Raw genomic sequence first — 71,012 nt, 5'->3', positions numbered from 1 at the left:
TGAAAACAAGTGATTATCGGTTAAAATGAAACAATCCATTGGGGTTGACAAGTGAATAAGATACAAAGCTTGAGATAAGCACAGAAAAGGCAGGGTATGTAGAATGGGTTTTTAGGCAAATTTGGATGTAATACATAGATTCCCAATATATGCCTGAAGTACAAAGCACATATCACATTTTGACAGCTGAGAATATTTACACATTGTTTGGATAGCAAAATATAAGATAAGGGAAGGGGAACGAATGGGAGGAGGAAGGTGGAGCTCCATTTTTCCTCCAAATCTCTCCAATTTTGAAAGGATGGTTTTTACTCAACTCCCTCCCTCCTCTAACCTCTTATCCAAACAAGGGAACTTGTTACCCTCCCACCCTTTCTCTGTATTTCCTCTCATTCAAACAAGTGCTCGGTCAATTTTTTGTCTTGTCAATTCAAACAGCCATGCTACTGGTGAAATAGCAGTAGTTTTGTCTTGTCAATGGTTACAAACCCACTGGAACTTTGAGCATGCAATACATATTCCTAAACGATAACACACACAAGCAAAACAATTTAAATTAGCTAATTCTCATCAAACTTGGTGGTTCTAAAGCTCTCATATACCTTGCAGGGATGGGATGAAATAGCTTATGAAGAGGACAAAGCATTAACGTGCCAACAATATTATTAACAGCCTAACAGGTGCAACAAACTTCTGATTAAATCAACAGAATCCAATAATCATACAAACATAATAGCAAAAACTTACATTGAAGGAGAGTAACAAGAAGGCAAGGGACCCATAGAAGACCGATTTATCTTGCTAATTAATCCTGCCATATCCTATAATAAAGTGGTTTAATGTCGTGTTTTAAGTACGAAACAGAAAAGGAGAGCTAATATGAAACGTCTTAGCAGAACATGTGACACATTAAGGTACAAGAAATACTCACAAAAGCTTTAAATGCCGGTCGATGAGCTGCCATCTCGTACATACAGCAGCCTAATCAAGATAACATAAATTAAACCATATTTTTATGCAGCTAGAAGTCCACATACTAACAGCCCAATAAAAACATACCTAAGGACCAAATATCAGATTTAAAGCCATAAGGTATGTCTGCCAGAAGTTCAGGACACATGTAATTCGGAGTTCCAACCACCTAAAGCACAAATAGGATGAATATCAGTGTCACATCCACTTATTGTGGCAACAGCAAAAGAGGTCCAGAAATGCATGGTAAAGAGCAAAGGCCACACTTCTTTCTGTCCTCTCCCCCTTGATGTTTCAGTAAAAAAAATGAAAGGAAAACTGTCTCCTCCCCTCCGTGACAAAATTGTAAAGGAGAAGTGGAGAACACAGCAAGGAAAGCAATAGACAGCAAAACAAGAATCATTGATCAGTGCAGAACAGACTTTTAGAATGGTGAGTGTTTAAGGTCCAGCACTACTTACAGATGAAGCTAAATCATCTGCCTTGAGAGTTTTAGCAAGCCCAAAATCACCTGCATTTACCATAAGATGATTTCGCCAACAGTTATATACTGTAAATAACAAGTACAAACCCAAGCACATTGAATTTTTTTGATTCAGTAGCAGTAATTAAGCACCTACCAAGACGAACCTCCTGGTCCTTTGTCAGAAATATATTTGAACACTGCAAAATTTGTTATACAAAGGATAAGCAGGAAAACATGGCAATGAACAGCAAGGGAACTCGAAACCAAGTTACACAAAAACAAATCCAGTAATGGAGCAGAGTCACATACTTTAAGGTCTCGATGAAGGACATAATTTGAATGAAGATATTCAACAGCCAATAGCAATTGTGTGAACCACTTGAGAAGTTTCTAAACAAAGATAACAAATTTCAATCAAATTAGTTCTTGAATTCCAAATTGAAATCTGAAATAGTGGATTAGACATTAGATATCCATTATACCTCTTCAGGAAAATAAGTACCATTAGCCTTTTTCATCAACTCAGCCCTGAAACAGATTCAATCATCAACGACACAAAAAAATCCTAACTTTATAAAATTAGTTGCAATCTATATATACTCACATGTCTCCGCCTTCGCAATAACCCGTGACAATGCAAACATAGCATCCCTGCATCAATCAAATCCATTTTAATCAACATTGCATTCATCAAATCCAAAAATTAAAAACAATGACAAATCCTACAAATCTTAACCAACCTTTTCAACCCAAGCTTCTTTGAATTCAACGATGTAAGGATGTTGAATTCGTGCAATTAGTGACATCTACAATTTACCAAATTAGAAAGATTAAAACCATTGATATTAATTAAACATAATAATAATAGTAATAATAATAGTATAGTATTAATGAAATTAACCTCTTGATGAGCGGATCGACGACATCGCTCAGTTTGGCGAGCTAGTCTAATCTTCTTCAAAACATATCTGCAGAAACCCAGAAATTAAGCAATTGAACAACCAACAAAGAAATAATCTGAACAAAAAAAAGAGAGAGAAATGCATACTTCTTCTTCTCTGATTTATGATTGACAAGAATGGCGGCTCCGAAAGCACCGCGACCAATCTGCTCCATGATCTCGTACTGATCCATTCTCGATTCCATTTCTTGTAAACCCTAAATAAGATCCTCTCACACTCATTCACCTTCTTCTTCTATCAATTCAATTCAAATCAAATCGAAACTCCATTGTTACTACTGTTATAGAATTGAATCTCCTTCTCCTGGATTTCAAAGTCCATTGCAGAATTCCAGAAAGTGGGTAGTAATTAGAAGTGGAAAAACGTATGAATTTGATTGAAACGAGTAACGGATGCTATAGCAGCAAATGAGTGATACTAGTGAGATTATTGAAGATAACTGAAGTAATTAAGGAATTCCCAGATTGAATTGGAAGTTGAACAAGTAGTAATCTTGATTCGATGTGCTTGCATTTCATTGCTCTTTTGGTCTTCTCTCTCTTTCTTCTCCCAGCACACACCCTCTTTCTTCATCAATTCAACCTCACTTATTAAAAAATCTCATACTACTACAAGTTTAATAATTCAAATAAATAAAAAAAAATAAAATCAATATCATATTCATATTTATTTCACTGACTTTAAGAGCAGTGGTATTTAATAAAGTTCAACTGTACCCATTTACACAATCCAGTATTTTATTACTCGTATTACTTGTATTAGAAAACCACTAAACAGTGTTGTTGATCATGGTTAAGACTTAAGTCCAACTACTAAGCCATAATGGTTGGGTTAGGGATTAGGGAATAGGGTCCTCAAAGGCTCAAACAAATTAGGTAGACTATATTTGGAAATTTGCATTTACTTGGGATAAAGGACAAAATTAAATTAAATCAAATCCATATTTGGTGTGAAATTTAAATGAATCTCATGACTACATTTTCACTTTATTATAACCTTACTTATTTGCTTGTTCTATTTTTGTGAATATATATAATATAATTAATAGATTGTTTTGATTGCACACTATGAGATACAACCGATTGTACATAGAAAACTGTCATATTTTTAAGACTCCCTGTTACTAATCAATAAATGGTACGCAATAGTAAAATCATAAGTCTAATACTCTAACATATTTGTGTGTGGCTATTGCTCGCAACAACATTTCACAAATACACCGTATGATATTTCATACGACATGTTAAACTTTTAATTATAAATACTTTGTAATAATTACACGAATAAGTGCTATGTTATTCATTATCATTGGAATTGCCATTATTACACACTACACCTCTACACAGGCCATGGGTTGCAAAGTCACATACTCACATGAGCAAAACAATTCTCAACATACCTTTAAAAATACCCTTTGGCTAGCTGCAATGCCTGCAAATACTTCGTATACATGTTTTGTTTGATATCTTTTGCCGGGGATTATATTGTTTACAAATTTCAAGGATCAACGATATACTCCTCACACTATCTTGGATTTTGAAACCTTAAATGTTCCTATCCACTAGGATAATTACTGTAATTTCTACAGTAATCCCTTTTTCTTTACACGTTTAGAAGAAGAAAAAAAAACGTAAATATCTATGTTTGTCAATAAAATAATTATCTTAGCGATTCTTCCAAGTTTGGCCCTATAGTAGTATGTATAGCGTATTCTGTGGTACGGAGTATTTGCTAATGAAGCACTTTACCTTGAATAGCTGTCTTTGGTACTCCGTAAATTATACTTCGTACGAAGTAAAGTACTTGGGGGGTTTCAAAAAATTAAAAAGGAAGTACTTGGGGAAAATATAATCATGTAACATAACTACTTGAGATTTTATCCTTAATTTATTTTTACAATATATCAAATTTTCATACTTCTTACTTAAGTCTGTACACTGAGAAAATTTGAAGATAGGTTACAAGGCTAGATTCTTGAGTTGGCACTTTAGGAAAGTTAACCACAACTATTAATAATGCAAATTATATAAATATACTAATGTGCGAACATTATAAAATTCAAAATATGTTAACATAATCAAAACACACACAAATAAGTGGATCGAGTAAACAATCCCATGATTCCCATCATACAAATTAAATATACAACACATTTACTAAAAAAATTGATACAAATACTTATTCAAAGATGATCCATGTACAAGACTACAAGTAGTGTATGTCATGTATGGTAGCCAATATACTACTATACTAGTATTATCATTCATAACAAAGTTTCCATGTAAATCAAGACGAGGGGAAAGAGTAGGTTTTATATTCGTAGGATAATCCGATCCGTAGTATTTAGCGTATCAAGTAGTGAATGGTATATTAGTGCGAAGCAAATCAGGACATTAGGATAGTATCAAATATGTACGGCCACTGGTGCAGTCGACAGTCGTCAGACCTCTCTTCTTTATAAAGAGTTACCATGTTGTGTAGCTGTTTGCTTGCCCATTGCCCATGTGACCTGCACATGTTTTTTAGTCGTCTTGTATTATATTTATATGCATAACATAATCTTAGCTAACTGCTTATTTATTGCCATTTTTTCTGCCTTACCCAGTCCACTCATCACATCCATCTTCATTATCACATGCGTTTTTATTATTTCACGCCTACGTTTTTACTACATGCCCCAATTACATTTTTCCAAACTTTGGTATAACCTTTTCTACTACGTAGACACGTAGTATTCTATGAGTTACGATACGTTGCTTGATAAGATAGTTTATAGTCCAAGCCTTCAAGGTATTTGTTTTCTTTCATCTCTTACACGCATTTATTTCATGTATTACCAAATTTAAGATAAGATTTCGTGAATTTGAAAAAAAGTGTTACAAGGTTAGTGTTGTAGTTAATACTTAATATTCAAATGTGAAATATATACACATTAGCTGCAATTGGGTTACTCAAGGAATACCTATTCAATTCGATCTGATTGAATTGATACTAAATTAAGTGTCTTTTAAGCGTAGATAATTTAATCATACAAATAGAAAAAAAAAATGAAAGAGAAAAATGACGTAATTAACGTAGTGAAATGTTACAATAGCACAATGAGAAGTTGAGAACAGATGAGTTTCAAAAATAAGAACCCAAGACATGGGGTGAATCAAACCACACATACATACAATCATATAGTATGAAGGAATATGTATAGAATATACTTCATGTTATTAGATATCGTCTGCCCTACATGAAGTAATTTAAATGACAATATAAAGGTCTATACACACATTTATTAATCCATAATATCATCCTTATAACAATATCAATAGTCTTGATGAGATATACACATACAAAAGAAAAAATCATTATGGTATGTTGGTTCTTGCAATCTATAATTAAGGTTCGTAATATATCATTTGTGTGTATGAAAAAGGTTAAGACACTAGCTTAGTTTAATAGTACGTACTTTATTTCATCTTTTATCATTATGTCAAAGTAAATGCTACCTTGGTGGTCCAATATAGCAATTGGATCTATAAGATTTGTATGTACTACGTACGTGCAAGACAGAAGGGAAGTAATAATTTATAGCAATTTATAGCAAGCAATACAACAACAACGTATGAGGAAATCAGGGATTACTTCATTTCATTTAGTCGATTATTAGTACCTAACATGCATCTTAAACTTAATTAAGTCGTACTTGTTCTACAATCTACACATTATTGACCTGAATTGAAGATTTATATAAATTGAAAATGATAGGCAGAGATAAGATATCAATATCGAGGATTTGGACAGGTAGGAAATATATCCCAACAATGATTGGGATTTAAGTAATAGCAATAACACGTTACTAAATAGATTAATTAACGTTACACAATATATATACAGCACTAATGAACAAAAAGGCAGTTAATATTTTTGCTTTAACAAACTGTTTCTTAACAGCGCTATGTGACCCATTACGTTGGCTCATAATTAAACATCAATTATTAGTCTCTCTCATTACATTTTTTTATAATATGATTCTATTATATATTCTCATTGCTTATTGCCGACACTACTTAAATGTTGATAAGATGATAACATTAACATACTCGTATGAATGATATGCCAAGTGTAATTATTTGTACCACTAGCTAGTGGCTAAGCTTTCTTTATTTGGGCGCCTACTTGAGTTTCTTACATAAGCTAATCGGCCCATTTTTGAGGTACGATAGTCGGTTGCTAATGGGCTGGCTTTACCCATGCACACATTTCTTCTCAATCTCGTAAGCTTTGAAAATTCAATCTATATCCTCCAAGTATAAAACAATAAATTAATATACTTGTGTACCATGAACTAATTCTCCGTTGTAGTCTAGTTGGTCAGGATACTCGGCTCTCACCCGAGAGACCCAGGTTCAAGTCCCGGCAACGGAATTTTTTGAAATATTAATAAATCAAATTCTTGGTTTTTTTTTTTAAAAATACTTCCTCCGTTTCTATTTAGTTGACGCGTTTGATTTAGGCACATATATTAAGTAGAGGAGATAGAGTGAGAGAGAAGGAAAAAGCAAGTGGGGTAGCTTGTAAATGCAAGGTAAAAAGATTACCCCAAAAGGAAACGTGTCAACTAAAAAAAATTCCTAAAATGGAATACGTGTCAACTAAAAAGAAACGGAGGTAGTACTAGTTAAATATTGGTTGAAAGCTAAAATTATCAAATCTCAAGTTAGATATTACAATATTCTGTTAGTAATATTTTTTTTTAGAAAAAAATAAATAATAATAACGTGAAAATCGTATCAACGAATAAACAATCCATAAGTGCATAGGGGAAATATCACTCGATAATGATTTTTCCAAATTTGCTCTATACTAAACAGTACTAATTTGACTAAATGATGAGCGACAAAATTGCCTTCACGTCTAACATGAGACAAACCAACAAAATCAAAACACAAACTAAAAAGGAAATCATCTTCCAAAATGTTATATAAATTTGTGCGGAGTTTTATACTTATCCCTATTTCCATTTTAGCAAAGCATTGCTTGTTAGTTTAGCAATGATATATGTGCGGAGTTTTATACTTATCCCTATTTTTTTTTTTTTTTTTTTTTTTTTGAAAAACCTGTTCGTTTTTTTTTCTTTTCAGTATGGGTTCAGCTGAACCCACTGAACCCATACTGGAATCGCCACTGGTCCCATAAAGTTCTTGTTTGTGCCTTTTTACAATATTTAAGAAATAGGAGGAAAAAAAAATGGATGAAGTACATTAATGAAAGTAAAAAATTCAATTATAAACAAAAGTTAGATAGAGAAAGTGGAAAAAAAGTATAAATATGCAAAATTCAAAAGTAATTTAGGAGTACAGTAAATAAAATAAAAAAAAGTAAGGGTATAATAATCTTTACATGTTATCCAAAAATAAAAACATTAAAAACATTATAGATCTCTAAAATAGGAAAACAGGAATTATATTATGAGACGGAGGAAATAATATACTACTCCTTATAAGAGATTTCAACCCTCTATCAATTAGAAGAGATTTCAACACTCTATAGATAGATGTTTAGGCGGTTTAGCCCTTTTTTCGTTTACGTCAAAGTGTTTAATTTCTTGAGAGTAATGAGTTCATGCATGACGCCATGCCAATGACGCCACATCAATCAGTTGCCTTTTTTTAGCTTAGTCTCTTTGTTACTCCATTAATATCAATTCCATTGCCACTATCAACACCAATGATTCAAACTCATCCCATCAGCCATATTTAATCACTACCATGCGTAATACGAAGTATTATTTTCAGCTGTAAATCCTCCGCAAGAAATAGGTTCTCACCTTATGTAACTAGTCAACCTATTCATGAGTTTGATACTCAGTGTTACTTTTTTTTTAAATGCCAAATATTGTATTTCTATAGGATAAATTACAAGGATTCCTCTTTTTGTCACAAAATTATAATGTTTACATCAAGCTTGTTTTGAATTTGAACCTAATGATTTTTGTAACACTTTTATTTCTCTTAGCTACCCTTACATATTTACTTTTGCACACAATTATCTTTCAAATGAGTACATTTTTAATACACAAAACCTCCAACACCACCTTTTTTTTTTTCCATCATATGTAAGCTTCACTTAGACCGGTAACTAATTTATATATAAATTAAAACAAGTGCTATATTAGTAATTCAAATTTGAAGTTATCATTAACCAGCGGCTTATCACTACATATAATCGCCGCATGTCTTACCTTAAATTGTACGCAGTATGCTAATTTGGCTACATTATTGAATTTGATGCTTATACTCCCATTATATCATTAAAAAAATTTCCACAAATCTATGTACTTAAAGCTTTATTCGGTGTGTATTTTTCTTACTCAATAATCCAAGTGCTTGCAAATAAGCAAACTATGACTAAAATAATGCCAAGGCCCAAGAGTAGTAAAAGTTGGCCATAATCCTTAAATTGAAATGGAATTCATATGAAATGACAAATTAAGAAAGAAAAAGGTAAACAAGGCGTCGAACGTCATAAAAGAAAAAGGAAAAAAAAAAACAGTGAATTGTGAGTATAATGGTGAATAGTAAAATGGGCACCAAAAGGAGAAAGATCCAGGAAAAGTCTTAATGTAGAAGCTGAGCTAGCAGAGGATCTGAGTTACCCTGGCCTGAACAAACAGAGAGTCAATCACCAAATTAAAACAGCCCAACTCCAACTGTTTTATCAAATCTTTTCAACTTCTTTCTGCCATAAAATCCCTGCACCCCAAAAACCTCATCATTTGCTGATGTCATCTCCTCTCACAACTCTACTTTTTATTTACTTCAATAGTTGCCCACCATTATGTGGTTTGTGATGCGGAGTATGTATCAACACGCCCTTCAACTCACGTGACCACCTTCTTATTTTAAGCCCATTCATATAATGAATAAGGACATTAACTAATAAATTGTGGTTAGGAACATTTTGTAAGATGTTTATATAGATATACATACAACATATCTATATCAAGGCTACAAATTATGCCAAGATTATGCCCATATCAAGGCTATATATTTGGCCATGATATTTGTTTAATACTGCCTGATGAATTTTACAAGATTTATGTGGCTAAATAAGGCCTGAAAACAAGATATACAAAGTATTTTACACTATTATCCTAATACAACATATGATCAAAATATATAAATATATGATTTAAATAATATTTACTCCGTAGCAAAATAAAATAACCCTACATAGTATTGAGATTTTGATTTCATCATTCATTTTACTTTATCCATATGCAGTTAATTTGTAGTATTTATTTAATATTAAAGAGAAGACATAAGAGAAATATTTTACTCCATATTCTGGTATTCATTAACTTATCATATATATATTCAACTCATTAACTTATAATTTAGTAATCCGTATAATATTGGGGTTTGGATAGCTTTGTTTCACGTATATTGACAATTATAACATGACAACAGCAAGATCGTGATAGAGTTATGAGAACGAGAATGTTGGAAAGCTTGATAAAGAGTTATGACAATAGCTAATATCATGATATTAGTTATTGTTTAGAATATGTAAATCCGTTGATTTACTCCTTAATTTTGATAGTCAAAGTATATCCCTTATAATTAGCTAACGTACCTAGTCACATATTGTATCTGGTCATAGACTCATAGTTCAATATATTCAATGTTCTAATCTTGTACTATATATACTCGTGTACATTCATTAATATAATCAAGTTTTCTAACATTCTCTATCTCATAACTCTATCAGATCAGACTAAGGGCCTGTTCTCATTGACTGAACTGAACTGAATATTTTATAAGAGAAGAAAATTAGGAGGTGAACTGAACTGAACTGAGCTAAATTAAACTGAACTCAGCTGAACTGAACTAAACTGAATTTCAACGTAAGAGAACAGTCCCTAAAGACACTCGAATACATTTGCATCCCATTTTATTTTACATGCATGTGAACTTCAAACTAATAGATTATATTAATAAGGGATGTTAAGTTTAAGGGCGTATAGAATATTCTTAAAATTTAGAAATCACAGCCAAGTAGAGAGTCGTATGTATGTAATCTAGCTAGATTGTCGATCTCCAGCTGTTCAACACAGATTTTATTAAACGAGGATCGAGGAGAGAGATAGATTTTTAAACAGGTATGACGGCTATGCTCAGTGATAGTACGGTGACGTATAAATGTCAATCCAGATATAGAGTTAATTGCATGCAGATGCAGATATCACATATCCCTTCTTTTTGTAAAATTACTTCACTCATTTTATCAATTTCATTTTTCATTTTTCTGTAAAGTAAAAATTCCTACAAGTATATTAGAATTCAGATATGGCTGCACTATGCAATCATTGTATCATACACGTATGTACTACTCACGAAGTACGTTTATATTGTACTCTATGTTTATCAATCACGGAGTAACTAGTATAGTGCCACTACGATGCACGATTTATAAATCAAATTATTAATTCCGTAGAAAAAAAGAGATAATTAAATTAGTACTCCGTAATAAGTTGTGAAAAAAAAACTTGTACAAATATTTTTGAAATTGAATAAACAATAATGACACATTCACATATATATCAACTATGAAAAATACTTATCATATTTCTAATATAATCGATTATTTGGAATCAAAAATCAAAGTCAATAAAATATATTTTAAAATCAATGTAATTTATGCGAAGTTATAATATAGATATAAGTAATAGTATATACAATAAAAGATATGAAAAATATGTGAATTATGTAGGAGATTATAGGTACTAAATGCGGAATTTACATGAATCATATTCACATAGCACCAAACCAAGGATCTCATGCATAACACATAAAGAAGTAAGAATTATACCTTTGAAGCGTGATTCCACTAGTGATCGAGCAAGAACAAGGGAGACAAAGAACCCCACGTGTGATTCCTCTACTTAGTCCACGAGCACGGATTAAACCTCCACTAATGCTAGTTAGTTGTGACCGAACGCTTCAATCAACCTTCTACGGAGATTAGAGTCACGAGCACACCACAACACCACCCACGCACCACCACACGCACCACCAATGGAGGGGAAACGCACGGAATAAGGGGAGGAGAAGGGGAGGGCCGAAAGCGAGAGAGAGAGAATTAGAGTTTGGGATTTCTTGGTTGCTTGTCTGACAATTCACAGTGTGTAAATTGTTATGTCATGCAACCCTAGGCATGGTTTATATTTATAGATCGTATCCAGAAATAAAACCATGTCCAAATCCTAATTGAACTCTACTTACAATCCAAGCCCAAACATAAGATGTGTCATATACTCATGAGGCCCAATAATGGGCCTCCAACTTGTTTAACCCAATACTCTAGTGTGTGACCTTGTAGGATCCATCCTATAAGGCTTTGGACCATTTGACAAGCCCAAAGTCCAATTGTCATATCTAGCAACAGACATTGGCAACCTTATAGTATGAACTTATTATCTCCATAACTGTGATCCTATGATATATCTAGTAATTGCACTTATCGAAGACATAACTCCTTCAAATTATATATAAATAAATATTATTTTGTAGGAAAGTAAATCACAAGTATATGATTTGAATTTGATGAATAGATAAAAAGATAGAATAACTTAATACAAGTAGTTGAAGTAAAAAAAAAATGAGGGAAAAAATAGCACTAGGAAGAGATACATGTCATTCCTGATGACTATTTTTCTTTCTTTTGAATTATGTTAATGATAATTGATTTTTAGGAACTTACAACTTAATTCCTATAAAAAATTACTTTTCACATTGCAAATCAAACAACTTTTTAAAAAATCCCATAAATATAAAGTAATCAATAGAAGTACTTGTATCTGTTATTTTTGCATGTGAATTTCTACTTTCTATATTAACCATTTAACCGAACAGTAATAACTAGCCCTAATATAATCCCACCCACAGCACGCACCCTCCCTCCCTATATATATATTGAATGTCGGAGGCAAAGCTAAGCTTACCATCCACCCTCACTAACTAGTTAAGCTGCTTTTTCTCTGTTTTCGTTTTCTTAAGTTTTTTTGAAAACTAAGATGGCTACTACTACCACTACTATTGCTCTCAGTTTGCTTCTACTTTCTGGCCTTTTCCTCATCGACTTGCCTTCTGCTTCTGCTCTTGGTATCTCTTTCTCTCTCTTGTTAAACATGTTTCTTCAATTTGTTTTGCAATTATACATAAAACATATACATACATTAATATAAATGATATGCTACTAAAATATATATATAATTTGTGTATTGTTTTCAATGATATATAATGCAGATTGTACACCCGGATATGAATGCAACTTTGCTCAAATGGCTGTTAATGCTGACCTTGATCTTCATCTTCCTAACAGAAAGGTCACTGCCTAAGCTACTACTTGTATCACACGTACTATTTATCACATTACCATAATATTCTTCTCCCAAAACTAAATAATTTATGTGTAAATTGTTTTTGAGTGCAGTTTCTGATGGACGTATCAAAAGCCCAACAAAGGCCCAACTATGGTGATGAATTGAGGACAGTCCCTGGTGGACCAGACCCAATACACCACCAAGGCAGTCCTCAAAGAAGGCCCAGGAACAGTCCATGATCATCTTCTTGTTTTATAAGGAAGATCATCTTCTACATTTTGGTTCTAATATTGCACTTGAAAATAGTATTATATACTCCTCTAGTAACTAAGGATCGGACCAGGATGTTCTGTTTGTGCCATGTCTACTTTTTGTCTACTAATTTTCATCCTTTTCTTGGTTAATGCTTTAATTTGTCTTTTTCAATATATAACAATAGAAATTTTCTGATAATTTTCTATTAGCACGTAATTACGTATCCTTATAATTTTTATTGTATGCAAATATGAAATGCAATTATGTTATACGGAGTAGTATATAGCAACATATTATATTTAACTTCATTCTATATAAATATATAATTTCCCTTTTTTTGATAATATGAGGACCATGCTTGAGTTTAAATCTCTTCCCCAAAAAACAAAAAAAAAAAAAAAAAAAAAAAAAAAAAAAAAAAAAAAAAAAAAAAAAACTTGAGTTTTGGCTATGATGCATGGTTTAATTTTAAATTAAATGGAAAAAACGTAAAAGAAACAGTGTTGCATAGAATAGGAAAGGTGATATGAAATGAATAATAAAAAAGGAGTTTTGAGTGAAGTAGTGAAGTGGACTGCAAGAATCAAATGGAGGTAGAAATTTTGAAAGGTTTAATTTGTTGGAGAAATCTCTAATAATTAAAACTCTGATCCAGGCCAGTGTGAGTGTCACAAATCAAGTCAAGTAATGCTGTATTAACATCTCTGAATTATTACGTCATATTTGTACAGCTAGCTAACATAACCTTTCAAGTGACATTGAAGTTTGACATATCCATATTGGATTGAACCACATGATATTTCTACATTTAACATTTGTAACTTGAATTGTAAGCTGCACTACACCTAACAAGTTAAACAACTACTTGTATTACTTTAATCTATGTGAGTGTATGATCATATTATCTCCATTCTAAGGGCCTGAACTGAATTGAATATTTTATAAAAGAAGGAAATTAGGAGTTGAACTGAATTAGATTTCAACGTAAGAGAACAGACCCTTAATTCCTATATATGGCCTTCAATTCATATTGCAGTTTTTCCTCACAAAATTGCTTACTTACGAGTCTCTTGCCAAATTCATCTAATGTAATTTCTTGAAAGTTGATCAATTATATCTTGCACATGGCACACTATATAACTTTGCTGAGCATATGATCTTTAAATGTTATTAGTCCGAGCCCCTTTTCTACTCAATATTGATTAGGTTTTTTTTTTTTTTTTTTTTTTTTTTTTTTTTTTTTTTTTTTTTTTTAACCACAAATTGTACCCATATCCTTATGACTTTACTAGTATTAGTTTTAAGATTAAAGTAATTTTTATAATTTTTCACACAACAAGATAGAAATATTGATTTACCTCAAAGAAAAGAAAAAAAATAGAAATATTGATGATTTTTTTATTAATTTTTTTTTATGGGAGAATTGGATGACTTAAGAGACATATTTCTTACTATGTATAAGGTGATTTATTAATTTCCTCAAAAAAAAAAAAAAAAAAAAAAAGTGATTTATTAATTAACATGAAAGTGCAAACTGCAAAGAAACAAAAATTAGTCTCAGGGGTACGGAGTACCTAACATAACATTCTTGTAATTCGGTAATTTGGCGGGAAATATACAAAGAAAGATTAGCAATAGCAATTGAGAAAGGCAATACCCGCAGCAAAGGAAGCAATGGGTCTTCCTCGAGACATTCCTTCCTACGCCTCGCTTCTGGAACAATGTTGCAACGCCAAGAACCTCCATAAACTCGGCATACTCCATTCCCAAACTATCAAACTCGGCTTTTCTCACAATGACTTCATTCGAGCAAAGCTCGTCTCTTCTTACTCCGCTTGTTCTCAAATGTCCGATGCTCAGCTTATCTTCTCTTTTACAAATTGTAAATCCACCTTTCTTTACAACACCATTATCAGGGGTTACTCTTCCACCAATCAATTCCATCTTTCTCTCGCTTCTTTCCATCAAATGCTTCTATTACGCAAATCAATTGACCTCAATACCCTTCCTGCTGTTCTTAAATCCGTCGCTGCCCTTTCCTTTCTAAGACTTGGCCGCAGACTCCACGGTTTTGTTTTGGTACATGGGTTCAGTTTCGATCTTGCTCATTGTAATGCCTTGATCACAATGTATGGTAAATGTGGTGACTTACAGTCTGCGCGTAAGGTGTTTGACAAAATGCCTGAGAGAAACTTGATTACTTGGTGTGCCATGATGGGTGCTTACGGAATGCATGGGGACTCTGATGAGGTCTTTTGGTTGTTTGATAGGATGTTGGATTCCGGTGTTCGGCCTGATGGGGCTACGTTTACTACATTGCTTACGGCATGTAGTCATGGAGGAAGAGTAGAGAAGGGGGAGGAATATTTTGAGATGATGGTTAAGAGGTTTGAGTTGAGGCCAAGCAAGGAACATTGTACTTGTATGGTTGATATGTTGGGTAGAGCTGGGAGAATTGAACAAGCCAAAGGGGTTGTTGAGAGTATGGAGATGGAGCCTGATGCTGGTTTATGGAGAGCTTTTCTTGCAGCCTGCAAAATCCATGGAAAATATGAGATTACTGTCAGAGGTAAACATTGGACGCTACAAGATTAGTGTGAGTATTGACTACATCTTTGCTGTTTTGCTGTTAATGTTTCTCAGGAGGGGGTAGTTGATAGGACACATAATTTCCATTGCTGTGTACTGTAACTATTTTTGTTGTGAAAAATTGCTAAACATGGTCAAATGCTAAAGAGTATGTTGGAAAATAAGTATAAGCTTGTACAAAATTAAAAATAAATTATCAATATAATCTGGATTTTGTAGAATGATATGTCAAACTAGTGCAAGAACTTTGAAATTATCCTGGTATTGGAGTTGAGATCACCTTAAAATTCTGGTATTGAAGCTTCTCGAACATATCCATAATTCTCGAGTTCATATGACAGAAGCTTTAGAATTTCATAGATAGAATCTGTCTCAGAATGAGACTTATTACTGGCCATAAATTCATGAATGCTACCTTCTATTTCAATTGAGCTTACTCCGGGTCTCTTTTGTATCCCACGAGTTTTCATTTTTCTTCGAACCTTGTTTGCACCCTCCCAACTTCCAACAGCAGCATACATATTTGCAAGCATCACATAGTTTGAATCAGAGCTTGGATCCAACTCAACTATATATTTCATGACCACCTCTGCTAAGCCAATGTCCCCACAATCTCTGCATGCTGCCAATAGTGATCCTAAGACCACTTCATTAGGCTTCATTGGCATGTTTTTTATGACATTCAACGCATCCTCTAACCTCCCTGCGCGGCTGTAGAGATCAACTAAGCAACCATAATGCTCAATTCGAGGAGAAAGATTGTAAACTCTTTGCATGTCATCAAAGTACTTGAGCCCTTGATCTACAAAACCAGCATGACTGCAAGCAGTAAGAGCACCAGTGAAGCTTACTCCATCAGGATTGAATCCTTCTCTCTGCATCTTATCAAAAAGCTTTAACGCCTCTTCAACATGGCCATTAGCAGCAAATCCGCCTAGCATTGTATTCCATGACACCAAAGTACGAGTTGGCATATTGTCGAAAACTTCACGAGCAAAATCTACACGGCCACATCGTGAATACATCTCTATCAAAGTGTTACAAAGACGAATGTTATCCTTAAACTCCTTCCCCATGACAAACCTATGAATCCACAACCCTAAAGTAAGCGCGCCTAAATTAGCACACGCAGAAAGCACAGCAATAATAGTTACATAATCTGGGTCAACCCCTGCAAGTAGCATCTGATAGAAGCAGTCCAAAGCCTTGTCATCAAGACCCTTCTTCACAAAGCCACCAATTAACACGGTCCAAGAAACAGCGTCTTTAACAGGCATTTCATCGAACAGTTGGAGTGCATCATCAATCTTTCCATTCTTCATATAGCCATCAATCATAGTATTCCAAGACAGTGAATTTTTATCAAAAATCTCATCAAAACAGAGTCTTGCGAAATGAACAAAGCCACACTTAGAGTACATATCAACAAGGGCAGTACCCACCTTGACGTTAAGGGTGTTAAGGCCCAATTTTCGAACATAAGCATGAATTGGGGCAGCAAATCGTTTAGCTTGAGAAGGGTAATGCGCAATTGCAGAGAGAAGAGTGATGAATGTAATATGATTAGGGTGAATGCCAGAAAATCGCATTCGATTGAATTCATTGAATGCTGCAGAAAGGTTGCCATTTTTGGAATGGCGAGCAATGGAACTAGTCCATGGAATAATGGGGACAACCTGTTTGTGGGATTGTCTAAGAGAGATGTTGTTGTTGTTATGCTTTGGAATTGAATTTGAAGGTGGAATTGGCGGGTGTTGGTGTTGTTGGAGTTGTAATTGGAGTTGGAATTGAGTTGGAGTGGCGCTGCTAAACGCCATTTCGTAGACTCCTGGAATTTGTAAAAAAAAATGACAGTATATGAGCTAAACTAAAGTTTGAATTATATCAAAATAACCCATACTTTAGATAATTATGAATTTATGCACTTTACATGATTGTGGATTATATACAAGAATTTTTTATTTTATTTTATTTTTTATATAAAAAATACTAATACTTCGTATGTTTTGAGTATTTTAATATAGATTAGATTGTTTCTATCAAGTATCAACCCATTATTGAATATAAACAGTAAAACATCATTCAATTCAGTGATTCACTCTTGGTAATTCTGATGAAAACAGACTCCATAGTAAAATAAACCAAAGGTAGTAAAATACCATGAAATTATAGTACTATTATTATCATTATATTAATTTGTACAAACAATGAATCACAGGACTGTGATATTTTAATACCAAATCCGAGGGGGGTTTCTTGTAGATGTACACACTAAGAAAAACAATTTCTTTTTTAATCAGCCATTCAGCCAGATAAAAGCACAAAATTTCTGAACACTTAAATGTGTCAGATTGTGATACTACTCCAAAGAGAGGAGAAACTTCCATTTAATTTAATGGAGAAAACTTATTCGCCTAATGTATAAAGGATTTACTCTATATTTTAAACTTATCGGGCATCCGCTGAAGTGAAAGAGTCTGCAAATCCAGTAGGCCTAGCAGGTATACTTCCCCTGCTATCATCCATACTTGCACTGCTATTCCCCTTGCTTTTATCTGCTTCATTTTGCCATCCCTTTAACATCTCTCTCAGTGGCAGATTGTAATCAATCCCTGAATAATCCTCTACATCTTCATCAAACGGCTTCCATTTGTCGACTAGTGGTGCAAGCACACTCACAGCATGCCCCATATCTGGCCGATGGTTAGGGTCTCTTGCAGTGCAGTGCCCTGCAAGATCAGCTATTATGCTTATGCTTTCGAAAGCATCTTCTTTGATGTCCAGAGCTGGATCAATTGCGGGCATTAATGTCTCTTGGCTTGATTTTATTCTCCAAAACCACTCGGCTAAATACCGGCTCTCTTCAGAACGTTCCTCATCAAGTGCCACTAATCCAGTTAATAGTTCCATTAGTACTACCCCAAAGCTGAAGACATCAATTTTAGTTGAAACCTTCCCTGTCACTGGGTTGGAAATGACAAGAAGCAAAAAGGTTGGTAAAATTTCCAGAGGCTAAATAATAGTATGATTCGAAAAGTCAACCAGCAACATTCATAATTAAATTCACAAAACACCAGAGAATATAACTAGTAACTTTAATGTCAGCTACATTTATACACCCCACAGTAGCAATGTATCTTCAAAGAATGTGCACTTTATATTTTTTCCACAGAATTGCATAACCAACTGAACTGCGAACATATACAACAAGTGCTAAGTCCAAACAGTACAAACAGAACCAATTTTATTCGAAAAGTCTAATGAAGACTTGAGTATATGTGCAACCATTTTTACTGAAGAATGATGACATAATTTATGCAACATACTTTTGCACCTTTAAGACTCTACAATTCTACATATGTCATTACTGTGTTGCATATAATGTTGATAAAAACAAAATTAAAATATGGTTGTGTATTAAAATGATAAATTAAGACAGGCATAATAATTCATACAATGAATGCAACATACCAGCATATTCAGGAGCAAGGTACCCAAAAGTTCCTGCAAGTCTGGTTGCAACAGATTTCTCTCTATCAGGAGCAAGTTTCACCAACCCAAAGTCAGAAACTTTCGCCCTAAACTCGTCATCCAAGAGAATATTGGAAGATTTGAGGTCACGGTGTATGAAGCTTTGATGTGCTAAGGTGTGAAGATATTCCATCCCTCTTGCAACATCCAAAGCAATAACAAGCCTCCTTTTCCAAGACAAAGGTTCCAAATTAAGATTTTTCCAATGGAACAGGTGCCTGCTTAGAGCCCCATGAGGCATGTACTCATAAACCAAAAGCCTCTCATTGCCTTCCGTGGAGTAACCAAAAAGAGACACTAAATGGCGATGCCTAACCTTAGACAAGACTGCAATTTCAGACTGATATTCATCCAATTGCTTGCTGTTAATCACCCCAGCCTCCATTCTCTTAACTGCTATTATAGTCCCATCTTCAAGTTCTCCCTTGTAAACTACTCCAAACCCACCACGACCAAGTTGATTTTCCGGGGCAAAATCATTGGTCACTTTACGAAGAACCTGAACTGAAATAACCAAATTTCCGGATTCTATTACATGAGAATTAGAATTTCCCATTGGGCTGCTGTTTCTACTCCCAGAACTACTACCAGTTTTGGTAAATAAGCTTCCAGTGTTGTTACTCGAGACTGCAACCTTAACCATATTGTCTGGATCATATGGGTCCTTTGGATGAACAACCACAGAACAAGGTGCCTCAGCAGTAGCATTGTTCTTCTTACAACAGAATACATAAATCAGGATCGAAAGAAGAATTACCACAACAGCAGCAGCAATAGCAGCAACTACAATAATGAAGGCAGTTCTTTTTGATTTTTGAGGTTTGGTGTTTTCTTTCAAGGAATCACTTGAACTCTGCTTCGAGGCAACACCAGGGGAATGTTTTTTTTCAGGTGCAGGTGCTCTCACACTTCCTCGAGACGAGCCAGGGGATGGAGTTGGTAAAGGGGAATCAACCACTGGTGGACTACTAAGGGGTGGTGGATGATCAACAGGAGAAGGTGATTTCCCACTATGATTAGAAACAAGAGAAGGATTTCCATCAATATCTATCTGAACACCAGCATGGAATTTCGGCAATGGAGGTTTGAAATTGTTTTGGGAAACATCTAACAATGTCAAAGACTTTAACCGAGTTATGTTAGCAGGAATTTGACCAGTGAAATGGTTTCTTGCCAACCTAATTTGACGCAACGAATCCAAGGTAGCAACAGAAGGACTAAGAGTGCCACTAAGATTTCGATTAGGCAAGTTAAGAGCAACAACCTCAGAATCAGAATTGCAAGTGACACCTAACCAAGCCCCTTTACAAGGATCATTACCAGACCATTGAGAAGCAAGAGGAACAGGATAATTGATATCAGAAAGAAAATCTAAAAGAGCATTCACATTTGGTGCACATTGTAGTCCAGGAGTTGATTGACAAAACGAATTCGAGTCATAAGAAACATTACCAGACTTGAACTTGGGGATAGGACCCATTAACATATTGTTATTCAAATCCAACCTCTCCAGCTCCAATGAAGCCAAACTTTGAGGGATTCGACCGACTAGCTGATTCCCATTGAGATCAACATCTTTTAGTGAGATTAAACTACCAATACCCTCTGGTATAGTACCAGTGAAGTGATTCCCATGAAGCCAAAGTTGAGTAAGATAAGTCATTGAAGCAATGACATCAATTGGCCCACTCATTCCTCCACCTTCCTGATCATTCAACCATAGAATCTGCAACATGGAATTGTTGAAACTCATTGGAATAACTCCAGAGAGCTTATTATAAGAAAGCCTCAAAGCACTAAGAGAAGGCAATGAACCAAGAAATTGAGGCAATGGACCAACCAAATTACAACTAGTCAGTGAAAAATTAACCAAGTTGGTTAATTGAGCCACATTAGGAGGCAATGACCAGCCTTTTGTTGCATTAAGAGGGTTATTATCTAATTCTAAAACCCTAACACTAGTAAGACCCTCAAAGAAATCAGAAGGAATTTCATCAAAATTGTTGAAATCCAAGTATGCAAATTCCAAGTCTGACAACCCATTAAAAGTTGGCAATTTCCCATGAAATTGGTTCCTTTGAAGACCCAAATTGGACATTTTAGAAAGCTGGTTGAATTCAGCAGGAAGAGTACCCTTAAGACCCAAATTCTGAACTTGAATTTGAGTGACCCGATTACCCGAACAAAACACATGTTTCCATTTGGAGCCACATGGATCATCATCACCCTTTGGCCATTGAAGAAGTTCTGGATTTTGCAGACCTTTTCTGAAATCATTCAGAATTCTCAGATCATTTGGATCAGTCACACACCAAACCACAGAATTTAAACAAAAACCCAACAATGCTAACCACAGAGATAATAAATTCTGTTGCTTTTGCATCATCATCATCATCATAAATTGATTTGAACATATGAATTACATCAAAGGCGAAAAATGAAACACATTTTGGAAAATTCAATGTATGTTTGAGAATTTAAGAGAAGAGTGTAATGGGGGATGAACTTAGTGTTACGTAAGGAATTGTCAAAAGAAAGATTAAATTCAAACAGAAAAAGGAAGAAGAACCCTAAAATGATTTAGTTTCTTAAATTGGAGAATATAGAATTGAATTGGGTGGTAAGACTGTCAACTGGAAACTGTAGAAGAAGAGTGAATTTAGGTTGGGAAAATGCCGTACTAATGGATTAATGTGCAGTTTCAGAGTTTGAAAGTGTGTGTTGTGTAATAGAGTGAGAGTGTTAATTACTGTGATTAATGTAATAATTAATCACGGAAAAAAGCCATATTTTGGTGGGGATAACTGTCGCTATAATTATAAATAAAGGAGCCTGAGTTCCTGAGAAAATGCCGCTTGTTGAGGGTAAATCAGGAATAAATACAAGAAACAAACAATGTTGTACCTTTGTTTTGTTGTGTTTCTGAAGCTTCTCACCGACACACGTCATCTTTCTTCATTTTCATCTTTTTTGTTGTTGTTCTTCAACTTACCAACCCTTGAACCCTTGACCTATTGTACAATATCTCATTTCAACTCTAAGATATGCCATCTAGGTATAAGGAGAGTTAGTTTCTTCATTTTCATCTTACATTCTATTCCAAGTGTTCATGTGTATGCTCCACTTCTAGCATACAATTTGGACTATAATTTTTTTTTTTTTTTTTTTTTTTTTTTTTTTTTTTTTTTTTTTTTTTTGAAAATTTGGACTTTTTTTTTTAATTTTTTAATTTTTTATTTTTATTTTTTTTAACCATTATCGAAGGATTAAAAAGAAAATCAACCTAATTTATCCTTCAATTTTAGAAATCAACGAGAAAAGTTGTAATCTTTAAGTCTCACAAATATGTCTTTATTTTACTTTTTCCATCCTATATATTGCAACAAATCATTTTTGGACTCAAAATTTTTTTTTTTAAGAAAATTTTAAATATATTATGAATACTTCATATAAAAGAAACAAGGAGTGTGGGTTCCATCGTAGGAGAAAAGAATACAATTACTTTTGCATGCCCCCGGTTTACAATAATTTTATTGTACATCGAACAATTTGCGGAAAGTGACCCTTTTTCTTACAAAAGTGACCCTTTTTTCTTTATAAAGTGACCCCTTTTTTTACAAAAGTGACCCTTTTTTTTAAGAAAAGTGTTTTTTTTTTTCACAAAAATGAACCTTTTTTTTTATATAAAAGTGACCCTTTTTTTCACAAAAGTGACCATTTTTTTCACAAAAGTGACCCATATTTTACAAAAACACAGTACTGTCCGCCGACCTTCAAAAAAAAAATGGGTCACAAAATTCAGAAAATATACCTTCAACTTTTTCGTTTGAACTAGTAGTAGGAGGAGCAATTGTCTCCTTCTTTGAAGGCTTAACATTCGCCATTATATTCGAAAACTAAAATCAAAATCGAATTTTACATGAACATACCTTAAAATAACAAAAAATACAAAAAATAGATGAACATACATACCTCAAAATTGGATGTAAAAGAAAAATTAACAAAAGAAATTACAAAATTAAGTTGAAAACCAAGATTAGATAGAAAAACGAGAGTGAAATTGAAGAACCAAGGAGATAGAAACTAGAAAGAGGGGTAAAGAAGAGGAGAGAGAAAAAGAAGAGCAGAGGAAAAAAAAAACAGAAGAAAAAAAAAAGCAGGAGAGAGAAAATATGAGAGTGAAATTTCACACGTGTAATTGGGCCATAAGTCCATAACCACTGCCATTCAATAACTTATTGTAAACCCGCTTTTTTAAAACTTTTGTAAAAAGAATAAGGACAACAAAATTTTCAAAAATGCTATTTTACCAATTGATTTCAACAAATTAGAAAGAAAACTATGTAGTATGGGACTTTTATGGGTGTGGCTTATCAAATCAAATTCAACAAAAACAAAAATTAGATTGTGACACTAATAGATTTCACAATAAGGATAGTTTATTGGCATCGACTTATTAGATCTAATTGTTTTGATTTGAATGCAAACTGATCTCTAATTAAATAGCAATTTAATGTGATTTATACACTATTTGCAGTGATTATTAATTGGATGCTTCAACCAATGGACTTACGGTGTTAGATGATACATTATTGAGACCTTAGTTACAACACTAACACGTTATTTATTTATTTATTTATTTATTGGTACGGGTATAGGGTGAGTATAGCAATTATAGAGTGTACATGTACCCAATGATTTCTTTAGGATAGGATTATACTCAATAATTAGGAATTGAAGCTCCTCATTCTTGATTTCCCCATCCTAACCACTATGTCATCTATATGTATGAGCATATAGAGATACTAATAAAAAAATGAAGCAAGTTGATATGGGGGAATCAGGTATGGGATTTGTTGTACAATAATGGAATATAAGATCCTATCTTTGTCATTGATTCCTGATGCTCAGCTTCTTTTTGCTGAGGCAATATAATCAGACTATTGCTTTCTTTGTATACAGAAAGTTGGTCATGAAATCTACTATTTGCCTAGTTGGTTTTGTGATATGATGATAACTCACTTTTGTTGTTTGTCTGGATTGTGGTCTCTTTCATCTTCAGTCACGCCCAATATATCCTTTTTTTTCATCAAAGGATTAGGATTTACTCTGTAAAAGTTGAACTCAGAGAAAAAAAAAGTCTAAGTTGGAGTTTAACATTCAAATTCTTGCATTTTCGTTAGTCTTGCACGAACCTTTCTCATTCACACCATTTTGTGCTAGACAAATACTCCATATGGAAAAATGCTTAAATAGGCTAATAAAACACTATACGACCTATATGGATCCCGGTCAAATCAATCAAGTTTGAAATTTCCCAAAACACGCAGTATAGACTAATAAAACATGTCGATTGCTGAAAATAAATTCAGAAGCAATACCAATTGAAACCATTGATCATGCAAACATCTAAAACTGAAGAAGCACAGCAGACAGTACATGTTCAAACCACAAGTTTTGCAAAGCATAGTCATACTGAAATTTAGAGGGACAAGAATTTGAGATGTGTGGGTGTGGGTTAATCTTTGTTGGCAGTGCTACGTACAAACAAGAACCAATCCCATCTCCCATATCCTTGATTCCCTCTAATCAAATTTGAACACATAATAAGATAGACAAAACGTGCTAATCAACAAATTCAAATACTTCACAATTATTTTTAAAATTCAACATTATTATTCTATTGTCCAGTCAAGACTTGTTTTTTTAGTGAACAAAAAGCCATTGATTATAGACCCCATTTTGCCTCCCTACCTTTCAAAATTTCAATTATGGTTTTTATTTTCCCCCTGAAAAGTCTCAGGCCCATGTTTGTCTGCTAATCAATTTATTGAATCATCATTTTTAGATTTCAAAGAATAATGCTAATTGATCGATAACCAGATATTTTTAATGTAAAGATAGAAAAAGATACGCATACTTGCTGCAAGAAATCAGGCTTTTATTTCACCATGAATTCGGAGGCCTTTACCAATCTCACCATCAATCTGCATTACAAGTTATGATTTACATATAACGCCACTGTAATAGCATATTTACAAACAATTACAACACCCATAAGGCTACACACATCATAATATCACAATTAACCCCAGAATTTATGTAACACTTATGAGCTGTCTGACGTTAGGAAAACACAATTTTGGGTGTATAACACAAATACCGCACCCGTAATCCTCAAAATTAAAGTTTACACTTACATATAGTATTCACATTTCACACGGTCAGTAGAAGTAGAGGTAAAATATCAAAGAAGGAACCAGCTTCAGGTTTGCTCCTTGGTTTGACTGATTTCCCTTAGAAATGGAACATTTATTGTGTAATATTTCTTCATCCTATCGATGACCTTCTTAGTGAAATCAGCATCCTCAGGGTAGTAAGCAATAGGATCAGATAATAGAGGGATTTGAAGATTCAGCACACCTTCAAGTGTTGCATGAAGACAATAGGCTGCATATGTAATATGGTAGCCACCTTCCTGAACAATAAGAAGTTGGCCGTTACAATGTGCATTGGCCAGGCCACGAACTATTCTTCCTATTGCTCTGTATCCATCCATTGTCAAGCACTGCCTTCCATTTGGGTCAAACTGTATATACAGAAGAAAGAGGTGATGATTTAGTTCAAATTTATTATGAGAATTATTAGGGTGAAAGCTGAAATAACAGATTACAACAGAACTAAGGAATATAAAGATGATGGTCTGATGGATCCTACACTAAACAAACATCTTGTGTGGTGAATGGCGACCGTGAGAAACATCTAAGAACTGTAAACCACTTTGCTTAATATTATGACTAAGAATTATAAAGCTGTTTCTGATAAACACAATTGTAGGAAGAACAATAATTAAACGTAGCGAGTGTTATAAGCATAAGACTTATCCCATCCCCCACCCCCCACCCCCCCCCCCCCAATCCCAACCAGTATCTCATATGACTACCATGGTCCTTTCATTAAGCTAAAAAGTTTTTCATACATCTAACTTTGACCCAACTGTCTTACTTGATGATTATATAGGTTTAGGTGGGAAGAGACAAAAGGTAAGCATAGAAAGGTGTTACTCATGGCACTCAGAAATGAACTTGAAGAAATATGCGAGTTCCCAGAAAATATTGCAGCTCTTGACATATTACAAGTTTAACAATGAAGACACAATAAATGAGAGATACAGGCTCTCCATCCAGTCAGGAAAACAAAATATTATCGATAACTACCAGAGTTTCTCTGCCTTCAAGGCTTTGAAAACAAATTCTAGCAACTTTTGAGACCTGAGCAACAACTATCACAGAAACATTGCTCCTAGTAAATTTAAATTTTAGATAATTAATTGAAGGGAACAAGTGTAACTCTGTAAAGTGCTAATTCTACTTGGCTTTATAGTGTTTGATAGATTAGGCCAGCACCTCTACTGCTTCGACCAAAATGTGTACTGCTATCAATATTTCATAAAAACCCTACCTGCTACCTCTCTAACTCTCTTGACTCATAAGAGCTACGACTGTTTACATTTACAATGTGACCTCCCTAAAGTGGGGCAGCTGCTTTTACATTATTACTTAATTATACTATCGCTTGTCCTGCTACAACCAATATAAGGATTTGAGAATAGAAATCATGCAGCAGTTTCACAACTTTTTATGCCTATTATTGGTGAAGCATGAAGGTGTAAATCATACTCCTAACTCTTTTGTACGCTGCTTAGGTTACTATAATGATTTTGACTCATTGACTAATCATAATCCAAATCATAACTAGGTAAATAGCAGTAAGAGTGTAGGACTACGATCAATCAGGGGGGTTCATATACACTATCCCATGAACATTAAATTCTAGACTAGAGGTGGAGCTACATGAGGATCAAAGAACAACTCTCCATTGAATATCCTTCAGTTCCCCTAAATATCATGATCAACATCATCAAGGTGCTAAATCCTTCTCGGAGTCTAGTCACTCTAGTGGACAGTGTCATAGCAAATAAAGATACAGATAATTTAAACAAATGATGTGAATTCTTAAGTCAAAATGTCAGTCAACAGCATCATCATATATATCTACAAATCCAAAATAAAAAGACTTACTGCACTGGAGTCCTGTCCAACAACCAAGACAATCATATCCGGTTCAAATTTCCGAATAGCTGGAACAACAAGCTCCTTCACAGCATACGCATAACCACGATCTCCACTCCCATTAGGCAATGGTATATTAATATTATATCCAAACCCCTCTCCTTCACCAAGCTCATCAATAGTACCATTTTGTGGATGTGAAGGACCCCATGAACCATGATTCATATGAAGCGAAGTAGTAAGAACTCGATTAGAACGATAGAACCCTTCAGCAGTCCCATTCCCATAATGAATATCAATGTCAATAACAGCCACTTTAGAACGACCAGAATCTAATGCCAATTGAACGGCGAGACCGGCATTGTTAAGGAAGCAATATCCGTCGGCTCGAGTGGGTTGAGCATGATGACCAGGTGGCCTGACTAAGGCATAGGCAATGTTACCATGTCCATCTAATATAAATCTCATAGCAGAAAGAGTAGTGCCAGCAGCAAGAAGAGCAGCTTCCCAAGAACCAGGGTTTAGAAATGTTCCACCACAAAACATCTTCCCTCCTGCTTTATCTGCTTCTTCCAATTCCTGGATATATTCTACAATGTACTCACTTTAAACCCCATATCAGTAATCTATCAAACTACTTCATTTTACAATTAGGAACCCTAGAAATTAAATCACAAGTTCACTGAATCAGTAAGTATTTCCAAATCATACTATTACAAGATTCTATCTTTTATCATAAAATAGCAAATTTGTAATGAATTTACAGTCTTACAGATATACAAAGTTAGATTAAGAATAAATCAAACATAAACACCCCAAAAAACTACTAAAATGCAATTTAATTAAGAAGAAAAAAAGAGAAGAGTAACCTGGAGAGTGGAAAGAAAGGAGTTGAGGAAGAGAAGCAGGAGTTCCATGATGCCAAGAAATGGAAGGAGAAATGGGGCCCCGTTTAAGGATGGAAACCATGTTTCGGATCCTATCACCATTTTCAGGGTGATTTTCAAGGACATCAAGAAAACCCGGGTCTTCCCCGGAATCGAACACACCCCGACCCGTATTGTGCTTCAACATTCCCTCTTCCCAGAACACATGAATTTTCTCAGTTTCTGCCATGAGAGCAAGAAGAGAAAAGAGAGATTGACAACAATTTTGGGGATAATCTCTGTTTATGCAATTGTCAAATTTTGTAATCTGGTTGACTTTTTGGAGTTGTGATGGATTGGGCTGGGCTTTGTATGGTCGTATGGGAGGTTCCGAGGATGTTTGAAATCGGGCCAAAGGTTAATGTTTGGGCCATTTCTCAAGACTGAAAAAGCAACGTAGCAATGACATCAATTTGCATCTGAAATACTACTCCCTCCGTATTTTAATAATTGTTACACTTACTAAATCCGGCTATGTTTTAATAAGTGTTACACTTTTTTTTTTTTTTTGCAAAAAGCTACATTAAAATACTACCAAACTCGACTACTTTTTTTTTTAATTATATCTTTCCTCTCACGTTAATTACTTTTCAATAAATTATTAACCTCATTATTTTTCTTTTACAATTTTTTAATACTCCAACTACCACAGTTACCTCTTATTTTTATTTAAGTCAATTAAGTTGCCTAAAATTATGTGCGGTTAAACTGTAACACTTAAAAAAACATGGAGGGGTACCAACAATCAATCAATATTGTACAATAATACAAGTATGTTTAGAGGTTGAAACTTGAAAGTGGAAAATTGAAAGGCATTAAATATGGCCTAAATATGAAGTAAATGGAATATGAATCAGTTCCATCAAAACACACAACTAACCACTTATTAGCGATTTTTGTTTCTTTTGGAAACCTTATTACAAAGTGAAATTATTGATTTGAGTTCTTGCACATTAAAGGAAGTGGTGGATAATGAAATTTGATAAGGTTCTCCACTTTTTCTCTCATTATCAATTGATTTTGAGATGAATCTTCATATTAGACTCAAAGTGAATAACATGAGTGGATCAGTGGCTAGGTTGATGTAGCCCATGTAGGTAGTGGTGATAATAATAGCGAGGCATATAAATTGGAAGGGTTTCATTGCAGGCTATATTTTAGGTTTGTTTTCAAAAAATAAGGCTTTGAGATGCACATAAATACTATTTCAATTTATTTTTTAAGATTAATAACAAAAAGCTAAAAACAAACTAAAGAGCTGGAAATCAAGTCAGGTTAACCTACTATTTCAATTTAAGTTACTTATAAGTTTCAACTCTTAAAATCTTTATTAACAATTCTACCAAATAACTTCAATTGTTCAAGGGTGAAAGGAGTACATCGCTCATACGGTTAGCCATTTAGAGCTCACTTCCCCGCTCTAGGAGATCTTAGGATCGATTTTCATCCCATATGTTTTTGTGGCTCTCTGAACACCCAAAAAAACAAACAAAACAAAAAAATGAAATAAAAATCATGATTGACTTCTACTCTTATTCAAATTCATTGATTTTATTTATATTTTGTTAAGAAAATCCTAGTTATCATCCATGAAATAATTAGTTACAACATAAAATATCCATGACCTCATTTGATTGTCGGCCATCGCTGATTTGTCAATTGTCTTAATATATCGTAGCAATATAATCTTCCTCTCGATCTTGACTTAAATTGAAAGTTGGAATTGGCTGGTTTAACAAATTATCTTCGGTTATTCTCAAATTAAATCAATTCCGTGAATACCATTATCTATTGATAATGACATGAAATCTCAAATTCAATGGTGTCATAATCACCCAGGAAGTAAAAATAATCACCCAGGAAGTATGGTTTAAAAAAATAAATAAACAATAGGCCCACGTATATATTAATTAAGTCACAAATGTTTGAAAAATTAGGTTTATTTCCCTTTTAATCAGAAAAAGACGAGTACATTGGCCTCATTAGTCCTATGTCATTCGTTGTACTTACAAGTACACAAGGCCGTTCATTATCAACTTTATAATCACATTTGCACCACTATATGAGTCTATGATTACAACAAATTAATTTTTAATAAAAAATATTATTATATTAAAAAAAATAAAAAACATCCTTCTAGAGGAAAATAGAACTATTGTATAATTATCAAACAGCTATTTTCAGTTGATTCTTTATAATAGATGAAAATGAAAATAAATGGAATATGAGAACAAGTAGATAAGTGCCCGTGACATTAGGCTCTATTCACTTCACCTTATTTTGCTGAACTGTAATTATGTTTACTGAATTGAAATCAATTTTACTAATTCTCTAATAAAAACTCTTCTTTGAAATGTTTTTTTTCTTTTTAATTAAATTGTTATCCATCGATCTTTCCTCATAAATTCATCATCATATGCATCTCTATCTACAGTATCTTTCTCCATATAACACTCACAAACAAATTTTACCTAAAGACACAGATGGTACTATTTCCAGAACTTTTTAATTGTTAACAAACTTATTTTCACATTCGCTGCAATTAAAACAATTCATATCCATCCAAAGTCCAAACACTTTTCAAAATGATCATGAGAGTATTATAAGTGCCAAGTGCGCGTACGTAGCACAAGGAATTTTTTGTGTTTTATGAGAGGAAATCGATACCAAATCAAATACGGAGTATTAGCAAATAAAGGAGGCGGACTATATAATTATGTATGGGCTTGCAGTCCCAAAAAGTCACTTGATTACTTCTCTTCATTATTATAATTAATTAATTCTTCGTATAAAAATTTAGAGCCTTTAAAAAATCAAAATAAAGCAAAGATAATAGGTAGGTATAAGTCACTTTATGGATGATAAATTGATAATTGATAAGAGGTAGTGGTATGGAACCTGGTTGAAATGTGGTCTGCTGCTAATAATTAACCTTTTTTTACATTAGTGGACTCCTGGTGATTATATTAATCAGACATCAATTTTTGTCGATTTTCACTATCTCTGGATATTCCACCCCGCATACTAAGTGTACGACAACATAAAATTATTTTTCATTTAATATTGACATAAAATTATCTTAATCATACATTGTTTACTTTCAGTCATATGTCTAATTTTATCTTGCTCATGGGAATTGAAATTTCTAGACAACCTTCGTTGTAGAGTAAGGGTCTGTTCTATTCAGCTTAAGTTCAATTCAGTTCAATTCTTAATTACCTCCTCTCATAAATATTTAGTTTAATCAAGTTCAGTTCAGCTCAATTCAGTAAATCAGAAGAGACCCGAAAACCCACAAAATTCTATGCACCATATATTAAGCTCATCTTATCTCAGCCTACATCTGGTCCATTAATATGTTTATGTTTATGTTAAATCAATGTTCCCTGAATTGAAAAACATAGCTTTGTAAAAGTAAAGTAAAAGATCTATCTAAATGGTCGAAAGAATAATTACTCCCTTCCTCCCTTAGAATTTCCCAATGGATTAATTATGAAATCGTTAATCAAATAGAACTGAACATAAAATGCCGTGCAAGCATGTGTACACTTTTCATAAAACTCCATGCCACATTCGAAATCAGAAAATAAGATCAAAGGTTTTGATTATGAAAAAAAGAATAAGATCAAAGGTTCATATTTTTTGCTTTATTAGTATACATTAATTTTGATTATAATAGAAAATAATAATGTACCGTGAATTCAAAGTGTTCAAATACGTAACCATAAATGCATAACTAAATACTACCTCATTTTCTTTTTAGTTGACACGTATTCTTTTTTAGAAAGTTTTTTTTTAGCTGACACGTTTCCTTTTGGGGTAACTTTTTTACCTTGCATTTACAAGGTACCCCACTTGTTTTTTCATTCTCTCTCACTCTCTCTCCTCTCCTTAATATATGTGCCTAAATGAAACGTGTCAACTAAATAGAAACGGAGGAAGTATATATATACTACGTATATGTGTTTTTATTGGTTATATGTGTAATTATACAAACTATGATCTATTCCAAAATTATTTGTAGCCTATATATTGGAGTAATACGTAAATATATAACTGGACAGTGTATACACTTGGCCAAAAAAGGAAAAATAAACGAACTGGTAACTGACAATTTACACAGCTACTATACGTACATCTAGATAGTACGGACGAAGAATTAAGAACATGCACACATTTTTTTTAAGTCTTGGTTTCAGATTCAGCTGATGAAGTTGTCAATTTCTTCTGATTGTCAATATCAGTGACATCCCCAACAATAACGATCTGGGAGAGCTCTTTTTCAGGGCAGACTATTTCACTGTCCATGGTCTTAAAATCCGCCATGGAAGCTAACTCATGTACCGCCTCTATTATGCTCTCTACACAATCAACGATATCGATTAGTATCGATGCTACCGTTACTGCTGGTAAAACATCTAAGAGATTGCATTTTTCCCATAAACTTGTGTCTTGTAACAACCTTTTTAGCTCTTTAGCTGCTTCTTTTGTTTCGGCTAATTGTGTTTTTGGTGTTGATGTCTTCCTCATTTTTTTAAGCCCTTTAGCTGCCTCCTTTAGCACTTTGCCTAATTCGTTGCTTAATCTTTTACATGCTTCTTTCATCTTCTCTTCAATTTCCTCCCGTGTCTCCATCTAACCAAATTTACAACATATATTGTGTTAGCACGTCTATTTTTACATATGAACACGCACAACACAATATAATTTTGGACAAGTATAGAGATGTCGTGTTTAAGAATGTTACATACTTGTAGGATATCGGAGTTAAGGTAGTTATTGAGAGCATCAATACTATAGGCACACTTTCGAATTAAGGCTCCAACTTTAAGGTATTGCTTCCATGGATGACGGAATTTGAACTTGCCATGGCTAGGCTCCCAAAATGCAAAGTTTGCCTAGAATATGATATTTGAATTAGTACATAGAATAATTTGTTAAATATTTAAGCACAAAAACACAAAAGACAAAGAATATGAGCTTACCATGGTCTCTTCGGTGCTTTTGGTACCTAGTACACTTTTGTATTGTTGACGAAAAGACTTCTCTTCTTTTGACTTTTCGTCCTTTGTTGTCATAAATTCACTTCCGAATCCTGTGGGATTTTACCATTTGAGGTTGATGAGCTAATTAAGAACCACTACATAATTTAATTTCGAAAAGGTGCGTGAAAGAAAGTGTAATATATTTTCTTAATTAATGAAATTTGAAGGAATTGGCAAGTTATAAATTGTGGTATTACTAATAAATCTAGCTATATGATAGTTACATGTACTAAAGTTAACCAGGTCGAAAAAGATGTACCTTCTAAGAAATTGCCAAGTTTATCCATGTTGGAAGCAATGAGATTGTGGAGTTCAACTCCGGTCCAAACAGGGGAAATAAGTATGCAAATAAGCATGGCAATGCAACTTCCTATGATGATCGTGACCAGCCTTTGTTGGGCTATCTTAATCACCTCATCATCTCGATATCCCGATACCGCCACCAAAGCGAAGGTTAGGATGAAGATCATCAGTCCATAATCATATTTTGCCTTCAACTTTGGAAAGAATCTCATGAATGTCAGTATAGAAGCTGCATCCAAATCATTTTTATTCTTTAGTGTCAAACTTCAATTCTACTAATTAAATGTACGAATAATTTGTATATCGTATGTTATAGTTTAACTATGCATATATTATACTTGTATGTATTAGTATGTATATACGTACCTACTATGAAGCCAAAGAGAGAAAGTAAAATAGGTTCCCCTGTTTCCCCTGAAAGATCAGCCTGTTGGAAGTTCTTGATATAATGCTAGAGTGTTAGGAAAAAATAAGAGAGAGAGAGAGAAAAACAATGGAAGAGGAAAAGTCCCACATTGATTGGGGAGGAAGGTTTTTCCTTGTTTTTATAATGTAGTGCTTTAGCACTACTTAGTTGAGTAAGTTGGAGGTGTGTGTTACTCCACACACACACGCGCGCGCGCGCGCCGAGCCGAGCCGGGTCGGGCTCGGGCCTCGGGACTTGGGGTCTTGGGGAATGCGATGCGCGGGCGTGGGTCCTTGTTATCTTTTTGGAGAAATTTTATTTCCTTTTCCTTGTTAACAGAATATTCCAAGTATCCGTTTTTGACTGTTCAGCCATTAATCCCTTGATTTTAGCTGATTAATTCACTCCCTTGTTTCTTGCCTCGTTTGTTGACTGACTAGATTAATCTGGTCATCTTCTTGGCCAGGTTCTTCCCACCTTTTATGCTTCCCGTTTTTCCTCTTCACCCTATAAATATTCGGTGGTTTTCTCAGCCAAAACATAACACACAATCAGTCTTCTCTCTTCTCTAAAATTATTTAAACACATGTTCTTCCTGTTCTGTTTTCTGGGCAAGTATTCTGAGTTCCAGTCGGGTTTGTGAGTGCACATAAACTCCGGCGCCGTGCTTATCCTGGAGGGCGACCGCAATTGTCTACTGCACCGGGAGGTAGCGCGGAATCGTCTTTTAGGTCAGTGGTTCTCCACGACGCGGCTATTGTCAGTTTGGTTCACGCATCAAGAGATAAGTTATTTCTGTTTATTGCTTATTAGTATAACAATCTAAAAGACGATCATGGCTTCCAAATTCCTTGTTCCTGATATGTCTAAACTAGAACCTCTTGATGGAAAGAATTATAAACGTTGGGCTGTTAGGATGCGTTTTTATTTGGAGCAGATTGATGTTGCATATGTTCTTGATGATATTGTTGAACCTGTTGATAAAGATGATTTGTCTGAATATGAGATTAAGTTTTTTAAGGATGATAGAACTTGTAAGGGCATGTTGTTGCATTATATGTCGAATAGTCTGTTGGATATTTATATGGGTTTTCATCATGCTAAGGATATTTGGGATGCTTTAGAGAAAAAATATGGAACTGATGATGCTGGTACTAAACGTTATTGTGTTAGTAAGTGGTTAAGTTTTCAAGTTGTTGATGATAAGCCTATTATTGATCAGATTCATGCCTATGAGAGTGTTTGTATTAATATGGCTGCTGAAGGTCTGTCTATTTGTGATACTACCCTTGCTATTGTTCTGATTGAGAAACTCCCTCCCTCTTGGAAGGATTTTCGTAACCAACTCATGCACAAAAAGAAAGACCTAACCTTAGAGGAACTTGCTGCCCACCTCAAAATTGAGGAGGAAAACCGTATCAAAGACAAAGCCCCTTCTGTTTTCCCTTCCTCTTCTTCTGCCAAAGCCAACCTTGTTGAACCCAAATCAAACAACCAGTCCAAAGCCAAAAACAGTAACCTTAAGCCTAATGGGAAAATTCAGAAGTACAAGTTTAAGGGGATCTGTTATGAGTGTGGTATGACTGGTCACAGAGCTAGAGATTGCAGGGTCAAGAAGAAGAATGGGCAAAGTCAAGCAAACCTTATTGAAGATTCTGACGTTATTGTTGCTGTTGTTTTAGAAGCTAACTTTACAGGTAATGCTGCTGAGTGGATTGTTGACACTGGAGCTACCAGACACATCTGCGCCAACAAGGACATGTTCACTACCTATGACAAGGTTGAAGGTGAAAATGTCTTCATGGGCAACTCAGCCTCTGCATCTATCCAAGGCAAAGGGAAAATCGTTCTCACTCTCACTTCTGGAAAATTGCTTACTCTCACTAATGTTTTGCATGTTCCAGAAATGCGCAGGAATTTAATTTCTGGCAGTTTGCTCATGAAAGCTGGACTGAAGCTCTCCTTTGATTCTGATAGATTAGTTCTTACTCGCAATGGGGAATTTGTGGGGAAGGGCTTTTGTAATGGGGGGCTTTTTACTCTTGATGTTAAAATTGACACTATGAATAAGAATGCTAGTACTTCTTCTGCTTATATTGCTGAGTCTATTGATTTATGGCATGCTAGATTAGGCCACGTTAATTTTGATTCTGTTAAAAGGCTTAAACACTTAAATTTGATTCCAAGTTTTTCTAAAACTGATTTTTCGAAATGTCAAGTTTGTGTTGAAGCCAAATTTACTAAAAAGCCATTTAAATCAGTAGATAGACAGACTGAAGTACTGGAACTTGTTCATAGTGACTTAGGTGATTTTAATAATCACGAAAGCAGAGGGGGTAAAAAGTATTATATTACTTTTGTTGATGATTGTTCACGCTTTTGCATGGTTTATCTTCTCAGGTCTAAGGACGAAGCTGAGGAAATGTTCCTCAAATATAAAGCTGAGGTAGAAAACCAGTTAGACAAAAAGATCAAGAGAGTTAGGAGTGACAGGGGTGGTGAGTACAGCCCTGACACTCTTAAGGCATTTTGTGAGCAACTTGGCATTGTTCATGAGACGACGGCTCCCTATTCACCCGAACAAAACGGTATAGCTGAAAGGAAAAATAGAACTTTAAAGAATATGATGAATTCTATGCTTATTAGTTCTGGGCTTCCTAATAACATGTGGGGGGAGGCTATTCTTTCTGCTTGTCATGTTTTGAACAGGGTTCCTCACAAGAAGCTTGACAAGACTCCATACGAAATATGGAAAGGTCGAGCGCCAAACCTGAAATACTTGAAAGTGTGGGGGTGCCTAGCAAAAGTAGGCATACCTAGTTTCAAGAGGGATAAAATTGGTCCCAAAACTGTTGATGCTATTTTTATTGGCTATGCTTATCAAAGTGCAGCTTATCGTTTCTTTGTTAAAGGTGCTAACAACTCTTATGCAGGTGGTCATATCATTGAAGCAAGAGATGCTGAGTTCTTTGAGAACATTTTTCCTTTGAAAATGTCTCCTTCTAATGATAGTGAATTGCATGCTAGTAGTTCTGTTAGTTTACCTATTGCTAATGCTCCTATTACTAACGATGATTCTGTTTTGGAGCCAAGGAGAAGCAAAAGGGCAAGAAAGGAAAATAGTTTTGGTCCTGATTTTATTACTTCTTATTTATCTGAATCTTCCTTAATTGATGATGATTTTGTGCATATTTTTGTTTTGGAAGATGATCCAAGAACCTATGATGAGGCAATGAGGTCAGTTGATGCTGTTTTTTGGAAAGAAGCAATTGATAGTGAATTACAATCAATTCTCAATAATAACACTTGGGAATTGGTTGAACTTCCTAGAGGTTGTAAGCCCATTACTTGTAAATGGATCTTTCGGAAAAAATTAAAAGCCGATGGATCCATAGACAAGTATAAGGCAAGGATAGTGGTAAGGGGTTTTACTCAAAAGTTTGGCATTGATTATTTTGATACTTACTCCCCTGTTACTAAAATTGCAACCATTAGGACTTTAATTGCTCTTGCTTGCATTTTTGGTCTTGTTGTTCATCAAATGGATGTCAAAACTGCTTTTTTGAATGGTGACTTGGATGAGGAGATTTACTTGGTCCAACCTGAAGGGTTCGTTGTTCCAGGACAAGAGGAGAAGGTTTGTAAGTTAGTCAAGGCATTGTATGGGCTTAAACAAGCTCCAAAGCAATGGCATGACAAATTCGATAAGACTATGACTGGTAATGGTTTTCATGTTAATGAAGGTGACTCTTGTGTTTATTTTAAGCATGATAGTCATGGTTGTGTAATTATTTGTCTCTATGTGGATGATATGTTGATTTTTGGGACTGACTTGGATCGTGTAAATGAGACAAAACAGTTTTTGAGTTCGAACTTTGAAATGAAAGACATGGGTGAGGCAGATGTGATTTTGGGAGTAAAAATCAAAAGGACTCCAAATGGCATCTGTCTTAATCAGTCACACTATGTTGAAAAAATTCTTAAAAAGTTTGACTCATTTAATGTCGATCCAGTTAAGACTCCCTATGACCCAAGTTTCCACTTAAAGAAAAATAATGGTAATCCAGTTAATCAGTCTGAATATGCTAGAATTATTGGTAGTGTTATGTTTCTTATGAACTACACTAGACCTGACATTGCTTATTCTGTTAGTAGGTTGAGCAGGTACACTCATAATCCAAGCAGTGATCATTGGATTGCTCTAAGGAGGTTGCTTAGGTACCTTAAGGGTACTATGGATTGGGGTTTGCACTACTCCAAATTTCCTGGAGTTTTGGAGGGCTTTTGTGATGCCAACTGGGTATCCGATAATGATGAAGTTAACTCCACTAGTGGCTATGTCTTCACCCTTGGGGGTGGAGCCGTATCCTGGAAATCTTGTAAGCAATCTTGTACTGCTATGTCTACTATGGAATCTGAGTTTATTGCTCTTGAATTGGCAGGTCATGAGGCAGAATGGTTGAGGAACATGCTTGCAGATATTCCACTGTGGGGGAAGCCAGCTCCTTCAGTTGCACTTCATTGTGATTCGCAAGCTGCTATTGCTGTTGCACACAACCATGCCTATAATGGGAAGAAGAGACACATCCGTCTGAGGCATAAAGCCGTCAGAAATTTGTTGTCTGAAGGGGTGATATCACTGGACTATGTAAAGTCCGAAAAGAACATTGCGGATCCGTTAACTAAAGGCCTATGTAAAAAACTAGTTTTGGAAACATCGGAAGAGATGGGGCTAAAGCCCGTTGTATGAATTGTGAAATAATGAACTCCTACTCACTATGAGTTCAAAGGGGAACGTTATGTAATAATTCGGAAGCACATTTTTTATTTGTCCATCTCTAGATGTTTGTTTTGTGCTTAGCTACATATGAGAAAGAGGATGAGCATACGGCTCTTAATGAACCCATATCCATATTTTTGGAGGTGTGTTGTAGCTCACACTTGATGGAGTTCACCTACTTAGGTGTGGAAGTGTGGCCGCTTCCTATGAGTATTTCGTGGGCTTATACTCTAGAGCACCTATGAGCATCCAGGCTGGACGTATGGCCAGTATAATGCGTCACCTTTATTCGCGGAATTTCAGAATATTATACATGTTCAATTGTGTGGCTCAAAGTGACGGGTCCCTAACTCCCTATTGAGTTCAAGACGAAGGTCACTTGGTAGGTGAGGGATCATAGCTTGATGTCCACTATGTGTTAATTCAAGTCGCGAGACATTGACACTTATGCAATTGTTTTGTTTTGCCCAGAATTCATTTTTTTCTTTCATTCTTTTCATATCTTCGAACCTGTGGGGGATTGTTGGAAGTTCTTGATATAATGCTAGAGTGTTAGGAAAAAATAAGAGAGAGAGAGAGAAAAACAATGGAAGAGGAAAAGTCCCACATTGATTGGGGAGGAAGGTTTTTCCTTGTTTTTATAATGTAGTGCTTTAGCACTACTTAGTTGAGTAAGTTGGAGGTGTGTGTTACTCCACACACACACGCGCGCGCGCGCGCCGAGCCGAGCCGGGTCGGGTCGGGTCGGGCTCGGGCCTCGGGACTTGGGGTCTTGGGGAATGCGATGCGCGGGCGTGGGTCCTTGTTATCTTTTTGGAGAAATTTTATTTCCTTTTCCTTGTTAACAGAATATTCCAAGTATCCGTTTTTGACTGTTGGGATTTTCTGACTGTTGTGGGAATTAATCAGCCATTAATCCCTTGATTTTAGCTGATTAATTCACTCCCTTGTTTCTTGCCTCGTTTGTTGACTGACTAGATTAATCTGGTCATCTTCTTGGCCAGGTTCTTCCCACCTTTTATGCTTCCCGTTTTTCCTCTTCACCCTATAAATATTCGGTGGTTTTCTCAGCCAAAACATAACACACAATCAGTCTTCTCTCTTCTCTAAAATTATTTAAACACATGTTCTTCCTGTTCTGTTTTCTGGGCAAGTATTCTGAGTTCCAGTCGGGTTTGTGAGTGCACATAAACTCCGGCGCCGTGCTTATCCTGGAGGGCGACCGCAATTGTCTACTGCACCGGGAGGTAGCGCGGAATCGTCTTTTAGGTCAGTGGTTCTCCACGACGCGGCTATTGTCAGTTTGGTTCACGCATCAAGAGATAAGTTATTTCTGTTTATTGCTTATTAGTATAACACAGCCAAGTAATGGGCTACCACCCCTAGAAACCCTGCCACACAAGTGGAGATCATCCTATTTAGTCCTTTTCCTAAGGTTGCTCCTGCATGCACACAAATGCAAAAATTTTAAGGCAACGTAATTAAATATTTATACCTTGCCAAAAAAAAAAAAAATTATACAAAAGTGTAATAGATACTAATTAGTTGTTACGTACAAATAATAGTAAATACTCGGTATAAATTATTACCTACTGTGAACTCAAAAACAACGACAACAGTTATAACAGCCCACATAGCAGAGACGCCAAAACCATTATAGAGAGCTTGGAAGTAATAGAACAAGGAAACAACTGTTATAGCAAAACCGACTTTTAAGGCATGAAAAATCTTTCTAGGATCATCTTGCCCTAACTTTTTGGCCTCGAGGGCAAAGTTGACAACATTGTCCTTTAAACTCTTAGGCATGGACATTAGATATTGGCATGATCGGGTACATCCACCTTTTATTTCATTAACAGCGGCCATTTCATTAGAATTAAAATTTCCTTTTTTTTTTTTGGGGTAATAATAATATTTTGGAGGGGAGGTTGTAAACTTGTAATTGAGATGTGGAAGGTTGACATGCAACATCAGCACAAGTCATCAGCTGTATTTATAGGGGCATACGATCGATAGAATGCAAAATGAAATTTACATGAGCTATAACATAAAATAAAATAAAGTAATTTAAAGGAGGGTACAAATGTACAATTATTATTATATTATAATGCAAAATAATAAAGCACTAAGTGGTGTCGTTTTGAAAGTAGTACGTCCGTCAATTGAAAGCGTGTGTAAATGGTGTAAGACAAGAACAGAGGGAGGTGATCGGTAAGTGCCTAAGCTAAGTGGTGTGTACTGTTACTGTAGTGACCTGAGATAATTAGTGGCCGCTCGATGGTTTTATTTACACGGGGCGTGCTCTACAGGAATTCCAAGCCGAAGATAATAGCTTTTAATAAAGCGTTTTTAAAAATATATACATGTCACGTTGTCACGTGACAGCTTTCTCATGCGCTAGAAACATGTCACATCATTCACAATGAAACTTTTATAGTGTTTGAACTCATGACCAATCAAGATTAAGTTTTTTTTTTGAAACCTTAATCTTGATTGATCATGAGTTCAAACACTATAAAAGTTTCATTGTGAATGATACTCTAACATTTAAGTTAAATAACTCAATTTAAATATGTCTGGCTCGTAATAACTTTGATAGGGATGTTTTATTTTGTACAGCATTTTTTTTCCATTAGTTCTTTTATTATTTAATACTCATTATATATTTTATATAATTAGAATTGTAAGTAATACAAAGTATTCCATATACAATATGATGTTTAAAGTAATAACATCCTATCGCTCGGGTCACACACTATTTATCATAATTATTGTTATTATTATAAAGCAAGATTGAGTACAAGTAGGGTGGGTCAAAAAGGAAGGTGCAGCCTTATGGTGCATCACAGATTGTCAGCCGTTAATTAGTAGCCAAAGTACAACTTAAAAATAGGGTTAGTGTGTTGATCATAAAAGGCTGCAGACATTATATAGTGGCATTAAATTTTTTTTGATATTGCTAGAATATGCGATATACTTCCTATTATCATAAGAACTATTCTTCATACAGAGAGAGAAAAACTCTTCTCTTTTATCAACTCATATTGTGATTTTTGCCCGACTATGTTTGGCAACACATCTAACATAATCAAATACCTAGAATGATAAAGTGTTGACAAATTTAGTACTCCGTACTACTTATTTTATTTAAATGATTATTTGACAAGCTTTATAAACAAATTTTAAGGTAATAAAAAAAAAAAAATTAAATTGAGATGTTTCTTTAATTACTATTTTAAAATAAATTGTTACTTGTATAACTTTTTTGTTCATCTATCTGATCACATCATCTTTGTTTATACAACTATGATCCTTGTAAAGGCAACTCATCTAGCAAAAGTTGCAATGTCATGTTTTTGAAATAGAATGTATATATACTTAACATGATACCCATTCTAAGGCCTAATGAAAATCATAGATATTAGGCAAGTTTTTAAGATTGGTCATGAAAATGCCCCTTCTATGGTAAATCAAAATTGAAATTTGAAGTCAAACAAAGATACTTATACAGTTATACAATTGTACCAAGGTGCATGTATGATATTTAAAGTGAAATTGTAATGATTAAAGGTAAATCTGTGATATCATGGGCGGCTTTAGGAGTAATGGGCTCAAGTAGTGTAAGCTAAGATTAGCTCATTATATAATGGAGATGATAATATGATATAGTAATAACAATAGTGTTAATGTGTTATACATGGATCGAAACCTGCATTGGGCCTAAACACTACATGAATTTGATAATATGATATATCTAAATGTGTGTGTGCATGTTTGGTTGATTCTATTCACAAGTTTTTCAGAGTGATAAGTTGAAGACTATATTTATACTAATCTTATATATTCATGCAAATAACTTATACCCAAGAGAATTTAATTTGTAAGTAACTTGATGAATAAAGAGATGTCGTCATTCAATTTTCAATTCACAACTAATTACACACTAAACTCGCAACAGATTTTTGAAGGATGATATATATATTTTTTAGTCTCCTGCTTCAATTGTTATTGTCGTATGGGAGCAATTCACAACTTTGTTGACATCACTTGGATTCTGTTCTTGTCCCTGATCACTTGTTACGAAAACCGGTTTTCCCAATTCTTGATCAACACTTTTTGACTCAGGTTGTGTTTTTTCTAGCTTAGTCGTCCTGAAATGTGCCAAGGAAGCAAGTTCACTGGTGCACTTTGCTATTTTTTCGGTACAAATGAGAATATCTGTTAGTATTGATATGATTGTTGTAGCTGAAATGACATGAAGTAGTTGCAGCTCATAGTCTTCCCATAATGTAGTTGATTTCAACAATTCGTGCAAGCTTTTCATTTCTTCTTTGGATTTTGCAACATAAACTTTGCAACAAGAGGGCCGTGTCATAGTCTTCAATGCAATTGCTTGCTCTTTTAGTGTTTTGCTTGCTTCTAGCGTCATTCGATTACAAGTTGCACGAAATTCATGTTGAGAATTTGGTGATGTCTGCCATTATAATTACAAGTTAAGTACTATGAGATTACAAATAAAATCAAACATTGCATGCTATCAACTTGTTAGAATTGAGTTGGCATGAGCATATGAGATACACAAATAATGCAATGTACTTGTATCATATTGTTATTGATGTTTCATGAGATGTAAATGAGAAAGTATGTGAGTATGACAATAGAAGATAGATATATACCTTAATATTTGCATTAAGGCGCGCATCAAGGGCATCAATCTTGTAGGCACATTCTCGAGAAAGAGCTCCTAGCTCTAGGTATAGTTTCCATGGATGCTTGAACCTAAAATAACCATGAGTTGGCTCCCACTTCGCAAAATTAGCCTGTTGACATTTACGTAATAATAACTTTAATTAGGATATTAATTAACATATGAAGAGTAGCTAGCAGTTGTATGTATATAGTTGTGTTTGATTAAGTACCAAGGTTTCCTCATTGCCCTTTGTGTTGAAAACACTCTTGTAACTTCGAAGTTTTGATAAATTAATTTCGTTTGCAGTACAATTCTCTTTCATTTTGAAGTAAGCATTTCCATATCCTGAAATCGTATGTCATAACTAATTAGCCACACATATGTCGTACACTATTAGCTTAGACGAAAAATTACACTAAAAAGAGAGGAGTTTGACATTAATTAATTACCATCTAAAGAATTGGCAAGTTTGTCGAAGTTGTTTGCAATTAAGTTATGAAGATCTTCACCAGCCCAAACAGGGAAAACAAGTATAGAAACAAGAAGAGAACCAAAAACTCCAATTAAAATTGTAGCCCATCTATCGCGAGCCAAGTCTAAAATTTCCTCAACCCGGAATCCAGAAATGGATATGAATGAAAAGGTCAATATGAATATGAGGAACCCATAATCATATCTTGCTTTGATCTTTGGGTAAAATCGTGCATACGTCGACAAAGAAGCTGCATTAACATCAACTTACAATTGTTACCTTCATATATAATATAGTGTTGGACTATGTATACTATGATCTTTATGTTAAAAGTTAAATAGTGTTATACTTTGTTTGGATAGGAAGAAATGGAAGGAAAAGAAGAGAAGAGAAATGGAGGGGGACAAAATCTCTTGTTTGGGTAAAAGATTGGGGGAAGGAGGGGAAAGGAGAGGGAGGGATCCATTTTCCCTCTCTCGTTAATAACCATAATCTCTCCAAAATTGGAGAGATTTGGAGGGAAAATGGAGCTCACCTTCCCCTCCCTTTCTTTTCCCTTCCCTTCCTCCATTTTCCCTCCCCTTCTTTTCCTTCCTTCTTTGCTATCCAAACAAAGCGTTAATGATTAGACTTTACCTTGAAGGAAAACAAAGATGCTGATGAGAAAGGGTTCAGCAATATGACCAGATTGAGTAGCCAAGCCATGTAGCCCAACTGCTAGTGCCCCTCCTATTAATATAATGTTGCCATTGTCCTGTTCAAACCTTTGTACAATGTGGCTCCTGCATGCAATTTAGTTACACACATAATTAATCTTTGACACCTTACTAAATAAAAATTGAACAAGTAAAGATGGACTATTGTTGAGAATTTATTACCAACAGAGAACTCGAAGACGACGACAACAGTAAGGACAGCCCATAAAGCAGTGGTGCCTAAGTCTTGGTAGATTGACTGAAAGTAGTAAAAGAGAGATACTAAGGTCACTGCTAAACCTACTTTCATAGAATGAATCACTCTCTTTGGATCATCTTGCCCTATCTTTAAAACACACTTTGTAACCTCTTTTACTATGTTACCCATCATATTACAAATAGCTTAGATTATTATAAACAAACAAGAACAAGTGTAACTGATACAACTGTGTAATTGTTGAAGAAGAAGTGCAGTACTGTTGGGGCTATATAGTGGTTCAATTAATCTTAGCTAATTCAGTGCAACCGCGTGGGGGCCGGGCTGCTTGTATCTTGTTTGACTGTATCTTTTAACTAAATTAGTGTTTGATATTTAGTTAGTGTGGTCTAAAAGTTTCAAAATTAGTGTAAGTGCGGTTTAAAGTTTTAAGGATTACTGGTTTACAGAGTACTATATTAGCTTTAATGCTCTCTTTCGTAGGCTACACATTATACTACTAGTGATTACATTCATTTTAGTATTTAGCTAGGTTCATTATGAATACTTGTCATATATATTATTATATTTCCATTTTAATATGACTTTTCACGTGCTATAATCGAATTATTTTAATGACTATCGCTTTATTTTGGATGGGAAATGATTAGCTTATATCCTTACGTGTATGTTCTTCAAATTAATGTTAAGAATACATCATGATACTGGTGCATTCTCTTCATCTTATATTACACAAATAAATAAGCTTTGAGACTTTGTCAAGATTAAGGTTAATCAGATTTGATTAAACATCAATAATATGATATGAAATCAAATATGATTAATTTCAATTGGTTCGTTCAGTTAAGTGCAGATAAGATTAACAAGAAAGAAAACACTTAATTATAACGTTATCTGATTTAATAGAGAAAAACAAATTATACCAGCCTGGCAAACAATTAGTGGCAACTCCACACATGCACTGAGGCATCTCCTCCATCTGATTATGTAGTGCATTATACTTGTAAGCATTTTTTATTTTCAGGTTGCACTTTTCAATTTTTAAATTAGTTCCAATTGTGTCTTTTTTAGTTCCATCTAGAAGGTTGACCGTTGACCAGTGGAAGATCAACTGCACTTGGCAAGTGGACTTCAGAGATACTAACAATCTTGTTGGGCTAAAATTGGCCCATGACTACTAAACATTTTTGGCCCAAAACCTATATTCTCATAAATATAAGCCCAACAGGCAAAAAGGCTAACATGAACACATAAACAACATGATATGATGATATTATGATCTAATATAGTCACATCATTTATGACCATAAAAATGATAAAATCATGAAGTAATAATCAACTTATCATATTTTTCCACATTATTGATTAGTCTGCAGCATTATACATTCATATTATACATTCTATAGAAAGTTAATTAGTCTGAAAAGTGCTAAGTAACATGATCAGACCAACAATTAGTTCAAAATTTTTGTAGAAGACTATGCCTTCTTAATATAAACAAATGAGCAGAGTGTATATCCTACTCTGCATTTTGTTGAGCCACAGCTAAGGAAGGTGGATCCCTTGGTACTGAGACTCTCGGAGAAGAAGTTGGTGATGGGGTCTCAATTAGTATCACATGATTAGCAACACAACGCCTTTTAGTGGATCCTTGATTCGTTAACTTGGCCTTTTCGATTTGAGGAGAAACCTTAACTTCCTTAACATCCTTGAATTTGGCAAGTGATGCAAGCTCTTGGACCGCCTCAGCAATATCCTCGGTGCATGAGACAACATCCGCTAGCAGATTAGCAACTGTGACTGCTGGTGTTACATCTGAAAGGTTAAGGTTTTTCCATATGTTTGATTTTAACACGAGGTTGAGATTTTCAGCTGCTTGTTTGGCTTTTTGGAGGTGAGGTTTTGCCTTGGAAGGCTTATTCATTTTCTTAATAGCTATTGAAAGTTCGTTCAATGCATTGCCTGATTCAGCGCTAATCTTCATGCAAGTTTCTCGGAATTTTTCCTTCACTTCATTTGATGCTTGCACTTGAGAATATAGCAACCCGTGGAGGGCTTCGGCTCTGCAGGCACAATGTCTAGCTAACTCTCCAATTTTTTGGTATTGAGTCCATGGATGGCCACGCTTGAACCGTCCATGCCGAAACTCCCATTTTGCATAATTTAGCTGTATACATCAATACATATTCAGTCATAGTAAATGGGAAATTAAGAGAAGTCCTTAATTTAAGCAGACAAAAAAGTAGTAGAGCAGAAGAAAACATACCAAAGTATCTATGTTGTTTTTGGAGTTGAGTACATTTTTAATTGCATCAATTGATGTTTTATACTCATCATTTGAGTTTATATCCGGTGAAGTATTGAAGTATTCAATTCCAAATCCTGTGATGAACCAATGAATTTATTCATTTATACTCTAGGTAAAATTAACAAAACAAGCAAATAATTATGTCAAACGGTTAACACCAATAAGTCCTCTGATCTGAAGATAGATAGGGCATGCATACAAATAGTAAAATAGTAAAAGTAAAACACATTTACTTACTATTGTGAAAGGATAATCCTTAACTAATACTCTAGTATTAAAGTATTATAGTACTCTATACCTTAACTGAAGAAATTTATTTATAGACTTAAATTATACTAAAATGACGTGAAGTAAATGGGAGCATGAGTCAATTTTTGTGATTGTCAATTGTTAGTATTTAAAGGTACAGTGTATTATTTAATTTAAGAATCTATAGTAGGTGGATCATACTCTAAATTAGCGACAAAGCATCCAACACCTCAGATCAATGAAGATGCAAGATAAGACACAACTCTTATTTGAGTTTATAATGGCTTATCATTTCACTTGTGAAAGTGATACCCAATTACCACTCACTGCTTTTAAATGTGCATGTCCTTTTCAACTCATGGACACTTGTTACTAATAGTTCATTTTACAATAAAGTAATGTAACTCATACAATCAAGCATAAACTATCAATAGAAAATAAATATTTTTTTAATTTAGTTACAGTATTACCAATTAAGTTACCAACCAGAAGAAGTATTAAAAAAAAAGGAGAACGTAATTAATCTAAACATAATGTTATCCAAAAAAAAAAAGGCACAAACATGATTGAGTGCACAATTTTTTTTTTTTTTTTTTAGTGTTCCACCTGGTTCACCCTATGGGCTAAATCGGATTTGGGAGCAGTTTTAGGTGGTCAGGTTCCAGTCCCCACCCAAATGTTATTACGGGGGATGGAACACAGGTCCTCCCTACCAAATGTAGTCCCAATCATCACCATACCAACATCCAATTGGTACTGAGTGCACAAATTAATCATGATGGGTAAAATTAAGGGAAATGAAGAAAGGAAGAGTAAATTACCTTGAAAGAAAAGGGAAAGCGTGAGAATATTGGTGGAAACAAGGTTGTGAAGATCAGTGCCAGCCCAAGCAGGGCATATAACAACACATACAATGACAGCAGTTGAGCTTCCTATTAGAATGGTGCTTATCCTTCTATGCGCCATGTCTATTACCTCTTCGTTTCGGTACCCGGATACGCATATCAAACAGAATGTTAATATAAATACCAATAGTCCGTAATCAAATCTCGCCTTCATCTTTGGAAAAAATCTCATGAACGTCATTAATCCAGCTGCATAAATACATACCAAGTAAGTACATAAAACAGTCGATTACATGTACATACGGTAGAAGACTAAGCTAGAAGTTTAACGTACCTGTGATGAAGACGAATAGGCCAAGAAGAAAAGGCTCTACAAATTTATTTCCTGAAAGAGTTGATAATTTATGAGCACCAAATCCGGACATCCCTCCAATAATAGTTGCCACGGCTCTATTAACCCCTTTTCCGAGTGTAGCACCAACAGAAAACTCAAAGACGACGACAGCAGTTAAAACAGCCCACATTGCATTGACGCCGAACCCTTGATACAGAGGATCAAAGTAATAGAAGAGGGAGACTAAGGTGATAGCAAACCCAACTTTGATGGAGTGAATAATCCTTCTAGGATCATCTTTTGCAAGCTTCTTTGTTAATTGACTGATATGACTAATATCAGTCTTAATCTTGTCATACTTAGACATCAACATCTTATATTATTGCTCCTAATTCCTTCCTTAATTGATCTCTCTTGTAATAATAATAGTAGTAGAGAGAACTATATAGTTTATGATCTAGATTCTAGACAGATTAGTTTATTAGTAGGAGTTAATCTAAGTGAAGGACAGATGCTCATGTGCTAAGCTAGTTAACTTGGAATGATTGGCCACTACTTACTTTAAAAAAGAGATATTTTATTTGGAGTCTTCCAGTATAAAATTCAACTCTGACAAACATATATGGAGTAGTAACTTTAAAAGTTGTGGATGCTAATTAGTTTGATTCATTAGCAATCAGACTGAATTCCGGCAAAATGTTTGTCGTTTTGGTGGGTATGTTTGCACGAAGTAAACAAGAAAGTTGATAGTAGGTGGTGCGTAGGTGATGGTTCAACCCTTGGGGTCAAATATGTTGTATGGTTAGGAAAAGTCAAAAATAAATAGCCATAAATTTGTGCCAAAACGCGGAGAAGTATCCTGATTGATTATTTCTTCTGGCAGATAGCTTGGAAGGTTAGCCTCAGCGCACCGCGTGTCACTTTGATTTCATGAATTTTCTGGTTGTAGCTGTAGCTGGCTAATTTTATTTTTCTAATACAGTAGATTATTGGATTTTTAAACGAACAATTTGGTGACCTTCTTTGAATTTTATAAGGGAGGACCAACTGGTCATGGCACAACGCTTAAGTGTGGGGGCGTTAATGATAAAGGTTGCTGCGTGCCCACGAACCTTTGGGATGTTGATGTTGTTGCCCAGCCAAGGCACACACCTACACAAGGCATGTTCACAAGGACAATGCATAAAAAGATTAAAAACGCCTTATTTTTTTACTGTTAGAAACATTTATTTCTAGCAATTGAGGGTATCATTTTGGCTTCCCTTATGGCCAAAATAAACCAATGCATCATAAGGTCAAGCACTCAAGCCAAAGCATCACATTCACAAGTCTAAAATTACGAAAGGCGGTTTAAGCGGTAACCAACTAAATTGTTGGTTTAAAGACAAAATAGATGACACTTTTAAACACTCAAATGTACTTCCAAGGTGTATGTTGTAATCAACTTAATCACATGGACTCTTTTTCTTTCGAATTCAAAAAGTTGAAAATTATCCAAAAATGTTGGCTATGCACGAAATTAATCACTTTAGGAGGCTTCAAAGGTGGTATCAAAACTCTCAAGATTGTACTAGTAGTCGTTCATATTGTGAAGGGCGTATAAGTTGTAAACCAACGAAAGTGGTGGTTTGAAGGCAAAATAAACAGTTTCAACCACATAAATGTATTTCTAGGATGTCATAGCATCCATGGAAATCATCCCAATCCTTTTTTTTCAAATCCGAAAAAGTCTAAAATTATCCAAAACAGAAGACTATGCACGAAACCAATCACTTTAGAAGGTTACAACAGAGTGTGTCAAAAACTCATGGGATTGTAGGGTAGCATTCCAGGGTGTCCCAAAGTCATTAAGTTCGTTAGAAATTTCACGAAAATTCTGAACTGAGATGGTTGATTTGGTTACCTCATAAAGTCATAATCATAAATTGGAGTAATTCATCGCGAATTTGCTAATTCAATGTTTGGTACGAAGAAAGATGTCAATTGAGCTTATAAAGTCAACTGCTGACCAAATTGATAGAATGTAGTGTACTAAGTATTTATGTCCAGGGGTTACATGAAATAGTTACTTACCACCTATGTTAACTGATATAGAAATTCATAACGAAATTAGATATCAATTAATGTTATCAATAGTTGTCTAAGCTTTTTATGCGGCTCTTAGATCCGCATGTATCAATTTTCTTAATTGATCATACGCAATAAAAAGACGAAAGCATATAAAAAAATTCCTTGCAAAAAACCAAAAATACATATTCTTCAGAATTGCATTTGGACAATAGTACTCCACAAGACCATACATAAAATTTACTGGAACTTTAGATCTTAAAACTATCCAAGTACACATGGTTGAAGTCAACTTAATAGACATACTAATCTTCAAACCTTAGTTTATATAACCCCCTTTCCAACCCAACCTTTTGTGTAATTCTATACAATTATCGCACTTTACCCCTTATAATATACCTCCAAATAGTTAATCTCTCCCTTCACATCTATATCTATATCTACTTAAACCCAAATTAGAAACACCAAGAATACCAAGGAAGCCAACGTCCATAGGAAATACCCTATATAGAGATGTCATACATATTCAGAGGTCAAAGACTACTACCTACACAACCCAAATTAAAATCCTCTATATGTACTTTCTACCCCTCCCCACGCAAGGACATTGGATTTGTCGGTCATAGCAACTTAGACGTCTTGCTCTCAACATATCCATTCTCAAAAGACTACTTCATATAGATGGCTCACCGCAACATACCCCCTCTTGAAAGACTACTTCATACATGGCTCCGCAACACATTCACTTTCAAAAGACTACATAGATGGCTCACCGCAAACTATCGGAGCGGGAATGGACACAGGAAGAATTGCCATATTATCATCATTAGTGCCGTGAACTGAACTTGCGCTGCCTTTCAGAGTTTGTTCCAGTACATGGACTAGTGAGATAAATACTTCCATCCTTGTGACATCCCTGTTTGCCTACAAGCAAACATGTAACCACATAAATGAAGATGATTGTCATTTTCTCTGGTATATGACCCTTGCATTACCATGTGAAATCAAGTGCCCTAGAGAAGGTCTATGTGCTTAAGAATTACCTCAACAGCAAAGTGTGCCCATATTTTATCATTCCAAGCTTCCATTATACCCTTTAAAATGGTCAGCCCCAGTCCTCTAATAATATCGGCTATCTCCAAGAAAAAACCCCTTTCTTCACAAAGCATCTGAGAAAAAACACATATTCATTGCATGATTGCTAGATCCAGCTCCAAAGGAATAAGAATCACCACATGTCTCTTCTAAAAAACAAAATATTACCTCTATAAGCAATTGTCGGGGCAGATTTAAATCTTCAACCACTATTGGGCAAACCAGAGATTGGGAACCAAGCTCAAAGGCCCAGGTTGCACTGCTTTGAAATTCATCCTTTAAAGGCATTCCACCTTCCTTTTTAGCAATCTGCAAGATCATAAACAAAGGACTAGAACACTTTGCATCTCTAACATTCTGTGCTTTAGAATTAAATCTAAAACTAGCACTAACTACTTATTACAATGGCTATGCTGAATTCAAATGTGAATTGTGACTGATTCTAAAACCAGAAGTAATGCAAGAATGATCATCTCTACCTTGGACTCCACTGTTTGTTTTAGTTTGTCAGCATGCTTAGTGACACTATGCAGAAAAAGCATGTGCTTAATTGTACGTTCCAGCAATGCATCTATACTACACTGCACAACATAGAAATAAAATGGTGTCAATGACTTACTTCATAACTGTATAACTTTAAGAGGACAATTAACAGAAAAGGAAAAAAAAATACCTTAGCTCCATTTGGCACTATCTCACGTAGTTCCTTTACACGATCTTGGATCATCTGCCGATCCTTAGGCCTTGGTCTAGGATTCTCCCCAGGTTTAAGTCTTTTTCGATTCGATTTTCCTCCATCAGACTTCTTTGAATTTGCAGTAGAAACACTAGTACTAGGCCCTTGTTCAATCCAGGAGCTAATTTGCGATCCATATGTACAGCTTCCATCATCATTTTTACCACTTGCAGACCTTACAGAATTGCCTACTGGTTCAACTAATCTACTTACAGGCTTAGTAAGCCCAAATAGCTGGCCCTGCATCCTATCAGACATATTAAACAGCCCAGATAGATTAGGATTGTTGTGAGGGGTACTAGGGACAGAGGAACTACTGATCTTTGATACAGTAGTCTTGCAGGAAGCATCATCATCTGAGATCTGCTTGGTAACAGGGCCAGCACCAGATATCACAGCATCCAAAAGGTGATCGGAACCAGATGAAGAGAAAACAACACTTTCAGAGATTCCTTCATAATCTGAATACACCTCAGATCCCAAATTGTGCTGGTTTACAGATTTTGGCAAATCCTTTGTTTGATTTTCTGAAATTGCACAGAAGCTGTTAGAAAGATTAATAGTGTTACCATTCAACAGTTTGTTTTTAAGATCCACTCCTAGTACATCAAATAAGTCATCTCCTGCTGATGACTGAAGAAAAATATCCTCAAGCACAGAGTTATTTGATGGTTGTACATAATTTCCAATACAAATATTATCACGAGTTAAACCACCAGATTGATGCACTTGTTTTCTAGGATGAGTTTCCATGACTTCACAACGGTCACTTGGTTTCCCATGGATATATATAGCTGTAAGAGCACTATCTTTGGTGTAATTTCCGTGATTAAGAACACCTGTTAACGTACAAGGGGTACTTGAATTATCGGACTTTAACAAATTAGCCACATCCTCGATAGAAGAATCAGTGTCCTGAACAACCACATTGGCACAAGGTGATGTTTGAAACGAATGGCCACCATCAATATCAACATCCAATTTGTTTTTTGCTAACAAACGGGCATCACTCGGATTTAAAGCTGCATGATGGCGTTCACTAGGGTTAAACACAGATGTTGAAGTGTTATATTTCCCTTTTACTGAACCTTCATGTGAGACAATCAACTGCTTTGACGATGTGGGATGCCAACAATTGGCAGTTGATTGAGGACAACTGATCCCTAACCCTGAGTTATTGGAAGAAGACTGATTCATTGCTAAATCGGACTTCGAAGGCATTACCACTCCTTGAGTGCTTCTGTTTGATACTGGAAGGACATTGGAATGTACAACAGGAGTGACCATTGCTGCATCATGAACTCCTTTGGCCTTGCATGAATCTTGAATCGGGTTAGGCATCGTAAATATTGAACCACTAACTTGCAGGTTATCTTGGAACTGAGTAAGAAGACAATTGGATGATTGATTGACAAGCCCGTGAATCTCAGATGAGTTTCTCTGCAAATTGAAACCTCCAGCAGCTATATCATGAGAGGTTATCTGTGTTGGTTGTCCGTGTAGATTGATGGAGTTAGCTGTTGCATCAGCAACTGGCAGCCCCAACATGGATGCAGCATCTTTAGCAAAATAGTTATCAGAGATAAACGCACTAGGAATACATCCCAATTGAAGAAGAAAACTCCTCACATCATGCACAAATCCAACATTCTCCATTATCTGAAGCAAAGGTACATCAATGTGGAACAATACATTATTCATCAAGAAAGGGGCAACTAGTAGTCTAGTATACAAACAAAATGACGAGGACACAGTAAATTCAAGTTTTTTTCAACCACTAAATTGAAGACGATCCAGCATATATCCTATTGAACTTGGCTTTTCGAGATTACATGGCATTTAAATTAATATTGAAACTAAAACATCTCATCAAGGAACATTTAGCATAATTTCAAGAGAAGGTGTCGCATGAATTTATGTAAAAAGGTAGGTGCAAGTGTAGATTAGTGCATTGAGAGATAAGTGGGTTATATCCAGTTCAGAGTGCATTATGCTAACATAATTAGTAGGGAAACATCTGATAAGGCATCTGGGGCATAAAATCATCTGACACATCATTATATGAGGATGACAAGATTAGACTCATCCTGAATATCTGAATCTATTGGAACATCTATTCTGATTATCTGGGGTATAAAAGCAACGTGCATGCTCAGATTCTGTAAGTTGTATCAGGATCTGATTATCTGAATCTATTGGAACATCTATGAAACCCAAAAAAAAAAAAAAAAAAAAAAAAAAAAAAAAAAAAAAAAAAAAGGCTCTTGCAGATATAATTCCTGAAAGGCAAGTGATGGAAAGAACAAACTATACACTATAGATCCAACTTCCTAGATTGAAAGGTGAGCTGTGGCCTAGGTTACTTGCCTGGGCCCACAACTTGCCAAGTAAGTAAGTAACCCAGCTTTCTCCTTCATAGCTTTTAATGCCTTTCAATGTTTAAACTAATTGTTTCACAAACCTGCAGTAAAAAAACAGCAGGGGCTTTGGTTTCAGAATCAAACACGAGCATTTCAACAAAACAAGGCAAAGCTCTTGAATTACTTCAGCAAATTGGGGAAGACGACACTACATCTTACATAAGCAACTTATTGCTAACACTTAGTTTATACATAGGAAGAGTGAATGATATAAATAGTCTTTGATAGAGACTCCAGACTTAGTGAACCTCTGGCATTCAGAACGCATAACATGACTCAATACATCTCCAATCTTTCTGTGAAGATCAAGCCAATAATAAAATTATGCTGCTAAGTGCCTTTGAGTGATGTGTTTTCCATGAGAAATACACAACATAGTGAATAATATGTTGGAAATATCGACCATGATCTAAAAAGAGAGCACTTACAAAGAACAGTTACATTTTCTTCATCCAAAAAGATGATGTAAACTTACAGTTAATGATGAACCAAGCTGAACTACTCCATGTGGAATCACCGGAATGACCGCAATTGTCTGCAATATAGATATACATCTGAGTAACAACAGCATGATAAAAGGCTAAAAGCAGTAACAGCAGGGATAATAGAAATAAAACACTGTTGAAGTTTGAGCCTTACTTTCATGCCAGCAGAAAATTGGAGATGAACCTCATTAAGAACCTGAAGATAACAAGAAAAATCGAGTTAGATATTAAAAACTCAACCATATCTCATATATGCACACTATTACTAAAAAGGGAATGTTATTTAATAAAGAACATAAACACGTCATTTTTAAGCTTTTTTTAAAGCAACACACTCTATCATAAGCGCATACTCAGGAAGCAATCAACTTTCACTAGATGAGTAATATAGATATTCAACTTCTCAAGTTAAAGCTGGGAATGTCTCCTTATAAAATTACTGATGTTTCCTCAAGCGCATAAACACAAAAGTTAGTGAGCTTCTTACACAAATGTACACTACGACCTATGTGGGACACCATTAAGAGAACTAGAAACAAGAAGCCAACATTTTATTTTGTGGAGGAAAAGCCAAGCACCCAACTTTTAGATGAGTAAGATGTAAATTTAATCATGGGAAGAAGGGGGAAAATGTGATATCTCCTATGTACCTCAGCTGGGTGAGCAATTTCATTGTACATTCCAGAGACAATCCATTGATGATTCCCTGTAAACGCAGCCCGGCCAACCAATCTAGAGAATCCATGGATAAAATTAACTTTAGTCAGGAAAAATTTAAAGAAGCCAAAACAAAGATACAGTAGATATTATATCAAAAAAAAATAAAGATACAGTATATGCTTGAACAAAAGGTGGGAAATAAAACAAAGGTTTTCTTCTTTTAACTTGACAAAATGTCGTGCTCGCATTTGTCATACTGTAGTAGATAATTAGGCCAATAAAAGCAAAAAATAACAAGCAGGGCATACCCTTCTCCAACCACATTAACATGGTTAGACATCATCATCCTATCCATAAGCAAATGAACTTTGTCACCCAGTTGTGTCTCATTATTAAAGCCTTCCAGTTTCTGCAAATTTATTTCCTGGTTACTCATACTTGGGTTGGAGGGCACACTGGGAGATGATCCATAATAGCTCTCTTCCCAAATCAGTAGCCTGTCAATTCATAATTTTCATTATCGTAGCAGAATAGTTGCCAATTAAATTAACCACCCAAACACCAATATTATTATTTGCAACGTATTAGCAACATTGACAAGGCAGGAGGAACATAAATACAGATGAAGAAACCGAAAGCTACTAGAGTAGCAGTAGTCACAATAAACCTAAATTAAAATCATAGGGCTTGTTCGTGATCGTTGTATGTTGGATGCTGGAAAAAATAGTTTCCGGTCAGTTTTCAAAATTAACATGTCTAATATAACAACGGTTAATATAAAGTTCAAATCGCAAAATTAAAAACTGATAACAGACATAGAAGTATAACAGTCACTAGTATAAGATTTGAAAGACAATAAAGAAAAACCAAGAATATAAGAAAGTCCAAAAACAAAGAATCAAAATCAATCTGAAAACTCAAAGAATCAAACCAAATCCCCAAAGCTAAGGAAAAAGTACAAAGACTGACATTCAATTACTAATTTCAGCACATTGCCTTCTTTTGACCCTAATAAACCAAACATAACCATTCATACTTCATTTTCTTACAACTTTTTTTTTTTCAGCAAACAAATCAAACGAAAAACTACACTTCAATTCAATAAACAAACAACACTAACTAATTAGCATGAAAAATCAAGTGCAATGAAAATGTATATATTATTTTGGCGCCATAAAAATTGAAAAAAAAAATAAAAGTGAGAACAAACTTACTTAGGATTTTGACAACCGATTTTCCAGAAAACAGCATAGGACCACTCATTAACGCCACAAAGTGCCTTAAGTGCTTCTTTCAACAAGTAACCCATCGTTTTCAATCTCAATAAAACGATGCGTTTTAACACCAATAATAACCTTTTTTTTCCAGAAACAAAAAACAAAACGTAGTACTGTAGATTTCTTACTGAGAGAAATCAAACAAGAGAAAAAGAAATGAATACAGATCGTAGTACATTTTTGTTTCGCTTTTTTTTTTTATTATAATTAATTTTTTGACGAATTTTAGCGATGAAACGAACCCTAACTTCCGCGGCACGAACCTCTCCCCGCTTGTTTAGTCCTCAATCCCCCACACCTTTTCCTCAATGGATCCAAGTTTTCAACGATCATGCTTCTCATATCCATCCTACGATTGAGATTTTGACACGCAGGAGAGAGAAATCTACACCGGAACCACCCCTCAAACAACCACCACCACCACCACAACAACAACAGTGGTTTGAGACGTATTTTGACACGTAGAGTGAGAAAATCTAGACTATACCACTAGCTTTAAGCTCGTAATCAAACACAATGACCTCCATTACCGGGAAATTAGGGTTTAAAAGGCGGTTTAACGGCGAGAAAAGTGGTATTCCGGTGAGGTAGAATGTTAGTTAGTAATAGTATGATTGAGATGTTGAGAGTGAAAGAGAGAGTGAAGTAAGCAGAAGAGGAGTAATGAGTAATGAAAAGGAATGGCGGAAGAATAAAGAGAAAAGAAAAAGGGGCAGGAAAGAAGGGAGAAATTACAGAAATGACATTCCGTGAATTTTGTCGTATGGGGATAGGACGGGGTATTGCTGTCGAAAGAGATGACGTGAGAATAGGACAGAAATGCCCTCGTCAAATGGGGTTAATTACAATTTTACTCCGATGGTGGGAAGTGAAGTAGCAGCTTTTTGGAAGAGAGAGAATGAAAGAGGCATGTGAGAGTGTCGGGACAAAGGCCAAATCTTAAGTGTGCTTATTAGGGGACGCGTGTCCCACTATGATCTCATCATTTTGTATCCGTAATTCCTAATTTGTTCCTAATTACCTTATTTGTACGGAGTATTTTGTTAATCACAGGGTTATTGTTATGCAGTACTCACTCCGTCCCAAAAAGAACGACCTATTTGGGTTGATTACGCGGGTATTAAGGAATTTAAGTAAAAAGAAGTAAAAGTATATTGGAAAGATAAATTTATATAGGATTTGTAAAAAGATAGAGAGAGAAAGTAATAAAATAACATGGAAAATCAAATTTTTATATGGGGAAGCTAATTTTGCACAAATATTGTAGCAAATTAGTGAATGTTTTAATGCAAATGGGTCATTCTTTTTGGGACAAGGTTTTGGCCAAATGGATCGTTCTTTTTGGGACGGAGGGGGTAGTTTTCAGTATAGTCTTAGGATTTCTTTTTTCTTTTTATGGTATTATTATATAGATTATGAACATGTACATATCAAACATTTCTTAGAATAGGCAGTAATGTTGAGATAAATATGCTAAATTATTTTAAGTATTATTTGATTTATTGTCCTTAACTTACGTAGGAGAATTTGGATAAATGCTTGCTTGTATGTAACTTAAAGATGGGCAATAATGTTTATTTCATAACACTTGTATTATGATTTTTGGTAAGTTCTATAACTTCTATTGATTTATCAAAAATTATGAAGTCAAATATTTATAAATAATTAAAGATATATGCATGGGTGTATTGAGTTATTCAATAACTATGTTGTTACACCATTATTTTTCTATTTTTGAGCCAATAGATCCATTATATGGAGATTACACATAATAATGATCAAGCTGGAGATGATTCGTGTACAACTATTTGTTAGTGTCTAATAAAGCTAATTTGTACCTTCGCCATTGTTATTATCAAGCTTTATACTCGTTATCGACAGCCTTCATATCAATTGGATGACGGAGAAATTAGTGTACATCTTAAACAAGCTTTCATTGCCTTGCAAATCACATTAAATCTCTCTAGCTAACACACCTTAAAACAAATATTATCAATGGCTTCAACAATAAAATGTTAAAAGTATTTTGTTACTACTTTTTTTTCATATCAACTTCTATTTGTTTTAAGCATAAGTAATTCATTGTTATAACTAGAGTTTATACCATCATCTAAGAACTTGTAATCAATTTGCATAGAATGATGAAATGGGCCTTACTTAATCTTTTGGATGTTTATCATTGTAGGCTAGAGAAAAACATGATTAGCCCTAACCATAAACATAATAGATAAAAGATTAAGTTTGCATGCGCTATACCAAAATTCAAGGGCGGAATAAGATATGTTAAAAAGAACAAAAAATTCCAAATAAAATAAGGTGTATTCGAAGAACTCATATCCTGGGCAGTTGTTCCATTATTCTTTTTTCACTGCTCAATAAATAAAAATTAAATTTGTTGGTACGACCAAAACTTGCTGACATGACAGTCATTGTTGGTTCACTTTTATCTTCAATTATTATTATTGTTTTACAAACAGCAACATTCCCTTAGATAATCATCAAACCCTTTCTTAGGTGGCTGTGTTTTATTGAATATTCATGTCCTACTCTAATACCCTATATTCCCTAATTATCAATTACACTATCAACAACCATTAGTCCATTACACATTTACAGTTAATTATTTATTATTATTTTTGGAATAAGGGCAAAAGGGTTAGGTTGCTATGTAGGTGTATATACATGCACTTATATGTGTAATTGACTAATTGTATATGTACACGATGTCACGATGTATTTAAGTACCAAGCAATACTTGACCTTTTTTTTTAACACAACACGAAGCAAATATATATTACAGGCTTATAGCCTCAAAGAGTTGTTTACAACAAAAGCCTACCTCTGCACAGTCATTAAGGAAAACAACCCAAAATGAATGACTAGAAGCAGAGGAGAGAAACAGCAGCTGACAGCTGATACTAGAACTAAAACTAGGATCACTATCATCATAAGGATGGATAGTGATATAGAGCTTAGAATTCTGCATATAATACAGTGAAAAGACAAGATTAAGCTTAAACATAAAAACTAAAATACTTATCATACAACCTATATTACTAATAATAGTGAAAAGACAAGCAATACTTGACCGATTGCCCTATTAGTAAACGTTGTTTGATCTGAGTTGATAATTTTAATATATACGAGATTCTAGTCTAATACATAAGTAGTACATTGAGCTTTTCCCTTGCCGGATAAAGATGGCGTCGGGCATCCCATCTCTTCTCCAGTCTCCACCGTTGGTTTATATTGTTATTTTCTTGATTACACCGGAAGACGGCTTATATATATGCATCATTTAGTGATTTCATGCTTATTATATACGGGTTATTATTTAAATAGGGAATGTTTTTCTCATATAAAAAACGATTTAAAAAAAAAAAAATTAAAAATCAAATTTGGGAGAGGGAAGGGGGGACTACGGCATAAAAAGATGGAGCCATAGTTGGAGACACATGAGTTTGTGCTGCTTTTTTGTGGGTTGGTACAATATAGTATTTCCTTTAATTATATTTACCTCTTTCTTGTTTTTTATCTGCTGTAATAATAGTGTGTTTTGTGGGGAAACGGGTAAAAAAGATTCCTATTTCTCCAATTGCAATAGTATATTGAGTACATTTTCATGTTTCGTCCTTAAAGAAAATGAAAAATGGAGTAATTTATAAATATGAATTTGTTTTTGTATTGTTTGCGTGAATCTTGAACTCGCCTCAGATCAAGTACTGCCCGAGGTGACAATTCAGCTAAAAAATACTCGTCCCTCAAAGAAAATGTTTTACTAGACTAATTAATGTTAAAGCAACAAGATATTAGGGCATGTTCTCATACGTTGAAATTTAGTTCAGTTCAATTTAGCTTTTAATTTCCTTCTCTTATAAAATATTCATTTCAGTTCAATTCAGCTCAGTTCAATTCAGTAAATGAGAACATGCCCTTAATCTAACTAATACTAATCAGATAAATTTATTAAAAACTCACACTTAATATACTTATTTTTACAATTATATATACATGCATAATTTGTCTGAATTGTCTCAAATGTAAGTATGAAAAAACAGAACATATTTTGAGAGGAGGGAATTAGGAACTACGAGCCTATTCTGATTTACTAAACTGAGCTGAACTGAACTAAACTGAATGTTTTATGAGAGGAGGGAATTAGGAACTAAACTAAACTGAATTGAACTGAACTGATGAACTTAAGCTGAAGAGAACAGGCCCTACGTATATACATTGTTGTGATAGCTTCCTCTACATAAACCTTTGAGTAAAGGCTAAAACCATATACAGACATACAGTAATATATATCAAAACCATGCACACATCAACTGATCAACATTATCTAGGCTTATTGGCTAATCATATGCATTTGCTCTTGGCTTAATGTTCATATAATCATATACTTTACTATAGTACTAGAATCATGTCTATCTATTTACCAATAGCTACATATCAAATGGTCTTTTGTTAGTTATTTCTATCCCCCCCCCCCATCCCTTATGTTTCCTATTCGCAGCAAATTGATCCAATAATATTCACATAACTTCAGATAGAAGCATTAAAAGACACGGTCGAGTATGAATGCAATAACTATACTAGTTAGACACTAGCTAGAGTGAGAAGTGTCAAGAGTAATTATAATAAATCAGCAGCTTTATAAAAGCTACTTGTATTTTTATACTCATGGAGTAGTAGCTAGGAAAAGGAATGAATGAAATAAGGGTCCGCCATCATTATTCAAAGTAAGCATTAGGCATACCACACTAGACACTACATATATTACTAACATAAATGGTGAGACTATAATGAGCTGCCTTCCCTTGAGGTGTGAATATCATGCCTTTTTTGGACAAACCAAACTATATAAGCCCATTGATATATTTTTCCATTGCATGCCAATATTAAATGGTAGGTCACCCATTATTTGGCCCTATGCACCCGGGTTCAATCCTTGCATGCCAGTAATTATAAGTTTTTCAACAATTATCATCGATTTTTAAGGGTCCGTTTGGCTTTTTTTTTTTCCTATGAGTGATATGGATTACGACAAAATTAGAGAGTTGGTGAAAGAGATTAATAAGCTTTAATTTATTGATTAAATTAGCAATAATAGTTATGGTTATGCCAAAATAAGCTCAGCACACATACATTTTCTTAATGATTAAACACCCACGCAATAGTTTAAAAATAAAACATGTTAGAAAAAAGAAAAGCCAGGCCACTAAAATCTCATGAATATGATGAGATGATATGACGGAAAGCCAATAAAAAAGGTAGCAAGGGAAATATTGCAAAGGGAAAAAAGGCGCGTGATGATCTTGACCGGCCATTAGATTTTGGTAATGCAAATTCACACATACTTGTATTACAAACTTAGGTCCTATTCTATTGAATTTCTAAGCAAAGCAGCGTAGATTTCAGCAAAGTAAAACAGGTGCCAACAAAATAGAGTAGGTGTAAGCAAATTATTACTCCGTAATACTCAACACAGCAGATGCATAGCAGATTTTAACAGAGCAAAGGAGACCATATCAGCTCAAAAGAACAGGGTCTTACAATACACAAAGAATGTCTTGCCCGTCTTCCTAATATTGCTTTACTATTTATTTACTTATTTTGAGTATGAATAATAATATAATAAATAACTATGAGTATAAAAGACTAACTTTATTCTCATATATACTATGTACCATAAATTCAAATTTTATTATCAATTCTATTTAATCAAAGTTAAAAACAAGATACAATATTCATAATACAGATCGATAAAATACTTTACTATTGATCGATAAAGGCATAAAGCAACATCCCTCTAACATACATAAGCCATTATCTTCAATTCCTACCTAAATCCATCTTGGGATCTTCTATTTCTTCATTACGTCCTTCGCATATATACAAACATAATATATTTCCCCAACAGTTTGCTTGATTGTGGATGGGGCTTGGGATAGTTCTTCTTATAGAGCAGGGGCAGGTTGGGTTATCCGTGACCTTTGCTCGTCGGAGGTCCTGGAGGGTGGGAGTCGGACTTTTATGGCGAGTTCTGCTTTACATTCTGAGTTACATGCCTGTTTATGGGAGATTCAGTTTGCAGTGCGCAAGGGTTTCTTGAAGATCCGGATTCATACGGATTGTGCTGTTGTCCTTTCTTTTCTCTCGTCTCGACGGTCTTTAGACATTTCGGTTTGGTGGCTCATTCAAGACTTGCGAGACGTTGTTCGTTCCCTGTTGGTGTGTCAAATTCGGAAAGTTCCTCGAGCTTGGGTTTCGCCAGCTCACTGGTTAGCTGGGTGTACTCGACGTAGGCAGTTGTTGTTTTTTCAGTATTAGTTTATAGTTCCTAGCTCTTATGTCCAAAAAAAAAAAAAAAAAAAAAAAAAACATTATTATTATCACAATTATTGTTTATTTTTCGTAAAAATTCTCCCATAAAATCGGAATTCAAAGATCATGGAAAAGATTGTAAAAGAGTGGCATTGGTTAATTATGAGTAATGAATAATGATCAAGGGAGACAGTTGGATTGCCATTATATGATTGTTATTGAGTTAGACAAAAGCATCGTATCTCCTTTTGGATTTGTACTTATCCGATCCTTTACTTTTTTTTTTGTTTGGTTACGATTTTCACTATTGCTTTCGGACCGAAAGCCTACTTAATCAAATTCAATTAGACTTAAACGTACGGCATTTTTTTTGCTTAGTCTATCATCTACACGCACTTGTATACGTACTAAGCTAATTTTAATTGCTAGCGATAGATATGTTAGTACAAGCTCTATTATTTTCTAATCACAATGTTGAGGTTTTCATGTTTAGTAATGTATTCATTGATTTTATAATTAAACAGACAACAATCATTGATTTCATAATTCAACTATAAATTGAGTAACAAAAGAATTTTGATTCTAACTGCAATAAAAGTTAGAAGTTCATGAATTAACAAAAAAATTTTGTAACTTCGAGCCTGTTCACTGCAGCTTAATTTCAGTTCAGTTCAGCTCCAATCAGTTCAGTTCAGTTCCGCTTCAATCAGTTAAGTTAGTTCAGTTCATTTAAGCCCCTAATTTTTTTTTCTCATAAAATATTCATTTCAGCTCATTTCAGTTCAGTTCAGCTCCGATAAGTTCAGTTCAGTAAATGTGACACATGTCCTTCAAGGATTACTACCATATTGTTACCCCTCTTCTATCTCTTGATCCATGAAGAAGTTCATGACATACGAAACAGTTATCAACCATTTGCCTTCCCACGCTCCTATTACAAAATTATTCTGAAATTCACCTATTATGCTTGACGTTATAGGCTTTTAATATGTTCACTAGGCACTTAGAGAAAATTTTATATAGGGAGTTGCAAAGACTAATTGGTTTGAATTTCCTAAGGAGATATATAGCCTAGAGTTATGTGTTTTTTAAAGATACGAGATATAATCAATACCAGAAAGATATATTTTTCTTGCATATTGATATTATTAGGAGAATAATACTAAGATAGTATTTAGCGAATATTGATTTAGGATTTATGTTTATGGTAAAATACTTTATCTATTGATGAATAATAATTAAGTCATACTATTAAACCTTTAACCCTTTTTTTTTGGGTTGAAGAGAAAAAAATTTCCAACTCTCGTGTGTGACAAATTACAAGGGTTTTAATGTGTGATTTTAGCCTTACAAACAATAACCTTAAGCCTCTTCAGAACAAAAAAAAAAATCCATTTAATTTCATCAAATAAAATATTTTATATTTCTTAGCGATTTCATGTAATTTCTTGATCGCAATTGGGTTACAATTTTTATAAAACTGCATATATAACTCATTTTATATGCATAATAAATTTTCTATATATGTTGCATTCAAGATAATAATATTTAATGTGCAGTAGTAATTATTGTGATACCTATTGTAGTTGGGTATAGATTATTAATTGAGCATATATGTTATTCAAATGTGCAGTCGTTTTTGTTTAATTTGATTATTTGATTTTCATCTAACTTTACAGATGATGTAGTTGAAACTGTAGGTATAAGCGATCAATAATGGATTTGGTTTGTGAAAATTCAAAATTTTGATAAACAATTTGTTTTAAGGAAATTAACTTTAACTAAGATCCATAAATACGGTGATTTTTAACTTGTTTATGGTACGTAATTATGGATTTATATATGTGGTTGTTTATATTATCTCGAAAAAAAAGGTAAAATAATTTTATGCATATTCATAACATAACTTTTTTAAAACATTTGAAGTTGTTTTTGAATTCTACAATATAAAATAATTTGATGTAAATCATTAAAAACTATATAAATACACTTTCTTTTTTCTTTCTTTTTTTTATTGAAAGAATATAAATACACTTTCTTGATGACTTATAAAACAAAAATAATTCAGACAAAAATACATTTTATAATTTGAATATATATAAATACAAAAGTGAAAATGTACCGTAAATATTTTTTATGATCATATGATTAATAATACTGAGTATATCTAATGTATTTATGTATAATGTATAAATATATTAAATTTAAGATAGTGTAATTTATTTATATTATATTTGAAAAATTAGTTGATAGGGAGGTCTAAAAAGGTCATCGGCTTTTAAATTTCCAATCTCTCCCTACCTACGCAATGAGTACGTGTTTTTAAATTTCCATCGGCTTTTTGTGATGAGTTGAGATCACTTGTAACTCAGTTTTGGTGGGGTCAAAAACAAGGCGAGAGAAAGATTCACTGGTTATCGTGGAAGAAATTATGCAAGCGAAAGAGCGAGGGTGTCTTAGGGTTCTGAGATTATAAATTGTTTAATTGGGCTTGGTAAACAATGTTGGAGGTTGCTTAAGAATCCGGGCAGCTTATTGGAGAGAGTAATCAAGGCTCGTTATTTCCCATTTAATTTTCTTCCTTTATGGAAGCCTATTGGTAGTAATCCTAGCTATACTTGGAGGGGGATTGCGGAGGCTCGTTGGGTGATTAGAAGGGGTATGAGATGGAGAGTGGGGAATGGGGAAAATATTAGGGTGTGGTTAGACCAATGGGTTCCTGGAACTCAATCTCTTCTCGTTCTCTCACCTCGTGGTAACTTCAATGAGGATATGCGAGTGAGTGAACTGATTGACTCGAATAGAGGCTGCTGGAAGTTGGATTTGTTGTCCCAAGTTTTTCTTCCTTTCGAGGTGGATATGATACAGAGTATCCCACTTAGTCAGAGGTTGCCAAGTGATGCTATTTGATGAATTTGAGAAGAAAGGTAGGTGAGTATACTGTGAAGTCGGCGTATTGGGTTTTGTTCAATGATGAGTGTCATAATGAGGAGATTACTTCCACCAACCCCTGTTCGAGTTGGAAGAAAATCTGGAGTCTTAATGTCTTACCTCGGATAAAAATTTTTGCTTAGAGGGCATGTCAAAACGCCCTGCCAACTAGGTGCTCCATTCAGACTAGAATCAAAGGTTATGACCCGGAGTGTCAGCGTTGTATGAGAGGATTTGAGTCTACGATCCATGCTTTGAAGGAGTGTAAGTATGCCAAGGAGGTTTTGGGGTAAATCAAACTACTCTTTTGTGTCAAGTTCAGGAGTTGAAAACTTGTTGGACTGGTGGGAATCTTGCTTCACCGAGCTTGATGAGATTGATATGGAGAATGTGATCAAGATTTGTTGGGCTATTTGGGGTGCGATGAACAATTGGGTTATGGAAGGGGAGAGGAAAGATCCAGCTGTGGTCATCGATTATGCTTAGAGAATAGTGGGGGAGGTGGCGGATGTGCGTGAGAAGGGCTGTTTGCTGCGTGCAGGTGCTGCAGAAGGAAGGGGATGGCCTAAGACTTGGTTTAGGCATGCTGCAGGAGCTCTGAAGGTGAACATTGATGCTGGTTTTTTGGGGGAGTTGGGCTATGGGTTTGGGGTTGTCGTGAGGGATGGGGAAGGCTTAGTGCAGGCTGCTGGAGTTCAACAGGGCTGTGAGAAGTGGGAGGTGCGATGTGCAAAGGCTCTGGTTGTTGCGTGGGGTCTCAAGGTTGTTGCAGCGATGGGAGCGAGAGTGGTCGAGGTGGAGAGCGATTGCTTGCAAGTGATTCAAGCTCTGAGAAGTGGAGATACGGATGCTAGTAATTTTTCTCTCATCATTGAGGATATTTTGGTGTTATGTCAAAACTTTGATAGTGTTTTATGGTCTTTTGTTAAAAGAGGAGGGAATAAGGTAGCTCACTCTTTGGCTCACTTTCAACCATGGAAGGTGGGACAACGGATGTAGTTTGATGTAATCCCGCATCGTATCTGTAATGTTGCTTTTGCTGATTTATCTAATTAGTCCCCTTTGTGGGTGTTTTAAAAAAAAAATCATATATTAACAAATTACGTGAAGTTATTTAAGTTCTTTCAAAAATATGGTATAGTAAAAGTGTATTAATATTGATTTCTTTAGTTAAAACACTAAGCGACATCCACCATTTTTGGTTGTTGAAGATATTATTGAATCACAACGAAAAGCATTTAAGTCTTCTAGATTAAGATTTGATTCGAATTGAAATGCATTAAATCCAAAAAAAAAAGAAGTCGGTAACGTAATTTTTATTAAAACTCAATGGCTTACTGCATTTTTTTTTTATTGTTGTTTCATTTTATTTAAAACATTCTTATATTGTTGTCACGAATCCACATGGTCAAGAGGTCCATCCAAATCAAACACCCTTGAAGGTATATGCAAGAAGAAGGCAAGTCCACCAAGAGGGGAGAAAAGCACAGCAGCAGCAAGCATTATAAGAGAAGAGAAGCTCCAATGAAGAACAGGACAAAACTAATTAAGAGGAAGAGAAGGAAAGAAAGCAACTTAGTTTCTTTGTGTTGATTTATGTTTTTCTATTTTAGCTAAGTATCACATGTTTGCTTCAAGGTCTTCTATGACCATCTTAGTATAAGTTGAGTAGTATGATTTTGGGGGAGGATATCCAGAAATTGAGTGAAACACATTGTGAGAGTGGTGGCCTCAAGCTACTAGTGAGAGTGATAGCCTCAAGTTATCACTTGTAACCCCTTTTTATCGTAATCAATCAAGCTTTCAGCCTTCTTATTATTGCAATTTATTTAATTAAATCGTTTGTCAGAAGTCAGTACATTACAAAGTGGTATCAGAGCAGGCGGTCTTGCGGCTGCCGGAGACCGGAACCACCAGTCCGACCACCGTATTAAAAAAAATGGAAGCTAATACCTCACAACGCCTGGACGCCATGGAAACGACGCTCACCGAGCTGAAAAACCAGATGACGACCATCACGGAGAAGTTACAAACACTCGACGACAACCTCACGCGGGTGGTCGCGGCCGCTGTGAAATCTGCCATGGAAGAAGAACGGAGGAAGACGGAAGAAGCCATAGCAATCGCGGTCAACAAGATGGAAATCCGTCTCGATAATTTTCGGGCCACCGTTGATACTCAGGCTACCATCGATAGGGGAAAGGTCGCCAAACTCCAACGGGAACTGGAGAAATCGAAGCCCGATCAGCCTCAACCGCAACCTAGCCCTCCGTTCGTACAATTGGAGGACGAGAGCATTCCCCAACCGGAATTTGAGCATGTTCAAACACCGATTGGAGGGAGATCGTTTGGAGAGCAAGAATGGCACCCACCCGAGCCAGGAGGAGGGCGCGGCGGAAGTTGGAGAGTGGGTGGAGACAGTGGCGACTCCGGCGGAGGAGGCCGTTGGAAACACAGGAAATTGGAGATGCCAATTTTCGACGGTACCGACCCTGACAATTGGATCACAAGAGCTGAGATGTATTTTGAGGTGTATGATATGTCTAGTTTATGTAGTATTTTACCCCCGTCCCTTGGTCATTATTAGTAGTGTTTTTGGCTCTTTAGAGCCACTTTTATTACTAATATGTGTTTTCTAGTGTTTTCGTAGTTTTGGTTGAGTTTTGTAGGGAATTGCACCTTTGGAGTACTTTCCCGGGATTTTATGGAGAAACTACGAGCATTGGAGGAGCACGGCCATCTTTCGTAGCCCAAGATCGGTTAGAGTAATCAAACCGGTGAATAAGGGCTCGACTTGTGTGAAGACGAGACATTTGGACCGAATGATTAAAGCCCCAAAGAGGATATTTGGTTTGGGCCAAGTTACGAGCCTAAACGAGGAGTCCAAGCGGCCCAAGGGTGTCCGCCCGATGGTCTGCCCGATGGTCCGCCCGGTGGTCCGCCCGATGGCGCTCCTGATCGGGCAAAGAAGACTTATATCGTAACAGCCCTTCGCCCGATCAAAAAGGCGCGCCCGGTCGGGCGGTGTGGCGCCCGGTCGGGCGCGTGTCTCTGATAGATCTTTTAAGCATCGTTTAGTTTATTTTAGTTTAGGATTCTTGCTTATTATAAATATGTGTTTGTTAAACAAGTTGAGGATTCTTTTTGACACTTCCTTATTTCTCTCTTTACTTTTGTAATTCTCTCTACTTAAGCTTATTTTCTCTCTACTTAAGCTTATTTTCTCTCTCTACACTTTATACTTTGTTCTTTACTCAACTCTTTATTTTGATTACTTTGGTAACGATTTCTTTTCTCTTAATCTCAGTTTTTTATTTTATTCCTTCTATCATGTTTTATTTTATTGCTTTGATTAGTTTAGATTTAATTATGTGTGAGTAGTTCTTTTTCTAGGGTTTATGGGGATCCATAAATAATATGAAGGGGTAATTTGTTGTTGTTAATTATCAATGCTATATTAATTTCCTATTGATTGATTTAATGCTCTGTGACTAGATTAGGCCTGATCTTTTATGCATGAGTTTGACAATATTGATTCGAGATTCGAGAGATGAGAATTGATGTTTAGGTCTAGTTTCAATAGGCAGGTTAATCTATAAATGGTTAAGTCGAGATTCGAGAGATGAGATTTAATACCGGTAGATTAATTCTGTGATTCTAATACGTAGCGAAAGCCCTTTATTATCTGGTTAATTGATGCATTAATGGTTGGTTATTATGTTTTACCCTGGAATATTATTTATTGGTGAACCTATGCCCTAGGTCTTTAATTCATTGATTCCTCTTATTTTATTCTCCCTACTTATATTCTTCGTAGTATAATCTTTAAATCACAACAAATTGTTACTAATAATTTAGATTGCTATTAATTAATTAGGAATAGAAAGACTAGTTTCCCTGTGGATTCGACCCTACTTCCATATCTACTTTAGTTAGAGGACTTAGGTAATTACTTTTGATTAGGTGATACGACTTTACCCTGTCAGTGTATCGACTATCGGAGAGGGAGAAGATGGAGGCCTCGGTGGTCGCCATGGATGGTACAACAATGAAGTGGTTTCAGTGGGAACAGAAATGCCGGCCGTTTTATGGGTGGCCGGACCTCAAGCAGAAACTTTTGAGTGAGTTTCGCCCATCTCACTCCGGATCTTTACATGAGCAGTGGCTTGCTGTGACACAGGAAGGGTCGGGTTTGGTGGCGGAGTATCGCCGGTGATTTATTGAGACGGCGGCGCCACTAGAGGATGTGCTGGAAAGTATAATGTTGGGTCAATTCATTAATGGCCTAAGGAAGGATATTAAGGTAGAGTTAAGATTGTTGAATCCTCCAAGTTTAGAAAAAGCTATGGAGGTAGCAGGAAGGATAGAAGAGAGGAATAGATTTGCTCTGGAGAAAAGGGCCGCTGGTAGTGGAAGTTAGAAGACGGTGCCGAGTTATGGTGGATCAAGTAGCATTAGCCCAGCAGAAAGAAGTGGGGGAAGTGGTGGGCTAATTAGAACGTATGGGCTACCAAGCTCTTTG

At 35.0% G+C, this 71,012-nt stretch overlaps 6 protein-coding genes, 1 non-coding gene and 3 pseudogenes across 9 annotated transcripts in view; 2 read left to right on the top strand and 8 right to left on the bottom strand.

Moving 5' to 3' along the window:
- The window catches only part of LOC145616380 (serine/threonine-protein kinase Nek5-like), a 7,157-nt gene extending 3,977 nt beyond the window's left edge, over window positions 1-3,180 (bottom strand). Inside the window, exons 1-11 of the mRNA XM_081671086.1 lie at window positions 2,487-3,180; window positions 2,340-2,406; window positions 2,179-2,244; window positions 2,043-2,089; window positions 1,921-1,966; window positions 1,748-1,828; window positions 1,593-1,635; window positions 1,434-1,483; window positions 1,060-1,141; window positions 932-981; window positions 748-821 (exon numbers count right to left, since the gene is read on the bottom strand). Of these exons, the coding sequence (XP_081527212.1) occupies window positions 748-821; window positions 932-981; window positions 1,060-1,141; window positions 1,434-1,483; window positions 1,593-1,635; window positions 1,748-1,828; window positions 1,921-1,966; window positions 2,043-2,089; window positions 2,179-2,244; window positions 2,340-2,406; window positions 2,487-2,584 (704 nt within the window). The 5' untranslated portion in view covers window positions 2,585-3,180. The remainder of the gene's footprint in view (window positions 1-747; window positions 822-931; window positions 982-1,059; window positions 1,142-1,433; window positions 1,484-1,592; window positions 1,636-1,747; window positions 1,829-1,920; window positions 1,967-2,042; window positions 2,090-2,178; window positions 2,245-2,339; window positions 2,407-2,486) is intronic.
- Window positions 3,181-6,743: 3,563 nt separating this feature from the next.
- On the top strand, window positions 6,744-6,816 carry TRNAE-CUC (transfer RNA glutamic acid (anticodon CUC)). The gene has a single exon. It is a non-coding gene; the product is annotated as a tRNA-Glu (tRNA).
- Window positions 6,817-15,157: 8,341 nt separating this feature from the next.
- Window positions 15,158-15,687, top strand: LOC145616215 (putative pentatricopeptide repeat-containing protein At3g11460, mitochondrial pseudogene; annotated as a pseudogene).
- Window positions 15,477-17,444, bottom strand: LOC145618194 (pentatricopeptide repeat-containing protein At1g05750, chloroplastic pseudogene; annotated as a pseudogene). The gene is made up of 2 exons (XR_014107868.1): window positions 15,900-17,444; window positions 15,477-15,561 (listed from the first exon to the last, which is right to left on the bottom strand). The product of XR_014107868.1 is annotated as a pentatricopeptide repeat-containing protein At1g05750, chloroplastic pseudogene (transcript).
- A 331-nt stretch (window positions 17,445-17,775) lies between these two features.
- LOC145617249 (receptor protein kinase TMK1-like) lies at window positions 17,776-21,865 on the bottom strand. The gene is made up of 2 exons (XM_081671942.1): window positions 19,091-21,865; window positions 17,776-18,582 (listed from the first exon to the last, which is right to left on the bottom strand). The coding sequence occupies exons 1-2, from the start codon at window positions 21,546-21,548 to the stop codon at window positions 18,068-18,070; spliced, it is 2,973 nt and encodes a 990-aa protein (XP_081528068.1). The 5' UTR covers window positions 21,549-21,865; the 3' UTR covers window positions 17,776-18,067.
- A 3,209-nt stretch (window positions 21,866-25,074) lies between these two features.
- Window positions 25,075-28,375, bottom strand: LOC145617793 (histone deacetylase 8-like). The gene is made up of 3 exons (XM_081672543.1): window positions 28,092-28,375; window positions 27,232-27,812; window positions 25,075-25,739 (listed from the first exon to the last, which is right to left on the bottom strand). Exons 1-3 carry the CDS (start codon window positions 28,336-28,338, stop codon window positions 25,416-25,418), a joined length of 1,152 nt encoding a protein of 383 aa, XP_081528669.1. The 5' UTR covers window positions 28,339-28,375; the 3' UTR covers window positions 25,075-25,415.
- A 3,932-nt stretch (window positions 28,376-32,307) lies between these two features.
- Window positions 32,308-40,548, bottom strand: LOC145616214 (aluminum-activated malate transporter 2-like). Its single transcript, XM_081670907.1, has 7 exons — window positions 40,272-40,548; window positions 40,045-40,124; window positions 33,863-33,923; window positions 33,453-33,725; window positions 33,134-33,243; window positions 32,900-33,046; window positions 32,308-32,777 (listed from the first exon to the last, which is right to left on the bottom strand). Exons 1-7 carry the CDS (start codon window positions 40,546-40,548, stop codon window positions 32,331-32,333), a joined length of 1,395 nt encoding a protein of 464 aa, XP_081527033.1. The 3' UTR covers window positions 32,308-32,330.
- Window positions 40,549-42,667: 2,119 nt separating this feature from the next.
- LOC145616213 (aluminum-activated malate transporter 2-like) lies at window positions 42,668-44,927 on the bottom strand (annotated as a pseudogene).
- A 1,146-nt stretch (window positions 44,928-46,073) lies between these two features.
- LOC145616469 (aluminum-activated malate transporter 2-like) lies at window positions 46,074-49,450 on the bottom strand. The gene is made up of 4 exons (XM_081671195.1): window positions 48,493-49,450; window positions 48,135-48,407; window positions 47,023-47,138; window positions 46,074-46,923 (listed from the first exon to the last, which is right to left on the bottom strand). Exons 1-4 carry the CDS (start codon window positions 48,863-48,865, stop codon window positions 46,276-46,278), a joined length of 1,410 nt encoding a protein of 469 aa, XP_081527321.1. The 5' UTR covers window positions 48,866-49,450; the 3' UTR covers window positions 46,074-46,275.
- A 1,276-nt stretch (window positions 49,451-50,726) lies between these two features.
- LOC145616468 (transcription factor LHW-like) lies at window positions 50,727-58,099 on the bottom strand. Of its 2 annotated transcripts, none has more exons than XM_081671193.1 (10): window positions 57,170-58,099; window positions 56,264-56,452; window positions 55,946-56,027; window positions 55,450-55,491; window positions 55,286-55,345; window positions 52,328-54,049; window positions 52,134-52,235; window positions 51,823-51,963; window positions 51,603-51,728; window positions 50,727-51,483 (listed from the first exon to the last, which is right to left on the bottom strand). In XM_081671193.1, the coding sequence occupies exons 1-10, from the start codon at window positions 57,262-57,264 to the stop codon at window positions 51,316-51,318; spliced, it is 2,727 nt and encodes a 908-aa protein (XP_081527319.1). In that variant the 5' UTR covers window positions 57,265-58,099; the 3' UTR covers window positions 50,727-51,315. The 2 variants fall into 2 exon arrangements, with proteins under 2 accessions (XP_081527319.1, XP_081527320.1); XM_081671194.1 differs by lacking the exon at window positions 57,170-58,099 and adding an exon at window positions 56,623-56,656.
- Between the last annotated feature and the right edge of the window lie 12,913 nt (window positions 58,100-71,012).

Source organism: Chenopodium album, chromosome 26 (genome assembly GCF_948465745.1).
Source record: "Chenopodium album chromosome 26, dcCheAlbu1.1, whole genome shotgun sequence".
Classification (NCBI taxonomy): domain Eukaryota; kingdom Viridiplantae; phylum Streptophyta; class Magnoliopsida; order Caryophyllales; family Amaranthaceae; genus Chenopodium; species Chenopodium album.
The sequence above is the reverse complement of the archived record's forward strand: the minus strand, read 5'-3'. Positions and strand labels throughout refer to the sequence as shown.

Coding starts and splice junctions, on each gene's coding strand:
- LOC145617249 (XM_081671942.1), bottom strand. CDS start 21,548: ATGATGATGATGATGATGCAAAAGCAACAGAATTTATTATCTCTGTGG. Junction 18,583..19,090: donor CCTTGCTCCTGAATATGCTG/GTATGTTGCATT, acceptor TTTCCAACCCAG/TGACAGGGAAGGTTTCAACT.
- LOC145617793 (XM_081672543.1), bottom strand. CDS start 28,338: ATGGCAGAAACTGAGAAAATTCATGTGTTCTGGGAAGAGGGAATGTTG. Junction 27,813..28,091: donor CCTTTCTTTCCACTCTCCAG/GTTACTCTTCTC, acceptor AGTACATTGTAG/AATATATCCAGGAATTGGAA. Junction 25,740..27,231: donor TTGGACAGGACTCCAGTGCA/GTAAGTCTTTTT, acceptor CTGTATATACAG/TTTGACCCAAATGGAAGGCA.
- LOC145616214 (XM_081670907.1), bottom strand. CDS start 40,548: ATGGCCGCTGTTAATGAAATAAAAGGTGGATGTACCCGATCATGCCAA. Junction 33,924..40,044: donor GGGTGGTAGCCCATTACTTG/GCTGTGTTATAC, acceptor AACTTCCAACAG/GCTGATCTTTCAGGGGAAAC. Junction 33,047..33,133: donor AAAGCACCGAAGAGACCATG/GTAAGCTCATAT, acceptor ATCATATTCTAG/GCAAACTTTGCATTTTGGGA.
- LOC145616469 (XM_081671195.1), bottom strand. CDS start 48,865: ATGTTGATGTCTAAGTATGACAAGATTAAGACTGATATTAGTCATATC. Junction 47,139..48,134: donor GCTTTCCCTTTTCTTTCAAG/GTAATTTACTCT, acceptor GGTTCATCACAG/GATTTGGAATTGAATACTTC. Junction 46,924..47,022: donor AAAACAACATAGATACTTTG/GTATGTTTTCTT, acceptor TGATGTATACAG/CTAAATTATGCAAAATGGGA.
- LOC145616468 (XM_081671193.1), bottom strand. CDS start 57,264: ATGGGTTACTTGTTGAAAGAAGCACTTAAGGCACTTTGTGGCGTTAAT. Junction 55,346..55,449: donor AATTTTCTGCTGGCATGAAA/GTAAGGCTCAAA, acceptor TCTATATTGCAG/ACAATTGCGGTCATTCCGGT. Junction 51,729..51,822: donor CCCGACAATTGCTTATAGAG/GTAATATTTTGT, acceptor GTTTTTTCTCAG/ATGCTTTGTGAAGAAAGGGG.